The 72089-nt window shown below is 43.8% G+C and overlaps 1 protein-coding gene and 2 long non-coding RNA genes across 5 annotated transcripts; 1 reads left to right on the top strand and 2 right to left on the bottom strand.

Annotated features, from left to right (window-relative positions):
• The first annotated feature begins 8240 nt into the window (after window positions 1-8240).
• Window positions 8241-8800, top strand: LOC124651693 (thaumatin-like pathogenesis-related protein 4). The gene has a single exon (XM_047190737.1). The coding sequence runs from the start codon at window positions 8241-8243 to the stop codon at window positions 8769-8771; it is 531 nt and encodes a 176-aa protein (XP_047046693.1). The 3' UTR covers window positions 8772-8800.
• A 30714-nt stretch (window positions 8801-39514) lies between these two features.
• Window positions 39515-40759, bottom strand: LOC124651977. The gene is made up of 3 exons (XR_006987536.1): window positions 40656-40759; window positions 39881-39944; window positions 39515-39803 (listed from the first exon to the last, which is right to left on the bottom strand). It is a non-coding gene; the product is annotated as an uncharacterized LOC124651977 (long non-coding RNA).
• Window positions 40760-43810: 3051 nt separating this feature from the next.
• Window positions 43811-47489, bottom strand: LOC124651976. Of its 3 annotated transcripts, XR_006987535.1 has the most exons (5): window positions 47070-47489; window positions 46839-46932; window positions 46585-46748; window positions 46271-46491; window positions 43811-45487 (listed from the first exon to the last, which is right to left on the bottom strand). It is a non-coding gene; the product is annotated as an uncharacterized LOC124651976 (long non-coding RNA). The 3 variants fall into 3 exon arrangements; XR_006987533.1 differs by having other exon boundaries at window positions 46839-47489; XR_006987534.1 differs by having other exon boundaries at window positions 43811-44886; window positions 46839-47489.
• Window positions 47490-72089: the final 24600 nt, after the last annotated feature.

The following is a 72089-nucleotide window of genomic DNA, read 5'->3' as shown; positions in this document are numbered from 1 at the left end:
CTCAGAGCGCACTTCGGGGTAGCAGGTTATCCACGACCCCACCAGGCGTTTTTTTGGCGGCGCGGCTTCCCAAGCCTGCGGAAGCCTGCGGCCACCTCATCCGGATGCGGCGGGGTGCACGCGAAACGAGAGCCAACCAGAGGGGGAGTGGGAGCGAGCGAACGAAGCAGAACTGGGAAAACGAATCTCTACTGTATTAAATGGCTAGAGGTGGTGAGATGGTTGGTACGTCCTCAGTTTTCGTCTAACACCGCACGGAAATAAAACGGTCTCGTTCCCATTGAACTGCACAGTAAAAAACCAGCGATCCTGCACGATAAATCCGGCGGAAGGAAAAATGGGCGGTTACCACGCAGGCACGCACGACTCCTCCTCAAACAGAACGCTCTGCAAAAATCCCAATCCACGGATCCCTCCTGTTCCTCCGCGGCGCCGCCATGACTTCGTCACGCTCGAGCTGCTGAGTCGAGCGCTGCCGAGACAGTAGCACTGGAGGCCTTCTCCGTGCGGCGCACTCGCCTTCGGACACCATCGCTGTCGCCTTAGCATCGAGAAGCGGCGACTAGCAACTGGCTGCGTGCGGGAAACCACCTTGCCGGTTCGCCGTGGCCATCACCGCCTCGAGCAGTCGAGCCGAGCGACGCCGGCCAGTTTCCGCCACGGACTACATCGCGAGGAACAGCTGGGCCGAGGACCACGACCGCGGGTGCCGCATTTCCATCGGCCTCTGCTTTGGAGATGGCGAGGCGCCGGGAACCGCTGGTGTAGATTGCCACCTCCATTTCATTTCCGCCGTGGCCGCCGATCCCAGTCCAACCTCCTACTGCCCGTAAGATTATCTATCTTTGTTACTCTACTACAGCGACTGACTGGCTCTGGCTGGCGATGGAAATGCAATGTTGCACTGAATTTCTTTCTTCTCTAGATGGTTCGTTTTAAAATATGTTCTAAATGGTGTTAATATGTTCTAGATATTTTGTTTACCATCTAAAATTCAGTATTGTGAAACATTGTGTCTCATTGTATAGATGCAACATCTGATTATTGATAAATGTTATGTGATCATCACAGACCAAACAGTGATTTAAATGATTGGGTGAAATGAAAAACATGAATAAAAAAATCACTTAAGCGTGTTTTTATGAATTTTCCTCAGCCATCTGCTCTGAAATCTTTTGCATGAGGTTGACTCTGCAATGTGCGTCATACTATTGTTCTTTTCAAAATAACCTGTCAAATTTAGTTTGTGAGTACTATAGAAAATATGATGCTTGTGCTCAGACCTCCAATGGTTGCTTATTTTACTATGTTCTGTTATTGGGTGTGAAAGCCATTGGACTTTATCATTGGCCGCAACTTTAGCTTCAGATTCGATGTGTGGCCCTAGGTTCTGCTCAATGTGCAGTTCTTCAGCACTTTTGACGCAGGTAAAAATTCAGTTTCTCAGAGAGGAATATCTCCCACTATGTCCAACTATTTTGAGTTGACAGATCCTATAATAGCATTGATAATTGTGCAGATGCCACTATTCTCCAAATTCAGTTGCATCAACTGGTGAGTTACCTAAGATTCTTGATGAAACAGAATCATTTCAGAACACGAAGTGCCAGCAACAACAATCCATATGCATCTAAATTCACAATATTAGAACAACATATGCTGTCTCAGGGATAAAAATATAAAAGGTATAATTTACTGCTTATGATTCATAACTAAATGAATGACATTTTGTTTCTATTCGTCGAACAATAATGTTACATAACCGAAAAGAAGGTTGCAGGACAAAAAAAAATAGTGTTACATCAAGTGGGGTGTTTCACCATAGAAGCGCATTAGCTAATAATCCATGTAAAGAGTGAACCAGTAGCCAACGACTCTTACTATGTTGCTTCAGAAAAAAGGTACATATCTGAAAGATTTATTAGTTTTGACTCGTTCTCACTAGCATTTCTGCTATGCCTACCTTAATTCTTAGCTGAAGCTCGTGATTATTTTCTGCTTTTCTGCTTTGTCTTTCAAATACAGTGTTTAAACATGTTTTGAAGGTTTTGTAGGTCCATTGTATTTGTATGTAGGTTTTTTTATTTGTAGATATCATGTTAGTAGTAGGTTTTGTAGGTCCATTGTATTTGTATGTTAGTGTGTAAACATGTTTTCTTTCTCAACTTAATTTCTAGCAACTTTTTTGGTCGTCCAAGTATGTTGTTTTTGGCTTTTCTTGACACTATTTACACGGTTTCTATTCATTGTTATAAGCACCTTTGCAACTAACACTAGCACCGCTCAAGGTTGACGCATTGGTGGTCGTTAGCCCTGGTCCAGGAGACTTAAGGCAGACGCACAGGGAAACCCCACATACTTCGCCTACTTCGCCTACTCTGGCTCCAGCTCCATTACCCTTGAGGTTGTGCCGGCGGCTTCACAATGATTATCTACAATGACGCCAATGAGTTCACTGCCTCTGGGGCTCCTCTCCATTTGATCTCATTGCGGCAGCCACAGTGAGCGTGCTCCATCATCGCCAAATGTCGTGGAAACAGCCCTTGGTAAAATCTCATACCCAACTACATTGTTTAGTTCATCACATTATTATTTCTCATGTGAAAAACTTTAGAGTTGTGGGAATAGAGAAGGGCTGTTTATGTAGTCTTCCCATCACATGTTCATCAAAATGCATATATGTTTGACATATGGGTTTTTTTCTAGGTTGTGTGACCAAGTTACAGAAAAAAATTCTACAAAGATCAAAGAGTTATTTAGGATGCCATAATTGATCTCCCTACTCATGTATATAGACAACTTGCTTCTATTTTAGTGTTTTATGCTTATGACTTGTATTGAAATAAACAAGCAGATTTATAGCTAACATGCAAGGTAAAGAGACATCCAGTGTCGCAACAATGTATTTACAAATGTTGATATTGAAGCTAGGAAACACAACAAAATGTTGAATTCAAGAGCTATTTAACATTGACTGTTGATATATTGCAGTGGTGGTGTTGTACGGATAGAGGAGTAAGATATAAAATGGCAGGAAGTGTTTTAGTTTTTATGAAGACATTGTTTTCAGTTCCCTGGGAAACACACCGGTATACTACACAAGTATGAACTGGATAGCTGTAACTCTCATTGTACAGTAACCCGTTTAAGAAATGTTTGATGGAACAAGCTTATTGGGTTTCTTTTAGCTGTTGCTATGAAAAGTATAGCTTAATCTGTACATATATGGTATTATAACTTGTAGGGATAAAGTGATAAGCTAATGAAAATAACACTTTAGAGAAGAGCTCTGACATGTGTCAGATATCATTTAATGCTTTAAAGATGTTGCCTTATAACTATATCTTTCTGTACATATGTGTTTGCTTCAGGTTGCTATGTTCATTCTCTTGTAGATAAGATATGTTTTACTCCGTAGTAATTTATACTGGACCCAACAAATACAACATGAATTTAGGGCTGAACATCATGTTATCCTGACACTTCAGTTGAGTGGTAGTCCTCTTATTCTGCCCTGAACATACAAACAAATTTTTGCAGTGGGGGGGGGGGGGGTCAAGAGCCAGAAGGGAGAAGATGGGGTTTCATGGATTTTTTGAGGCATAAGTTAATGCAAAAATCGCACCCAAATGCAGATGAGCACAAATATGGGCATGGTATCAATATCAAATACGTCTGACTTAAAGAGTTCTCTAATTGTTTACACTTGGACATGTGTGATTTGGTAGATCTCAGGTCGGGTGGACACATCGAGGAGTTCTTATTGTTGCTTGGGCAGTCATCTGAGAGAACTGTGAGGCCTTTGGAGTGCAGAGGACCGAGGTGAATGTTTAGTCGGTTTGGATTTTTTTTCTATCTTGACTCGGGATATGCAATTACGCAAACTCATATTTGCCACATTAGAAGTGGTGGTTTTTTATGTACATGGCAGTTGTGATCGAATAAGTTATGTATGTGCCTCTCAATCGCAATGGAATACTACTCATTTCTGCTATAATTTACATATTCTCTAAAAGACCTACTATTTGATAAAGTACCAGTTTGGTACCAGCGCATGGCTATAGATGCATGTTGCCCACCACGGGTTGGATGAAAGTTTACGTGTAGTTAGTCTAGAAACTTTATTTCAAAGTTGTGTTCTCTTAGTATCATGGAAAAGTTTTCCATGTATCATATGTTTCATAACAAAGCATACTATTTATTTCAAAGATACAAATTTTTCAAATGTACTATGATGACTTCAGCAACTAGGAAACAATTAAGAGACCGTTGCAACGCACGGGCATTCAACTAGTTAGCGATAGTGCGTGCTGGCGGCGGGGACGGGAGTGTGCTCTAGAGAGGATACGGGAATAGGGCAGGGCTGCCTAGCTGGGCTCTGCCCGGTGGCTGCTGGGCTGGGTTCATCCGGTCAGTAGGGAGGGTTTTCCATTTCTAACCTTTTTTTTCTACTTTTCAATTTTCAGATTAATTCCAGAAAATAGAGAATGAAGAGCATATTATACTGGAACATTATGCGAAAAAAATTCAGTCATACGCCACATTACTGCAAGTTTACGTGGAATGCATGGAGCATCATCAAGAAGATTCATTGAGGCAAAAATAATGTGTATACATTCTTCTATGTACATGCGAGCGCTATTTAATATATCAACAAAGTTTAGATTAATAAATGAACATACAAAATTATACAGATTCTCGAAGTATCATGGTTATTTAAATTCCTTAGCAACGCGCGGGCATATTTTCTATTCTATATGTATATCCATCTATCTCTACTAATAAGTTACGTATCGGTGGTGTTGTAGATAAAAAAACCAGAATAAATTTTCGTCTGTCAAAAAAAACCTAGCTTTGAACGAACAGAGCTCGCACCCTCCGAATTGTCCAATGAAGACAAAGGCACTCTGATGGGTGCGGGCTAGAATTGTCCCCGCGTTTCCAAACTCGAATTCCATGCCCGCCAAACGGCTGAATTAGAGGCCTAAATTCCAATTCCAAAATTCCACACCTAATTGCAAAGCAAGTATTGCGCTGGCCCAATAATCTATGCAAAGCAAGTACGACCGGAGAAATTGCAGAAATCCTTAACCCTCGATTGCATTGTACATTGTTGTATTGCACCCATACATGCATCGGAATTGCGCTGTCTGTATTCCTGTCCTGTTACAAATTAGATTTCATATTTTGTTTCTTCAGAACCAAGCTTTTACGTAAAGTATGTATCCCTTCTCGTACATTAAAGCAGAAGTATGCTTTTTAACAATGAAATTCTCTGTGGCCTGCAAAATTAAATAATATTTATTAAATTTGACTACACATCAATTTTTCCTCCCGTTGCAACGCACAAACATATATGCTATATTAAGTTAAATTAACAAATATTTTGATTGTTAATGATTTAATTGCATCTACCCTAAAGGGATTACTTTTTATCTATTATAGAATATGACTTACTCCCTCCGTCCTCGAATAAGTGTACATTAGGCTATGTCTTAAGTCAAATTCTATTAACTTTGACTAACTTCTTAGGAAAAAGTAGCAACATTTATAACACTAAATTAATATGGTAATTTGATGTCACATATGTTGCTATTTTTGTGTAAACATTTGATCAAATTAAAAAATATTTGACTTCTAGAAAAGTAAAATATACACTTCTTCACGGACGGAGGGAGTATTATTGTGTGTGTATTGTTGCTTTATACAAATTTGATAGTTACACCAATTTTTTTTTAAAAAATTTAGATCGGTCAAATAGGGTGTGAGAACTAAAGATTCCCTCCAAATTACCTCACAATTAACAAAATATATTCTCAAATATGCAATTTAGGTGACTGAGATATATGGACACAGTGTTAGAGCCTAGAAAATTAAGAAAAACATATTCTCAAATGTTTATAGTGGTAATTGCCTTCACGTAACACAATATTCAGTAAAAATCAATTCACCGCAACGCGCGAGCATATTTCCTAGTGAATACTCATATAAATCCAAGATAAAATTACCTGAAAAATATTGTGTTTTCTATACCAGTTAATATTTAAAAATATCAATATTCGTGATACCAAATATATATGTAATATGAAAATATACTTTATATCAATTATAATACAAAATATTTTATGTTATTGATGTTAATATTTTTTACAAAAAAATTGTTAAAATTTATAAAAGTTGACTTTGATCAAATTCAGAACACCAAGTTATTATAGACGCAGGGAGTAATTGTCACATTAATTATGTCTAGTTTCTAGGTTCACAAACTACCATATGAACTACTCTATCCAATTCAAAATAATTGTCACACTACATATGCATGTGTGTTTTAGTGCATGGATATATATGAATATACATAAATTCGTGACACTTATTTTAAATTGAAGGCAGTAGATTCTAGTTGTTGGGTTACTTGTGAGAATAATTAAGTCTGGTAGTCGGCGTGTTGTTTGCGAGAGTTTTCCTCTTCCCACATCTTGATCATTTTCCTTAAAATAAAACATTCTTCACCCGTTCTTATCCTTCACGGCCTCATTGCGCTCGACAGCAGCAGAACCTCCTCGCGCACGACACGGAGGCAGTCTCTTCCTCCCGTTTGAAGGCGGCGGACTCCCCGTTGTGTGCTCGTCGCTGGCGGCCTCCCTACTTTGTGCTCCGCATTGGCCGTTGCTTGCTCGGCACTGCCTCCTAGTGCTAGCCGATGCCCGATGAACACCTGCTCTTCACACTATCTTGGCGGCCTTCCGCTGCTTTTTCGGTGGCACCCTCCCTACTACATGGTAGTCGGCAGTCTCCTCCTCTCGCACTTCTCCAGTGCATTCCTCCTCAACTCCCCGTTCGAGGTGTTGCTATTCGTAACGCCGCTTGGGAGAGAAACGGTTGTGGCGCATCCCCTTATCTTTTTCATAAAACGAAGTAGTTCGAATTATGGCATTTGGTATTGTAGATATTGAATGGGGCGGAGATACGTTTTTGGGAGGAACAGTGGTTGAGAACAACCACTCTCCGCGAACAGTATCCGTCCTTGTATAATGTTGTTCGTTATAAAGGGGATACCTTGCAGAAGGTGATGGAATCTTCTCCATCCTCGGTAACGTTCAGATGTGATCTTATTGGTCCCCGCTTAGAATCTTAGAACGAACTGTTTTAGCAGTTAGATTCAATATAGTTGTCTACAGGGACCGATGAATTCCGTTAGAGTCTTACCAAGAATGGTGTATTCTCGGTAGCCTCAATGTATAAACCCTTTGCATTCCTACCCAACCGATTTTAAATAATAATAAGTCCATCTGAAAGATAAAGATACCATTAAAAACCAAGGTTTTCGCATGGTATCTTCGCCGAGGTGTGATTCATACTAAAGATAACCTTGCAAAACGCAACTGACAGGGTTGCAAGAAATGTGTGTTCTGTCACGAAGATGAGACAATAAAACACCTTTTCTTCAACTGTCGGGTTGCAAGATCTATATGGTCAATCATTCAGATAGGTTCTACCATGTACCCACCCCGTAGTATAACCAATATATTTGGCAATTGGTTAAATGGGGTGGATTCAAGGTACAAAACGATTATGCGAGTGGGAGCGATTGCAGTTGTATGATCGTTTTGGTTGTGTAGAAACGATAAGGTTTTTAATGACAAAAATTCCTCTATCATGCAGGTTATCTACAGATGTATAGCTATGCTCCGTTATGATCACCGCTTTAACGCTTCGAGGATCGATACCTATTTATGAAGGTGTCTCCACGGTTGTAGAATACGGCCAATAAATTTATTACCCAACATGGGTGGCTACATAGCTGCAAGATAGAAGCCAATGGAGCTGTCAACTAGTTGGCTTTTTTCCTTTATCCTTTATTACTCGTTTTTGTTTGAATACTGCATTATAATAAACGGATGTGTGCATCTTAGCTATACAGAAGCTGGGTGTAATGCTTGATGGTTCGAGTAATAAAGTGCCTTTTATGGAAAAGATATCGATAACTTTCCCCCATAAACTTGATCAAAGTTGGTGTTTACTTTCACGGAATCCAATACGTTATATTATGCCATTATGGCAAGGAGGAAGTATTAGAGTTATCTTCAACAAAAAAAGGCGGCAAATATACACCAACCCATATTGGCTCCCAGCTAGCCATCTTTGGCTCTTCTGTCTTGTCGGTCGGACCTATCTTCTCGCTGACTATAAGTATCACAGCATGTACCCTCTCCTTCCACAAATACACAAGAGGTTCAACAATGGCGTCTAGTGGCGCCAGAAGCACCACCTCTCATGTCCTCTTCCTCCTTCTCCTGGCCGCCTTCGCTGCGGGAGCCAGCGCCGCACCACTCACCATCACAAACCACTGCTCCTACACGGTGTGGCCAGCCGTCGTCCCCGTCGGCCGTGGCATCGAGCTCCGCCCATCAGCCAACTGGACCCTCGACGTCCCCAGCGGCTCGGACATATGGGGCCGCACGGGCTGCTCCTTCGACAAGGGCGGCAGAGGGAGCTGCCAGACCGGCGAGTGCGGCGGGCTGCAGTGCGCCTCTGGGAGCAGTAGTAGTCCGGCGGTGACGAAGGCCGAGTTGTCCGTGTACCAGGGCAGCTACTACTACGGCATCACCACGCTGAATGGATTCAACCTGCCGCTGGACTTCTCCTGCAGCTCCGGCGACGCGCTCCGGTGCCGGGAGGCCGGGTGCCACGTCGCGTACCCGTACCAGAAGTACTACCAGCACATGTGCGGCGCCAGCGGGAGCCAGCTCCAAGTTGTTTTCTGCCCGTGAACGGCACAGAGCGTACGTACTATGTACGTATACGGCTGCATTTATTTGTAGCGACGAGTGTACGACGCAGAGTGCGTCGTCGCTAGTATGTGGATGGACAGAGTTGCCAATAAAGTGTTTGAGCGTCTCTAGTAGAGCTCGAAAAAGTGGTTTTTCAGTCTTCCGAAAACATAAGTTCGTTCGATTTTGGCAGTGGCGTAGATTAGAAACCGTAAAAATGGAACTGAAAAGCGGAATTCGAAATGGCGCGGGTCAATTAGGAGATGATCATAGTTCGACATGAAATTGATGGTTCGATTGAGCATCAAAACATACATTGTTCGACAAATTAAAGCTACATTACTGGTACACCGTTGAGCGCTACTTAGCCAAAGCAAAATGCAGCCAATATAGTGACCTACGCGCGCGGCGATGCGGTGGTAGTGCAGCGTGTTGGCGGCAGAGGGCGCCGACGCTGTCGTGGATGATCTTCACGCGTCGTCGGTGTCAAGCTCGACTGCGGACTCAGGCCTCCCTGCGGGCCGCCTCGTATTCAAGGACCTGGTGGACGGCTTCCGCCTCCTCCCGGCGGAGGCGGAAGCGCGCGCGAGCCTCCGCCGCGCTGACGGCTTTGGTCTGCGCGAGGACGGCCTCCTCCTCGTCGCTGCCGTGGACATAGTCCCCGGCGGAGATGGTGGGCGACCACGCGGGGATGAGGTCCTCGTCGCCGCTGCTCTCCGCGACGGGGAGCAGCGGTGCGCGGCTTGACTGGCCGGACGAGGAGCCATCACCGGCTTTGCCGTACCTGGCGAGCTTCCCTGGAGGCAAGAGTTGACTGGAATGTAGTCATAACATGTTGCAAAAGATGTGCCAAGTCGATCCAAATAAAAACATTCGCAGGAGAATATATACCACAATATTATGTTTTTCTATTGTATGCTAAAACAATGCATGAAACCTTCAATGGCACACTAAACACTCTCAGTATTTGATACTAATCATAATGAAAACATAATTAACAAGCTCATCATGAGAATAACATCTAGCAAGATACATAAAAATAACTATGCCACAGTCTAAAAATGCTTCCATTTGCATCACATACACACAAAAAAATTCTCCGAAGCCAACCAAATGAAACCAAACAACTCTCATATATGAAAAACAAGTAAATGTTCAGAGAGCTATTGAAACTCAAATAAATGTAAAAGTGGAGTGTGTCTCTCTCCAACGCAAAATGCATAACAGTGAAGCGTGTCTCACTTCAAAATAAACATGCAAAACAGCGGAGCGTGTCTCACTCCAAAGTAAATATACAAAGAGGTGGAGCGTGTCTTGATGACCCACAAGTATAGGGGGTGTATCGTAGTATTTTCGATAAGTAAGAATGTCGATCCCAACGAGGAGCAGAAGGTGTTGACAAGCAGTTTCGATGAAGGATTCACTGTAAATGCTCACAGACAAGTATTCAGGGGGTTTTGATGTAACGGATGAATAAAGTACGAGTAAGTAAAGTGCGAGAGTAACAATTGCAGCGAGTGGCCCAATCCTTTTTAGCACAAAGGACAAACCGGTTTGTTTACTTATAATGACCAAACGTTCTTGAGGACACACGGGATTTTAGTCTAGTGCTTTCGCGTCATATAGCTAATTAATCTTCATTGTTTTGATAAGTGTTGTGTGGGTGAACCTATGCTAATGCACCGCGCCCTTCCTAGGACTAATACATACTTGTGATTATACCCCTTGCAAGCATCCGCAACTACAAGAAAGTAATTAAGATAAATCTAACCACAGCCTTAAACTCTGAGATCCTGCTATCCCTCCTACATCGATATACCAACGGGGTTCAGGTTTCGTCACTCCGGCAACCCCGCAATTGGCAAACGAGTACAAGATGTATTCCCCTAGGCCCATAAAGGTGAAGTATCATGTAGTCGACGTTCACATGACACCACTAGAAGAATAACACCACAACTTAAATATCATAACATTGAATATTACTCAACCATAATTCACTACTAACATTTAGACTTCACCCATGTCCTCAAGAACTAAACGAACTACTCACGAGACATCATATGGAACATGATCAAAGGTGATATGATGATGAATAACAATCTGAACATAAACCTTGGTTCAATGGTTTCACTCAATAGCATCAATAACAAGTAAAAATCAATACCGGGAGAGTTTTCCCTATCAAACAATCAAGATTCAACCCAAATCGTTACAGCGGTGACGAGGTGCAGCGGTGGAGACGGCGGTGATGATGATGGAGATGATGGTGATGATGATGGAGATGATGTCCAGCTCGATGACGGTGACGATGGCGTCGATTTCCCCCTCCATGAGGGAATTTCCCCGGCGGATCTCAGCCTGCCGGAGAGCTCTTTTCTCTTTGGTGTTTTCCGCCCCGCAGAGGCGGCTGTGACTCTTCGCGACTATCCTCTGGAGCTTAGGTTTTCGGGGCGAAGATGTACGCGAAGGAGAGGAGGCCAGAGGGGGCTGTGGGCCCCCTCCTCACAAGGCGGCGCGGCCAGGGCAGGGCCCGCGCCGGCCTATGAGGGGGGCCCATGGTGGCCCTCCTCGGCTCCTCCTTCTGGCTCCCTTCGTCTTCTGGAAAAATAGGATTTTTCATATAAATTCCGTCAATTGTTGATCTTCCGAAATATTGCATTCTGACGGTGCTTTTTCCAGCAGAATCCTGACTCCGGTGCGCGATCCTCCAATAATCATGAAACATGCAAATAAGATGAAATAACATAAGTACTACCTCTAAATATGAAATATATCAATGAATAACAGCAAATTATGATATAAAATAGTGATGCAAAATGGACGTATCATGTCTCACTCCAAAGTAAACATGAATGATGGGATCCAACTTTATTGAAAGTAAACACACAACAAAAATAAAATACGCTCCAAGGATAACACATATCACATGAAGAAATAAAAATATAGTGTGTTGAAAAATGTCCTGGTGCTTTTTATTGATGAAGAGGGGATGCCTTGGGCATCCCCAAGCTTTGACGCTTGTACTTGTTGTATATTTCTTGGGGGGGGGTCCAGGGGACATCCCCAAGGTTGAGATCTTGTTCATGCTTCATCTTATTGCATCATTCTTCTCTTCCTACACTTGAAAACTTCTTTCACACAAAATTCAGCACAATCGATTAGCAACATTAGTGCAAATAAAAATATATCAAACCAACAAGGCTTCAGTAATGGCACATATCAAAAACTCATTTTAACATATTATACTGTAGCTACTTCTTCCCAAAGCTCTTTTTCTCAAAAAAACTCAAAAGGACAAAGCATAAGACGCAAATGCAAAACATGGCAGAAATCTATCAAAACAGACCAGCAGGAAAAGATCAAAATTAAAGAAATAGTTCTGGTGATCAAATCGAAAAATTCTAGACTAACGAAAGTTAGCTAACATACTGGGGCATAAGCACAAAAATTTGCAGATCAAAATGACGTTCTGTCGATTTTTAAGAATTGTTTTCGTGACCAGCACAGAATCTGTTTCAGAATTGCAAATACCCCAAACATTGCTTTCTTTCTATTAGAGGCTAACATTGGCACAAAAATGAAATAAAAACGATAAGGAGAGGTTATTACAGTAGCAATAACTTCCGAGACTAAAAAAGCAAAAAATAACATAAATAAAACATGGGTTGTCTCCCATAAGCGCTTTTATTTAACGCCTTTGAGCTAGGCGCAGAAAGGGTGCAAATCAAGTATTGTCAAGAGGTGGCTCATCAACACCATAAGTTGTCCTATAAATAGAGTCATAAAGTGACTTCTTTATTTTTCTAGGGAAGTGTTCCATACCTCTTTTGAGTGGACATTGATAACGATTATTCCATCCCTCATATCAATGATAGCACCTGCAGTTCTAAGAAACGGTCTTCCCAAAATAATAGGGCATGAAGCATTGCATTAAATATCCAAAGCAACAAAATCAACGGGGACATAATTATTATTCACTTGTATAATAACATTATCAACTCTCCCCAAAGGTTTCTTTACAGCAACATCAACAAGAAGAACATCCAAATAACATTTTTCTAACGGTGGCAAGTCAAGCATATCATAAACTCTTTTAGGCATAACAGAAATACTTACACCAAGATCACATAAACCATTACAATCAAATTCTTCTACTCTCATCTTAATAATAGGTTCCCAACCATCTTCTAACTTTTTAGGAATTGAAGCCTCATGTTTCAACTTCTCTTCCCTCATTTTCATAATAGCACTAGCAATATGCTTTGTAAGAGCAACATTTTGTTCACTAGCATTGGGAGTTTCAGCGAGCTTTTGCAAGAACTTTATAACTTCAGGAATGGTACAACTTTCAAAATCAAAATCATTGCTATCAAACATAAAAGGACAATTATCTCCACACATCTAAAAATTTCAGCACGCTTATCGGGAACAGTTTTAATGGGTTTATACACTTTTCTATGTGGAGTGGGGACTTTTCCTACATTTTCAATTTAGCTAGTAGTAGTAGGAGGTTTGCTAGCATTCAATGGTTCAGTATTACTATTGGTGGTGATTGTGTAAACCTTGGCTAAATCATTTTCTCTAGCCATCTCATCTTCTCTTTCCCACCTAGCATGCAATTCAGCTAACAACCTCATATTGTCATCAATTCTAACTTGAATAGTATTTGCTTGAGCAAAATTTTTATTCTCAGTATTATCATGAGGAACAACCTTTAATTTAAGAAGATCAATATCAAGAGCAAGGCTATCCACTTCAGAAATAAGAGCATCTGTTTTGCTAAACTTTTCCTCCACAGATTTACTAAAAACATTTTGTTTACTAATAAAATCTTTGAGCATACCCTCAAGTTCAGAGGGAGCACTCCTATTGTTGTTATAAGAATTACCATAAGATTTACTAAAACCACTTCCATTGTTGGGAGGATACGGCCTATAATGATTGCTATCAAAATTATTCCTATAGGCATTATTGTTAAAATTGTTCCTCTTAATAAAATTCACATCTACATTTTCTTCTTGAGCAACCAAAGAGGCCAAATGAACATTGTTTGGATCCATAGGAGCATTATTATTTGCAAGCATAGACATAATAGCATCAATCTTATCACTCAAAGTAGAAGTTTCCTCAACAGAATTTACCTTTTTACCTTGTGGAGCTCTCTCGGTATGCCACTCCGAATAATTTATCATCATATTGTCCAGAAGTTTTGTAGCCGCCCCAAGGGTCATAGACATAAAAGTGCCTCCAGCAGCTGAATCCAATATGTTCCTTGAAGAAAATTTTAGTCGTGCATAGAAGGTTTGAATAATCATCCAAGTAATCAGTTCATGAGTAGGACAATTTTTAACCAAAGATTTCATTCTTTCCCAAGCTTGGGCAACATGCTCAGTATCAAATTGTCTAAACTTCATACTATCACTTCTCAAAGATATAATTTTAGCAGGAGGATAATATTTTCCAATAAAAGCATCTTTGCATTTAACCCAAGAATCAATACTATTTCTAGGCAAAGATAGCAACCACTCCTTAGCTCTACCTCTTAATGAGAAAGGAAACAATTTAAACTTAATAATATCACCATCTACATCCTTGTATCTTTGCATCTCACATAGCTCAACAATATTGTTGAGGTGAGAAGCAGTATCCTCAGTACTAACACCAGAAAATTTCTCTTTCATAACAAGGTTCAACAAGGCAGGCTTAATCTCATAAAAAGCTGCTTCAGGAGCAGGTGGAGCAATGAGTGTGCAAATAAAATCATTGTTGTTGGTGCTAGTAAAATCACACAACTTAGTATTCTTAGGAGTAGCCATTTAATAATAAAAATAATGCAAGCAACAGAAATAAAAGCTATACTAATTTTTTTTAGATTTTTGATATAAAATGCAAACAAGATAAAAATAAAATATGCAAGCAAAACAATAACAAAGTAAAAGAGTTGAGAGTGAGAGACTCCCCTCGCAGAAGAGATGCTTTTCTTCCCGGCAACGGCGCCAGAAAAAGTAATGCTGGGCGCGGAGTTGATGAAGGAGAATTTATGCGCAACGTTGAGTAAGAAACCAAGGTTTATGATGAGAACCGTGGGAAGTTTTCTCTCAGTAAGAAACCAAGGTTTATCGACAAGTAGGAGAAAAACGTTCTCTCCCGAGGTGTTGCGAACCAACTCATGGCAGGACGCACTGCCGGCATCAGCAACAACGTGAAGACCTGCACACGAACAACCAAGTACTTTGTCCCCAACTTTCAGCGAGGTTGTCAAGCTCACTGGTTTTGTTGAAAACAAAGAATTAAACGAACCATGCGGAAGAACAATTGTTTGCAGAGAACAGAACAGGAAAATGTTGAAGAAGATTGCAATTAAAAGAAGAAGGACAGGGCTCCACAGTTCACTAGAGGCGCCTCCCCAATAAATAAATATACTGGGTAAACAAATTACAGATGGGCAATCAACAAACAGAGATTCTACACTAATGGTTGGTGCAGAATACATGCTATAAAAGTATGCGGGCATTACAACAATATACATAGACCGTAATCCGACTGCATCTATGATTAATAATCCACCTTCAGGATTGCATTCGCGACACCCTCCAGTATTAAGTTGCAAGCAACGGACTATCGCTTTAAGCAATGTGTGTAAAGTAAACGATGAAACTACCCTTGAATAGAACACCGTTGTTTTCTCCCTAGTAGCAACAACACATCTACAACCGTAGAGAACAAGGTCACTTCCCATCGTTAAATAGAGGCATGGACCCACTATCGCGCATGCAAGATCATAATAAACATAATACATAATCTCAACCAAAGCAATCTCTCTATAAATCGGATCCACATCAAACCAACATGTAGCAATTACAAATAGATCATCTTGATCATGTTATGCAGCTCACAAGATCTATACATGAAGCACAACAAGGAGAGGACAACCATCTAGCTACTGCTTTGGACCCATGGTCCCGTGGAGAACTACTCATGCATCACCTCGGATGAAGACATGGCGATGTAGAGGCCTCCGGCGCTGATTTCCCTCTCCAGCAGGGTGCCGGGATGGACTACAGAACCCTCCCAAACTGGGGTTTCGGTTGACGGAGGCGTCGGAAATTTTCGTGGATGGAGGCTCTCATCTCTGGGGTTTTCCGGATACGAGGAATAAATAGGCGGAAGGGCGGAGCAAACGAGGCGACGAGCCGCCAGTACATGGCCAGGCACGACCAAGGGTGGAGCCGCGCCTGCCTATGTACTGCCACGTGGAAGCTCTCCTGCGCATGTCCTTCTGGCTCCGTCTTCGTACCGGAAAAATAAGACTCTGGGCTTTTGTTTCGTCCAGTTCCGAGAAACTTTCATGTACAACTTTTCTGAAACACAAAAACAGCAGAAAACAGGAACTGGCACTGCGTTAATTGGATAGTCCCAAAAAATGATAAAAAGTGTGGAAAAGTGCACATAAAACATCACTAGTAGGAAAAGGCTCATTAGTGGCGCACCAAAAAAGCATTCGGTGGCGGCGCATGGGCGGTGCGCCACAGAATTCTCGCCACAAAAATAAAAATTCTGTGGCGCACCTGCCCATGTGCCATAGAAAGTCTTATTTCTGTGGCGCACCGGGCGGTGGTGCGCCACAGAAATAGAAAGTCTATGTGGCGCACCGGGCTTTGGTGCGCCACAGATTATTTTTTTGAAATTCAAAAAAAATGGCGGCTAGATCTAGATCTAGGGCCATAATTTTTTTATTTTTTTTAAATTTTGCTGGGAAGGTCGCCGGAGGTGGGTGGGTGGGTGGAGGAGGAGGAGGCCGGCCGGAGGAGGTGGTGGTGGAGTAGGAGGAGGAGGTGGTGGTGGTGGAGGTGGTGAAGGTGGTGGTGGTGGTGGCGGAGGAGGAGGAGGTGGTGGAGGAGGAGGAGGTGGTGGAGGAGGAGGAGGAGAAGGTGGTGGTCACCGGAGGAGGTCGGAGGAGGTGGTCGCCGGAGTAGGAGGAGGCTGGCCGGAGGAGGTGGTCACCGGAGTAGGAGGAGGCCGACCGGAGAAGGTGGTCGCCGGAGTAGGAGGAGGCCAGCCGGCCGGAGGAGGTGGTGGTGGTGGTGGTGGTGGAGGAGAGGAAGTTGAGGAGGAGGGGAAATGGAGGAGGAGAAGTTTGCATTCAAGGAGAAGCGCAGGAGAGGAGAAGTGAGGAGAAGTGGAGGAGGGCGGCAAGAAATTTAATTTTAGGAGCTTAATTCTGTGGCGCATAGGCCCTTGGTGCGCCACCGAATTATTTTTTTCTATTTTGCAGCAAAAAATCTTTATTTTGTCGTAACTTTTTACACTTTTTGAATTTGGGGATTCTAAAAATTGTCCAACCGGGCAAGCCCTTTTTACTCTGTTTGCACTATTGATATATTGTGCGTCTTTTTTTGAGTTCGTATGCAACCAGAAATCTAGTTTGATGATTTTTCCACGCAATTTTGCAAAAAAAGTCGAAATTCATGTTTATTAATTTTCAGTGGTAAAAGATGACATAATACATGGGCATCTTGAAGAAATTTATTTTTTGAAATTTCTATCTATTTCTTTTATTTTTTATAGAGGTACAAAAGGCGATCCAGGTGGGGGGTGGAGTTGCGTGGGGAGGCCAAAAAAACTTCTGTGGCGCATGGAACTCATGTGCGCCACAGAATATCTTATTTTTGTGGCGCACGAGGCAAGGTCCGCCACAGAATGTCTTAATTCTGTGGCGCACAGGACCACGTCCGCCACACAATGTCTTAATTCTGTGGCGCACGTGGTCCTGTGCGCCACAGAATTAGTAAAACCAATGATTGGGGATGACCCCACCTTATTTTTGTGGCACATGGGCTTGTGGTGCGCCACAAAAAAAGCTATTTTTGTGACGCATCATGTCCGGTGCGCCACAGAAACAATTTCTGTGGCGCATATGTAGTTGGTGCGCCAATAATTAAGATCTCATCTATAAGGCTTTTCCTACTAGTGCATATAAGAATTGTAACAAAACAAGCATGGAGCATCAAAAATTATAGATATGGGACATATCAAGTACTATTTTGTTATGTTTACTCTATGCTCATAAACAAACAGTTGCTTTCAATGCACTATTATTCATGATCATTTGTTTGTGTTACTCTTCATGTTATATCATAGTTGCTAAGTTCTATTGAATTATATCTATCATGTCTATGTTTAGGGTACTTTGATCCCAGCTCACAATGCTTTACATGCTTGATCAAGATTGTGTTGGCTTCATATCACCTCAAAAATTATTTTGTTATCACTTACTTACTCGAGGCCGAGCAGGAGTTAAGCTTGGGGATGTTTGATACATCTCAAACGTATCTATAATTTTCATGTTCCATGCTTGTTTTACACCAATTCATATATGTTTTGCTTACACTTCGTTGGACTTTTACATGATTTTCGGCACTAACCTATTAACAACATGCCATTCTATGTTTTTTTTTTATTATTTTTGTATTTCAGAAAAATTGTACAGAAAATATTCTCGGAATTGGACGAAACAAAAGCCGAAGTCAATATTTTACCGAAACGAAGAAGAAGTTCGGAGGAGGGACGAAGTGGCGCCACAGGGCGGCCACACCTACCCTTGGCGCGGTCAAGCCTGGGCCCACGCCAAGGCATGGTGTGGGCCCCCCAGGCACCCCACCGACCTAAATCCTCCGCCTATTTATACATCTTCTCGGGAAAGCCCTGGATACCCGAGCCTCCATCCATGAAAAGTTTCATCGCGGCCGTCATCGCATAACCCATCTCGGCAGGTTCTAAAGCTCTTCCCGGCACCCTGCCGGAGGGTGAAATCATCGCCGGAGGCATCTACATCGCCATACCCATCTCCAAAGTGATGTGTGAGTAGTTCATCCCTGGGCTATGGGTCCATAGTAGTAGCTAGATGGTTGTCTCCTCCAATTTGTGCTTCATGTATAGATCTTGTGAGCTGCCCTACATGATCAAGATCATCCTTATGTAATCCTACATGTTGTGTTTGCTAGGATCCGTTGAATATTGTATACTATGTTGAGGTTGATTATATATTCATGTCATATGTTATTTGTGATCTTGCATGCTCTCTGTTGCTAGTAGATACTCTGACCAAGTAGATGTTTGTGACTCCAAGAGGGGGTATTTATGCTCGATAGTAGGTTCATGCCTCTAGTTTTCTGGGAGAGTGACAATAACTTCTAAGATTGTAGATGTGTTGTTGCTACTAGGGAGAAAATAACAATGTTTTATCCAAGGGTAATTCTATTGTTTACTTTACACACATTGCTTAATGGATAATCTATTGCTTGCAACTTAATACTGAAAGGGGTTCAGACGATAACTGGAAGGTGGATTATTAGTCATAGATGCAGTTGGATTACGGTCTATGTATTATGTTGTAATGCCCAATCAAATCCCATAGTAATCATCTTGTCATGTATGTTCGATATTCTATCAATTGTCCAGCTGTAATTTGTTCACCTAACATGCTATTTATCTTTATGGAGAGACACCTCTAGTGAACTATGGACCCCGGTCTGTTTCCTTTACACTGATACAATCATCCTGTTCTATTTACGTACTGCAATTCATGTTGTCTTTAATTACTGCAAACATCTTTTTCCACTCGGTACGTCTAATCCTTTGTGTTCAGCAAACCAGTGAGATTGACCCTCAGCGCATGTGCGTGTAGCCGGAACCCCTGGGGATACAACATTGGATCAAACAACACTCCACCGTGCTAGTGTACACACCATGTGCTCACACACATTTTTTTGGGTCATTCCACCCCCCGAGGCTCGATTTCCAAGGAAATAACACCCCACCATGTTAGTGTACGGAAAGGGTGGGAGAGAAACGACGAGACAGTTATATCATGAAATAGCATGTTCTGTACCTAACAATGATTTTTTTAAAAAAAATCTTGAGCATTATATTACCTGTAATTCAAATCTAGCCATTCTCCTATCGATTCGGGCTTGCGTGGAAATTTTTCTGAGGTGGAGCTTCCGAAGATGTCCTAGGGCGTGTGCACCAAAGACATCTTCGAGAAGCTCCGCCACGGGAGGTTTTCCAACCCTTTCCCCAACAATTTTACAACAGATGGAGGCTTTCACGGGATTGCGGGAAAAAAAATTCGATGCGGAGCTTCCGAAGATGTCCTCGGGAGTGTGCACCAAAGACATTTTCAAGAAGCTCCACCACGGGAGATTTCCCAACCCTTTCTCCAACAATTTTACAACAGATTGTGGCTTTCATAGGCTTCTGTGGAAATTTTTCCGAGGCAGAGCTTCCAAAAATATCCTAGGGCGTGTGCACAAAAGACATCTTCGAGAAGTTCCGTCACAGGCACCTCGTGCCATTCCTATAGTGAAACATTGTAGGCACCAAAAACAGAAATCAAAGGCATACAGTCTAAGTGCCCGGGTGGTTGAGCACACATAAGGGACATGCCCCACTGTTGTTAAAGCCAATAGATATCACTTTATGTGAGGGGGGATGGCTATCAACATTAGAATGGGGTATTTCGAATAGGCATATGAGTGAGAGAAACTTGACTGCTAAAGATTGCACATCGAGGTGCTCTTATGTCGAAAGTCATCTTCGTCAACTGAAATTTAGTTATACTTTGTTGGCGACCATTTCAAGAAAAAAAATTCAGTCCCAGAAGCTTTCACTTATGGTGTGGAAGGCAGTGAAATCATTTCAAAAGATATTCATAACAAAAACATGACTTAGATTTGAAATATACAAAAGGAATTTCTAAGTAATGAGATTCAAATCAGATACCAAACCGCCAAGAGAGCAAAAAAAGAAGATACTAGATGTAAAAATGGAACTAAAATTAGGAATTAAAATTGCTTGATAATATTAATATGTAATCCAGTTAGCAATATGCTTGCATTATCGCTTGCTTGGTGCCAGAGAACAAGATGCCATATTCATGGTAAGAAAAAATGAACCTAACGTTTATTAGAAATGCACAACCATTGGGGAAAGTCAGAATTTATCGAGCTGCAAGCCACGGTAAGAAAAAAAAACAGCTACTTAGCCTCACGAGGGACTCAGAATTTATCCACTAATTTGATCAAGACATTTGCTCGTCTTATAATCAGACTCCATAGAACTCAAAGGCTTCTTCTATCTGATCCTACTTTGGTGGCAAAATGTGAGCTAAAATAAGGAATTGGCTAGAATATTTACAGCTTCAATCGAATGGATATGAACATGTAAAGATGTAGTAAGGTTTACACTGAATTTTAATGCATGTTCTAATAAATTGCACTAAATCAAGTACTACTTTGATAGTTGGGTCTACAATTCAGTGTCAAATTGCAGCTGATGATAGCGCGGGAGGTGGTGTTGAGGCTGGATGTTGCCATGGAATCACGACGCTTGTCTCCGGATGAACGTCGACTCAGGGCCCACCTCAAACACGCTTACCTGGGTCTGGCCTCCCTCGAGCGCACTATGGCTCGGCAACGGGACAAGATTGCCTGGCTCAAGGAGGGGGACACCAACACGGCCTTCTTCCACCAGCATGCGGCGTAGGAGGTTGGGGACGCCCAGCGCCGTCAGGCTTGGGTGGCGGAGGAGGAAGCCCACAACTATGCGATGGCCATGGCTTGGGGGTTAATGTGCTCCGACCTGGACTCGCTTCAGCGTAGGGGCCCTTCTCCCGCGCGGGTCGAGAATGAGAACCGGGAGCTGGAGGCCGCCATCGCCGCCAGGGACGAAGCGATGGCGGAGGCGGCTAGGGACAGGGCCCGCTTCATCGCCGACGTGGCGGCGATCCAGGCGGCGGCCCAGGCGGACGAGGACGCGACGGCGGTCCAGGCGTCGGCGGAGGAGGAGGCCCAGGCGGCGGCGGAGGCGGCGGCTACCCATGTGGCGTTGGCCCAGGCGGAGGCCCTGTGGGACAGCTCCCTAGCCGAGGCCCTCAACGGCGCAGGCGGCGGGACGAGATGTCCGTTCGCCGGCGTGCGCGGCGCGCGGAGTGCGCGAAGCGCTCCCGCTTCGACGACGGCTCCAGCCCTTCCGGCAGCTAGTAGTAGGCCGCACGACTGCGAGTAACCGAGGCCGGTGTAGGCCGCGCGACGGCGAGTAGGTACGGCCGTTGTAGTTTTAGGTTAACTCGACTAACCATCTCTGTAAAGATAGTCCTTTTGGCCAATCAATAGTAATGAAAAAAATATTTTGCTTACCTACTCACTGCCGACCGGTCCGGATGCACCCAACGCGGACAGTTTCCGCGTCCGCGGAGCGTCCGCAGAGACGCAAACCTGACACATATTTAGGTCAGGTTTGCGTCTCCGCGGACGGCCCGGTCACTTTGCGTCGCCCCGCTGGAGGTGGTGCTACACGCATTTTCGGTCACGGCGGACGAAAACGGTCGTCATCGACCGTTTGCTTCGCGCCGCCCCTTATTCCTTTTCTCCTCTCTCTCCATGCCCCCATCGGTGCCAGGCGTCCTCTCCAGGCGATTTACACAAAAATAACCCTTTCTTGCAACTATAGCACAGACTGACCCTCCGGGCAAACTATTTCACCCATCTAACCCTTTTGTGTGGCGCCCCTCTCATGGGCGCCACACATGCCTGAGCGGGGCCCGTGCCTTTGGTGCCACTCTCCCAGCCGACGTGGCGCCCTCGACGCTGAGCTGGTGCGCCGTTCCGACGTGGCAGGATGTGTGGCGCTGCTCCCATCGGCGCCACATATGCACTTGTAATTGCCCAAAACATACTGTAAGACAAATCACCTGGGACTTAGCCGTTTTGGCGAGGCTCTATGTGTGGCGCCGATTCCACGGGCGCCACACTTCACAGTGTGGCGCCGATGCCACGGGCGCCACACAAACAGCCTCGCCAAAACGGCTAAGGACCAAGCGTCCGGAGCCCCTGGATGTTTTCGATATATAATCAACATATGTGGCGCCGATGCCATGGGCGCCACATAGTGAGGTGTTGCGCCAGTGTGAGGGGCGCCACTTATTGACTTGTGTTAAAACCATGAAGATTCTTGCCTTAGTTAAACAGTTTTGAACACAACAATACCAATTTCATACACATAGAACATACACATATAACACATCATAGCTCACATCGTAGCACGTAGATTCAAACAACAAGTAGCAACAATAGACATGGTTCCAAATGAATATAGTTCACAACACGTAGTAATGACATAGAGTTTAGAACACGTAGCAATGAAGATAGAGTTCACAACACAAATCCATCTATCCTCGACGTCCCCTCCTCACGGGCTGCTTCCGGACGGCCATCCTTTTCGTCCGCTGCCGGGGCTCTTGTTGCTGCTGCTCCTGCTCCTGCTGCTCTTCCTCCTCTGAAGATAACGGTTCATCGTTCCTCATCCTCCTCAATGATGATCTCCGCGGCGGCGCCTCCTCCTCCTCAATGACAACCTTTTTTCCTCGGTTGACATAATCTTCCGAAGTGTATCGGTTTGGAGCCTTGCCCCTTGGCTTCAACTGATAAGCAGACCGTGTGGCTTGCTTCTTGCCGCGACTAATGCTTTGACTCAAAATTTCCTCGTCGTCAGGAATCTTCACAAACATGAACACATGAGATTATAAAAGTTGAAATTAGTAAGAACATGTTTGACACCAACAAAATAGTCCATACCTCCGGCTCTTCAGAAGAGGATGTAGCGATTTCGGCGTCGCGGCAACCTAGCAAGTTGGCTAACCGCCGCATCTTTCGTGCAGTGTTCTGCATCATGGAAATCATGGTTACAAAGCCACCCAAACATAATAGCTTACATTCAAAGTTGGTCATCATACCTTAATGAAATGCCGCAACGGTCCGACAGGCTTTTCATCTCTAAGGCTCTGATCTCACATAACCTCGCACTCGTCAGCTGTTTTTTGGATCTCCGACCGCTGTGGCAAACATATTATACACTATTTAAGCGAGCACATGGCAATGTAGATGATGTACTAGTTAATGAGATAATCCATTACCACGAAGTTTAGCTCGGAAGCAATAGAAGTCGATCTCCCTTTGCGAGCATAGATGCCGTGTGCGGCTTTGCGCAACCTCGTCGAACTCGATGGGATCGTCCAAGATGTCATCATCATACGCGTGTTTCACTAACTCAATACGCGTGCTTTGATGAAACCATTGGAGATAGTTGTTGAAAGCGGCCAAGTCGTGATGCACAATCTCCACAGGGCCAGCATTCCGTATCGCTTCCAAACAGTGTTGGAACGCTGTGATGTGGCCGCTATGATTGATACATGCACATCTATGTTTCCTACACATAAACATTCAACACATACATATCTATGTTTCCTACACATACACATTCATGAAATTTGATGTCTAGGGTTCCTCCACAAATCTAGGATATATACATATCTAGGGTTCCTACACATACACATTCAACACATACATAGCCATTTGAACACATACATAGTCATTTCAAATCTAGTTTCCATGTCTAGGGTTCATGTACAAATCTAGGAAGATCTATGAAATTAGTGGATGAATGTGAGGGATTCGAAGGGGATTACCTTGAGGAATGGATGTGGAAGAGATTGGCCGGTCAGATCTGACGAAATCGTGGCCGATTTGGTGGGGGGAGGGGGGAGGAGGAGGAACCGCCGGCCGCCTTGCAGTCTTGAAGAAACAGAGAAGAGAAAGAAGAAGAGGGTCGGGCTGGGGGCGGGCGCGGGCGCCACACTTAAGTGGATGTGTGGCGCCCGTGGCATCGGCGCCACACATAGAGCCTCGCCAAAATGGCTAAGTCCCAGGCGATTTGTCTTACAGTATGTTTTGGGCAATTACAAGTGCATGTGTGGCGCCGATGGGAGCGGCGCCACACATCCTGCCACGTCGGAACGGCGCACCAGCTCAGCGTCGGGGGCGCCATGTCGGCTGGGAGAGTGGCGCCGAAGGCACGGGCGCCACTCAGACATGTGTGGCGCTCATGAGAGGGACGCCACACAAAAGGGTTAGAGCATCTCCAGTCGCGTCCCCCAAACCGTCCCCCAAACCGCGCCGGATCGAGCGTTTGGGGGACGTGTTTTGTTCGTGCCGCGTTTGGGGGACGTCGCTCCCCAGCCCGCGTCCCCCAAACGCCGCCCCCAATCAGAAATTCAAATAGATGCATTCAAAAGAGATCGTTCCCGCCGATTCGTCGCGATCGAGTAGCGGCGATCGATCAAAGTACCGGGCGCGCGATCATATTACGGACCGGTGGTGCATGCAAATTAGAAGAAGGGGAAGGGGTTGGTCGACGGCGTCGTGTCCCGAGTCGACGCAGGCCCGTCGAGCACGACGACCTCGTCGCGATCCGCCCGTTCCCGTGCATGGTGCGTCCGCTCCGTCGCCGACGCGGAGGCCGACGCAGGTGTAGCAAGAGAAGACGCGTCGCCTCGCTCTTGCCGCGCTGCCGCTGCCGCCGATGCCGATGCCGCTGCCGGGGCCGCCGCGTCCGCCGCCGCCATTTTGGCTTCGATGTCGTCGAGGATCCGGCCTTTGAAGAAGTTGTGCGCCGCTCGCGTCCGGGGAGACATTCCCTCTCGTCGACGTTCTCGGCGGGGACATGTCGTCCCTGCGTTTCTTGAGCTCCAGCCTTCTCCTCTTGCCTCTTGAGCAGCTCGGCCCACCTTTGGTCGGCCTTCTTGTCGCGGGAGATAAAGGTCGAGGAGACGTCGGCGAGGCATTTCGTGATCGACGCCCGCATCTTCTCGGACGACGCAGCGTCGGCCAAGGCGGCCTTGGCAGCCTTGTTGCCGATGGGACGCCCTGTCGAAGTTGCCGGCGGCGCGTCCCGCATCAATGGCGTCCTTCCCCTTGGACAGCGACAAGCGCGTCGCCCGCCATTTCTCATTCATTTTGAGCTTGCCATAGCAATGCATGAGCACGAAAGACTTGTGACCTTCCGAGTTCTTGGCGTACAAATCCATGGCCCGATCAAACTAACAAAAGGAAGCAGTAGTCATTTCATCGAACACAATGTGGGCGCTACGGATTATGGAAGAAACAGTCGTACCGGCTTGGGCGACGTCGGCGCTCGTCGTCGCCTCCGGTCTCTAAGTCGTGATGGTACCCATGGAAGGAGTTCACCGACGCCCGGATGATGGCCCATCGCGTCGACATTGCCTTTTGGCTCCTCTTCATTGTCACTTTCTGGTAGTCGCCGTTGATGAGCTTGCGCTCATCGAACTCGGCCTTGATCCTCGCCCAATACTTCCCGCCTTTTTGGTTGGCGCCGATGATGGAGTCATGGCTCACCGTCGCCCACGACTCGCACGGACAAAGATCTTCCAGAGGCGTCCACTTCGGGCCTCGTGTGCCCGACGCCTTCTTCTTCTTCTTCTTCTTCTTCTTCGTCCTCACGCCGTCCGCGTCTACCTCCACGAGATCATCGTCACCGGCACCCTCGTCGTCCTCTTCGTCGCCGCCCTCTTCGTCCTCATCGTCGTCCTCCTCGTCGTCCTCCACCCCCTCCTCTTCCTCGTCGTCCTCCTCCTCAACCCCGTCGTCCTCCTCAGCACCGGCGCCGTCGTATTCGAGCGGACCCCTCGCGGCCGGTGAAAGGGTCGCCGTCCGGACCGGGTCCCGGCTCGCGCTGCTCGTACGCCGGGGAGTAGAGGTTGTTGGGGTTGAAGCCGCCGGGCGGCAGCGCATCCTGGTAGTGCGGCGACAAGTTAGGCGTCACGCACCCGGGAGTGGCGGAGGGGCCGTCGTTGTAGAAGGCGGCTTGCGACGGAGAGATCACTCCGGGAACGTACACCGGCATGGACGTACTCCATGGGCTCGCGTTGGTGGCGGCGATACACCCGGCCATTACGTGCCGCTGCCGGCGCGCCGCCCGAGCCTTCTTCTCCGGCTCCACCGCCCTCCGTCCTTTCCGCTCCGCCGTCGATAGCTTCCGGCGCAGGCAATCTTGTCGCCATTGATCTTCGGTCATTCCTTCGGACTTCTTCTTCGCAGCCGGCGCCTTCCGCGGCTTCGCGACCGGCGCTTTCGCCCCTATCGTCGCATTGCCCGGCGGCTTCTTGGCCGCTTTCTTCGCCATCTTTTTGGGGGCTGTCGGCGGCGCCATGGAATGGGGAGAGGGTAGCGGCGGCGGGTGGACGGCGGGAGGGAGAAAGAAATCGGCGGGATAGGAGAAATGAATCGGCGGCGGGATATGTTTTGGGAGGCCCGTGCGCGGCGGTATAGGCGCGATTTGGCGGGAGCGGCGGGATTTGGCGGGAGTGTGAGACGAATTTTCCCCGTGCCGCCGACGGGTCGGCCCCGCGTCGGTTGGCCTCGCTTTCGTTGTGTCCGGCGTCCCCGGAGCGTCCCCCGTGGGACGGGGACGGGCTCGGGCGCCGGACACCGTATCGGGCCGCGCCGGACAAAAATGGGCTTTGGGGGACGCGGCTGGAACGCTTTTTTTGTCCGGCGCGCCCCAAATCCCTTTGGGGGACGCTTTGGGGGACGCGACTGGAGATGCTCTTAGATGAGTGAAATAGTTTGCCGGAAGGTCAGTCTGTGCTATAGTTGCAACAAAGGGTTATTTTTGTGTAAATCGCCTCCTCTCCACGCTCTCTTCCTGTCCCCTCTCTCCTCTGGACAGGATCCACCACCCCTTTCTTCACCAGCGACGGCTGCCGCGCGCGACTGATGGGTGGGGAGGAGAGGCACGGCGAGATCCCCGTAGAGCAACTGATTTTGGCGGCATAGACGACGTGCTGCTGCTCCGCGCTGCTGCTCTCCCTGATTTCGCCACGGCGCTGCTCCCCCTTGCAGACGCCACGCCGCTGCTCCGACCTACAGGCTTGACGCTGCTTGATCCCACTTCAGATGACACGCTGTAGCCTCGCGGCGCCCCAACCTTGCGCCGCTGCGTTGGGTTTTGTCCCTTTATCTCACGCTCATGGCCCTGCCTTCGCCGTTCGACCCGGCCCTTTCCATGCCCCGCGCCCCCGCCACTCCGCCGCTCATCCCCGTCCTCATACTTCCCGTGTGTTTTGGGATAAAAGAGGAAGTCGCATGTGTTCTTCATAGTATTTCATTATTATCTGTTGAATATGGTTGGCCCGTACTCAGCTTCCTGAATGTCTGATATGCCTGAACTATTTGCTGTTGATTTCCACTTTCCTAAAATACTGAACTTTTTTTTCCTGTGATCATTGGATGGCAGGTAACACGCTTTGCCGAAGCAGGTGGGCAGTATGTTTCAGAAATGGCACGGGCACTGGAATTGCTTGGATTGGGTGCATGCTTGACAACGTCAATAATGGATTGTGGTGATGGGTTACCCCAAAATTGGAGTTCTTGACTGCATTCAGGTTTTTCTTGCCATTGGGACTACTTTTCTTGCACATAGGTCTGGTCTTTATAATTATCTCTGTGTTTCATTTCCTTTGTTATTAGTTTTATTTCTGATTAAGTCCATATCATGGTATTGTGCCCAAATTTAACAAGAAATGCGATTTTCTTAGTGAAATCTCTCGAAAGCTCATGTTGTAAGCATGCTTTACACTTCGATTGCACTGGTTGCCGGAGAATTTTCTATCGACCTACTATTGTTTAGTTTGGTAGTTCAGAAGAAGGCAGTACAAGCCATGGTAAGGTGAGCAAACTTTATGGGGAATGAGAACAATATTCATTATTGACACAGGAAAATTACAATGTTTGAAAATATAAAGATATTCCAGATATAGGAAGTTCATTACTGGTAAACTCATCATTCTCCTGGGTTTCTGAGATGAATGCCTTTTTTGCTGCAAGGTGCACATGCTCCAAATTAAAGGAGGGCATGATTCAATTATGTCCACCGCACTAAATGGTTTGAGGAAAGGGAAAGAATAATTCAACTATGTATCACTGTACTGATAGTTTGAACTGCTAGGACTTCCCACCACTTACTGATATAAGGGTTAGGAACCAAGTTCTAACGTTTTATGCTTGAACTTAGAACTATTTTCATGTCCAGCTGATATAGGAGGTACTGGTATTCAATCTAATTGTTTATGGCATTCAGATAAATACCTGAAGGGAGTGTGCGGCCTTACAAAGGAAGTTTCTTCAAGATATCTGTTTTAGTGCATTTGTTAAACATGAAAACCTCTTGAGATGGTGAGGGTGCACAATATAGTGTCAACTGAGTGCATCATAGGCCAAAGTTGCATCCAATGTTCTTACACTATAACATCCGATAACATGAAGTGTTATGCAAAGTACTAAAGTTGGTCCTTTCTATTGAGCATAACATGAACTCACTTCTAAATAATTATGCTTCAGGATTGCATCTTTTTTTGTTCCCTACTTGATTAGAAGTATTTCATTGGTAGCATGACTATAGGAAACATCTGTTGAAGCTATGTTGTTTTCAACACTGTAATATGTTTTGTTAGTGTTTTTGACATAATAAAAAATGATGCTTTTTGCATAATAAAATGAATTATTCAGAGTGCTAATTTGCAACATCGGAGAGAGAACATTGTGTATGGTCACAAACATGTGCTAATGTTCTGTTCATCATCATTGTGCATATTTTCAAAGAACCAGTAGGTCACATGTATGAATCTGGCTGATAGGACGATTAAATTGCTAGATTAATTGTTTAGAGTTAGATAGTGCATTTGTATGTAAAAAATTCGCCTTCACAACTCTTAAGTGCATTTTGTTCTTCCTTGCAATGTTGACAATGTACAGTTTCAAGGTTCTCTTGTTTGTTCTGCTTTTAGGTTGCTCGCGGAAAGGGAACATCTTTGTTAGGCATTTCTACAAGATGCTAGCGCCAGATTCTCCAGAAAATCGGGGGAGAAAAATGTCAAATTTCTTCCGGACCTTCAGGTTTATATTGTTACATGAGTTGCACGCTTCTCTGTTTTCTTGATTCTGTTTCTTGATCTTCAATCTCATGAGTGCATGCACCGAAACAAAGTCACTATGTACTGAACTAGATGAAAATATATGTTCAAACTTGTCTATATTATCTTTAATATAGAGAGACATATTGTAGCGTAGTCCTCTTTTCAGAATTGTGTCCTTACAGTAAGCATCCTAAATATCTACTTATCACATAATTATTTGGCTAGTATGCATTACAGCTGTTTTGTTAACATAAATGCCAAACTGTTCATATCAGCACAATTCCTTCTTTTTTCTGGCTTCCGGTACTAATTTAGATTGTGATCTTACAACAAGCTTCCTAATTTGGCTAGCATGCATTACAACTGTTTCGTTAACATAAATGCCAAACTGTTCATATCGGCACAATTCCTTCATTTTTTCTGTCTTCCGGTACTAATTTAGATTGTGATCTTACAACAAGCTTCCTAAGATGTTTGTAGACTGCTATCTGAACATAAATGTTAAAGTGGTTTCCTCACATAAATGCCAAATTCTTCATATGGGCATTATTATAGAGTTGCTCCGCTTTTCTTTTTGTGGGACTCTGTTATTAACTTCAGTTACAAGTTCGAATTGGTGTGTAAGATAATATAAGACTATGCATCTACCGCACTGCAGTTTCAAGCTAGCAGTATACTGTTCAATGTTGGGATGAATTACTTAATGGAAAAAACTTGCATGAGATACGCCTAATTTCAGAAATATGCTGGAATATTGTCCGAGGGTTGTTAGCGTTTGTCCTAAAACTGTTAGCTCATATAAGTAATTTATTGCACCTGCTTATAATAATTGATGTACAAGCCCTTATTGTGTAGATGGTATACTATTCTGAGAAAATATAGTGCTTGAATTTTTAGTTAGAATAATTTGTAAATATTGTTGCAATGAACTGCACGACTTATGTTGGATGCATGGTCCAGGGAGAATGTTGAGCTGCAGCAGGTTACACTATCACGGATTCGAAGCTTATACCATCAAAAGTGACATCCCAAAAATCCAAACGATCAAGAGCGCTCCGTGCTCCCTTCCTGTTGCAGCACTTGGACTCAACTGGCACTGGGCCTCTCTGAGCTGGATAACTATAATTGATAAAGTATTATAGAAAGCTTGATAACTATAATTGACCACATTACCAACAAATGTGTGGAAAAAGTATTATAGAAAGCTGAGGTGATGGAATTCTGAACTATCAAAGAAGAAATAGCCACCTTCACGTGCAGCTTGTCCAAGCAAAGAAATATTGTGCAAACTAAGAATGCTCATACTGATAGATAAATCTTGAGTGTATGCACAACCGGCACCACCACCCAGCTGTCAACATTGAGTCCCTTAATCGAGCATGGAAGACAAAATTAGGCCAAACACTAGACATAGAGTAGTTTCCCAACATCAGCAAGGAATCCAAGGTGTCAAGGTAGGCGTAGAGATCATCGACAAACACAGCTGAGAAACAAATAGAGAGTGATCAACCATTTTTAAGACTACGGGCATTCACCATGCTGAGTTCCCAAAACTGAAGCTCGCTGGCCTCGGTTCACAAATGCACACATATATGTTTCTAAGGCTGGGGGGAAATTGATCTGGAGACAACGAGAGTCAAAGCTTCTCTGAATGAGCAAGCCTTACAGGGCGGAGCACCCGACCAACAAGCTGTGCAACAAAAGGCGCAATGTCAATAAGAGGAAGGTGATATAAAAGACATACCAAGTTACTAGGATATCTCACTTTGCGTAGCAAAGCAAACTTGTGGCAACTTTGAAGCAAACATAGTACACAATAGAAAATGTAAGATGCTGACAGAAGCAAAGAAATATGAAGATCACTTCTTTGCATATTATTGGCACTGCCATCAATATGTTGTAATTTGGTTAGGGGCCCTTGAAAGAACATACATACAACCAATAACCTAAAAATCCTAATTAGACTAATTGCACATGCATGTTTACCCAGGACCATCTGGTACACTCAAGACTACTGTTCTTATTAATATGATGATTTCATTTTTTGTTGAGATCAGTATGATTCTTCAGTTAAGAATCTTACGCATAAATTCTACACTCTAAACTTCTTATAGATGTAATAGTAGTTAGATAATAACACAGCTGCACTTATGCACAGTTTTTTTTTTCATATTCACTGTACTCGCCAACTGTCCAAGAAAATAGATAAATACAAGTAACGATATATTGATATTATAAATGGAGCAAACAATAGATGAATGCTTCTACTAGCTGGCGGTATTTCATTGACATTCAAAAAGCATCATTTACCGTTTGATTACCACCTATAAATGACACTGCAAATGGTAGAAGAATTCATGTAGCTGATTTTGCACAGTTGCAGTGGAAGATAAAAACAGCATTTTAACAAGCAAGCGTCTTCCACTGAAGCGACTATTGTAGAGGGATCTCTGCTTCATAAGACTTGGTGTTACCAGAAAGTAAATGACAAAACTAGCGACAAATAGCATGCTCTGTTGAAAAGGGACCACGGTAATGCAAGCTTAAAAAAATTACAACCAAGAACTTACCATGCTGGCATGCTCCCACACATACTTTACCTCATGCCCATCTGAACTGTGGTACTAACAGTAAATCAGTCTGAATGTTGTTTCAGTGGAGGTCAAGATGAGAACCTCCAAAATTTTATCTTCTCTGGCTGTAGCTACTCCCGTTAATTAGTCCTCACTTTTGCAGTGATATTATAGAGCCTGCTATGAGCTTCATATGTCTAGATTTGTCACATAGTACATCAAAGAAAAAGCATAGATAGCTCGTTTTATGTCACAAGGTTTCAACAATCAACATAATACAAACTTAAGAAACTACAAACAACATAACTAATAAGCTGATATCCAATTCTAAATGGACCAAACAATGGTTTTTCAAGACTGCCATAAGAAAGGATCGGTATCCAAATCATGGACATCCTTAAAAATCCAGGAATTGCGGACACATCTCTGAGTTGTAAAATTAAACTGAGCACCTTCTGAAGCCCTGTTCTCCAGCTGAAGATTCCTACGTTGTTTTGCCAAGAACTCGTCACTGTAATGCTTGGAATCCACTACGAGTGTCATCAACTCTAGTACTCCCGCATTCAGTACAAAGAATGTCACAAAGTCAACTTGCGATTTGATGCCACGATATGATTCCAGGAGTATTGTCTTCAGAGGGATGTCAATGCATTTGATGAGATTCTGGTGTTTACGACGCCACAAGTTGTTTGGCTCTGACTTATTTGCCTATAAAGAAAACACAAAAATAGTAAAATCAACAACTTGGAGAACGAGTAGATCAAAAGAGTAGTCGAACTTTGAGCAAAGAATCCTCACCCGAATGTACAACTTCCACAAGCACGGAAAGCATGTATTCAAATCAATAACCGTATCCAAACTAAGAGCTTTCATCTGGACAACCAGAATTTTGACAGTGCGCACCACCATTGCCAGCTTATCGATGCGCAATCCCTTGATGGAGCATGAGACATATGACAGGTGGTTATTATTTTTCTACACAATGAAAAGTAATTGAGAAGCCTCAAGGATGGTACCTGAATAACTGTGGAGCCAAACACAAGCCTGTCGGGTTGATCAGAATCACACCAAGAAGCCTATCGTATCCAGTTTGGGCGCAGCAACTACCGACACATCCAGACTAGTTATGAAACGAAGGAGCAACCTTTCAAGGCAAGGCGCATTGTCGATGATGAGTTTGTTTAACTGAACATCGCCTCTCTGAGCATAATGATTATCAATAGCAAGGGCTATAGGGTCCGTTCGGTTCTGGAATACACTGGAACGGAATGGAACCGTTCCATTCCTAGGAGGCATTCTCGTGTTCGGTTGTCAACTGGGACGGAACCGGGGCGTTCCTCAGAGGGGAATATTCGCTCCATATCCGGAACGCACTCGTCCGGCCAAAACGGCCGGACCGAGTGGAACGGGCGCTAATATCTCTCTCTCTCTCTCTCACGCTAATCTCTCTCTCTCCCTCCACCTCCTCTCTCTCTCCCTCCGAGCTCCCCGCGGCCCTGCGCAGCCCTCCTCTGCGCTCCTCCGCGCTCCCTCTCCAGCCAGCCCGGGGCGCGGCGCGGCGACCGGAGCAGCGCCAGCGGCTAGCCATCCCGAGGCGCGGCGGCCCACGGCGTGGCGGCCCGAGGCGGACGGAGCGCCGGCCCGAGGCGGACGGAGCCAGCCCGAGCGCGGCGGCCATGCGACGCCAGCCGGAGCAGCGCCGGCGACCGGAGAAGAGCCGGCGGCCCACGGCGTGGCAGCCCGAGGCGGACGAAGCCACTCCTTCTCAGATCCCTTTAATTTCTAATCCATTTAAATTAGGCTAATTAATTGCATGTTTATATTAATTATATTTGGTTCCATTCCACGCTTTCTCAGATCAAAAAGAACACGAAAATGGGATGGGTGGGATGAGATGGAATGGAACGGAACGGAACCATTCCATTCCATTCCACCCCGTCCTGGAAACGAACAGACCCTAAGGGTACCGGAGTTGATCCGGAGGCAGCGAAAGCCCAAGGACCATGTCATCAGCAAGTACTCCAGGGCGGGACACCGGACACCCATCAATCAGTCTATGCAGCTAGTGCTCCGAGATTTTGACGTTGTAAAATCCGAGCTGCTTAAGGTGGGGGAACTGGAGGCCTTGTATGGTGGAGGTCCGGGAGGAGGAAGCCTCCGGTGTCGAGAATGCGGAGGGTGGGCGATGAACGGAAGATTTGTGCCGGCGGCAGCTTCTGCGATTCGTATAACTGGAGCTCCTTGTAGCTTGTCTAGAGTTGGGGACCGGAGCCAGGCATCCAATGTTGCGCCGGTTTGGGCGCCGAGGGGAACAGATCGGGCGCAGAAGCGGCGGGCAGGGGCCAGGTGGGAGGAAAGGATGCCCGATACGATGCCTACGACCTGATGGTGATTGTGGAGGTGGCCGTGGCCGTGGTTGCATTCGAGGCCGAGGTTAAGAGTTCTTTTGTAGTAGGGGAGTACTGAGCGTCCCCGGGGGATCAGATCCCCGATCCCCGGGTCCGTATCCGCCCGATCGAACTCAGCCGAGCGCGCATGTCCGTCAGATGAAGCGCAGCAAGAGTCAAAAAGAAAGCTACCACACGAACGAGTCTCTGTTCCTCTCACGTGGGTGGACCCCATGATCCTACACCGCTTGCACACAAAAAACATATAAAATTCCCCACCATTCCCGACCAAAAAATCAGGCGGCTCGCAGCAGCATCGCCGCCGCACTAGCAATACCGCCGTCGAGTACTCGTAGCACTGCACTTGTAGCAGCTCCGGTGCCCTTTGTAGCGACGACGACGGTGGACGGCTTGCAGCAGCTCCGGCCACTGCTTGCGCAGCCGATGGCGGCCTTCTGTAGCAACGCCGACGAACTTCCGTAGCGGCGAGGATGGCCGCATGTAGCAGTGCGGACAGCCTTTTGTAGCGGCGTGGCCGGCCATGTGTAGCAGCGCCGGCGAACTTGAGCAGCGGCCGCCGGTGAACTTGAGTAGCGGCGCGGCCGGCCGCGTGTAGCAGCGCCGGCGAACTTGAGTAGCGGCGTGGCCGGCCGCGTGTAGCAGCGCCGGCGAACTTGAGTAGCGGCGCCGGCGACCAATTGTAGCGACGCGACCGGCCGTATGTAGCAGCGTTGGCGACCAATTGTAGAGGCACGGCTGGCCGTGTGTAGCAGCGCCGGCGACTTTTTGCAGCGGCGCGGCTGGCCGTGTGTAGCAGTGCCGGCGAACTTGAGTAGCGGCGCGGCCAGCCGCGTGTAGCAGCATCGACGGCCTTATGTAGCAGCAGAGGAGAAGGAGCTCGAGCTCGGAGGAACACGTTGCCTCTGCCGGGGGAGGTGTTCCCGTGTAGTGGAGGGAGGGAGGGTGGCGGCGGGTTGAAGCCAAGAGTAGCCGGAGCAGGAGCTGGGCCTTAGCGGATTTGGATGAGATGGCTTGGGCGGCGGCGTGTGGCTTGTGGCGGCGCCGCTTGGCTTGTGCGGCGGCGGTGGGCGGTGGCGGAAAGAGCGGTGTGGAGGAGGCGGGAGGCGGCAGAGGAGGACACCGGGTGCGGAGGTGAGCGGTGCAAGGAAGAAGCCACAGTGGTGCTTCCCATCGCGATTTGGGGGAGAAATCGAGTCTGTTGTGTTGTGCGATTTGGGGAGAAGGAGGTGAGGCCGTGAGGGAGAAGATAAGGTGCGGGGCCCGCGGGACACGCGTCCATCGCTCGAGGCGGAGGATGCGAGCGACGCGTTCCCCCAGGGGAAGGCCAGCGTTTTCCTTTGTAGTACCCTCAAATAAATAACGGTCCTCTATTTTCGTCCATCTAAAGGCTAAAAAGAATTCATACCACTCACCAAAACGTGACCGGTAAAGTTCAAAAAAAAAAAAAAAACGTGACCGGTATGATACATACCTCTACTAATTTTCGTAGCAAAACAGAAAAAGGCCGAAACCGGGCCCCGGCCGAGTACACAGCCCAGGCCTAGAAAATAGGCCCCAGCCCACGTACCATCCTTTGGTAGCGTGGAAGGGGACGAGACGAGACCGGCTTGCTCTGACCCTCGTCCATTCGCACCTTGCTGTGTGGGGGCTCCATCGCCAATCTGGCGACACAGCCGCCGGCATGCTTAGCTAGATCTACACCTCGCTCTCCTTTCGCCGCCCGCTTCCCCAGCACTGAACTGTCCCGGCCTCGTGCCCTTGACCTCGGCGATGCCGTCCTCGCTCACCAAGGTGACCTAGCTCGTTACGCTGTGGAGCGGGTACCGGCGGTCATCGCGATGCGCCTTCTCCGGCAGAGGTACTACCTGGTACTCTTTGATGCTGGCCGTGGCCGCCGCCGGGTACCGCGCCGTCGCTCCGGACTTGCGAGGGTACGAGCTTTCCAACCAGCCACTAGAGGCGGAGGCGGCGTCGTACGATGACCTGCAACATGATCTCCTCGCCCTCCTGGATGCGTTCTCCGTCCCCAAGGTAGTATATCCAGCCTTGACTCTCGGATATTTTTAGGGAAACTTGTTTGTCCAGTCCCTAGGGTCAGTTCTTGATTGGGGATAAATAACGCTTGGTTGGTGTTGGTGGTGGTGTCCTGAAATCGATCACTCTGTGGATCCCATTGATCACCTCAGTTCCAAAAAAAAAATGACTGGAGTAACTAATCATGTATAAATTGCTGGATGCATGCGAGGCTTGCTCCTATTTTTCGTATTTATCTGTAGTATCAAGTTGATGATGGGTAGGAGTTTAATTGAGTTGATTTGTTTCAGGCTTGCACTTACAGAACACCGGTAGCACAAAGAATCAAAGTTGTCCTTTTGGTCCTTCCTATTTGCTGGTACCATTAGCTTCATATAATTTTACATGTTGGTGCTTCAGTTTTTATTACCAGAAATGTAGTTTAAAGTAGTTTTTTTTTTTGCTCTATTGGCTTGTTAAATTGTTTTCATTGACGCTCTGTTCATGTGTTATGGTGATGTACAATTAAAACTATGAATGTATACATCACATAATTTAAACCTCACTAGGAACAAGAATAAAGAGTAACTTCTGCAAAACTATAGTCTATCTAGGTCTCTTAATTTACAACTGAATGCTGATTTTACAAATGCAGAAGGTTAAAGATAATTGTACGCACTAAACGGTCTAAGGTATTTTTGAGGATATTACACATTTTAATTTCATGCTTCATAAGTACAACTTTCACTTTCTGTGGACCATCATATTTTATGTAAGTTGCAGCAAACTGCACACATATAGTTTTGTTGATACTGGTTCTGTTCATGCTGTTTGGTTTAAGGATGGCAATTTTACCCACGGGTATGGGTACCCGCGGGTACCGTACCCGTATGGGCAGGGTATGGGTACACTTTTATGCCCATGGGTAGTACCCATACCCTGCCCGTTAAGTCATGGGCAGGGCACGGGCATAGCCTCGTACCCGCGGGTATACCCGTACCCTGCCCATTTATTGTTAAATTCTTACGTGACACGTCTATTTCTGTTGACTTATGAGCTAGAATATGAGAATGTGATTTTTATATTATGTTAATTGTTATGTACTCAACTACCTATTATTTAGTTGAGATAATTAATTTTTAATCGAAATTGTTATCGATAAATGTAAAATTGTGATTGACTTGTGTACAATTTATCCTACCCACCGGGTACCCAATGGGTACGGGTACCCGCCGGGTATGGGTATGGGCAAAGTTTTATACCCATGGGTACGGGCATGGGTAGAAGTTTGTACCCATTGACTATACGGGTAAGGGTATGGTATTGCTCTACCCTGCCCATACCCTGCCCATTGCCACCCTTAGTTTGGTTACTAATTGATAATTAATTTTGAAATGAAAGTCCACATGTTGTCCTTTCATGATCAGCATATGTAAAGTGTCCCGATGGATGGGGCAATATCCCAAGAGCAATGGCTGCTCTTGTCAGTTTGGTTTGGTTTAAATCATGCCCTCCTGCGTCTGTGATCATTGCTGGAACATGAAGCACCAGATACAACAGTCAAGGAGATGCAATTGATGCTTTAATGGAGTCCAGCTACCCCAACTGGTAACCAAATCTTCTGCGTGTCACCAAGAAACTAGTAGTCAGATCAAGATGTATTCTTATATGTGGTACAGTTGGCAACGGTTCCAGAATTGTTATTGTTCTAATTTACTTTTACAGTGTGGTCAGCTTGGTAGCTCCATGGAGGGAGTCTTGTTGTATTTAGATAAATCCAGAGAATCCAATTATGTATTGCAGCATCATTGGGGATTCATAAACTTGGTGATGTTGGGTTGTGTTGTTATGTGTAAGTGAACTGGGGATTCTGAAAAAGAAGTATTTTCTGAACAAAATGTATGCCAGTCAGAAAAATCATTTATCTTCATGTGTCCGCACAGAGATCTTAAGAGAACTAGAAACAGGTACATAATGTAGTACTGGAAAATGGCATGTTCTTTATGAAAATCAAGCTACAATAAATCTTGCAGAGGGGCTAACAGAAACAGAAAACAGTGGAATTGAGATTAGCAGGCGTCTCACTCATTCTGCAACTGAACTTTGTCTAAGCGAGAAAGCTTCAACATAGAGCAAATAAAGATAAATGCCAAACACACACCCACAGCTTTTATCTATGCAACGAAGACTCCTCTGAAGGCCGAACAAAAGTGGTGCCATCACTAGCTCGGTTTCTATATACACCTCCTTTAGTCTGACAGGTGCAAATGTTCACTGGAGACAATGCTCTCTTTCTCAGCCTATCAGTTGATACCTTTTCCTCAAATCAGATAGCACCTGGTATATGTGTAAACAAAAGAGTAAATAATATGTACAGTATACCAGAAATAATATTGGCTTTGTACAAATAGCTCTGTACATACTGTACACAGCAAGTGAATAACTTGTTTACAGCATGCGCCTTGTCCCAGGCGCCCAGCCATGTCATCAACCAAAGACATAGAAGCATATGTCTTGGCGGGAAATGCACTTTGGCTCATAGGAGCATATGCTTCCATTATGTGAATCCACATTTTAAAGTGTCAAAAAATTCTAAACTAAATTTTTATATGTACATCTAGACATTTTATGTTAGTACACAAGTTTTCAAAAAAAAAAAAAAAAATTTGTGACTCCTGTAAAAAAGACAAGTTTTGATGCTATAACACGACTACGTACAGGATATTTTTTTGTCTTTTTTGTACACGCCATATAAAATATTGTTTCTCCACGAAAATTTGTGCAATAACATAGAATGTCAAGATGTACACCAACAAATTTATATCAGAATTTTTTAACATTTTTAAAATTATTTTTTAATTATTTTATATAATGAGAGCATTTGCTCCTATGAGCCAAATTGCCACCTCATGTCTTGGCAATGCATCTTCTTTCTTCTCAGAAGTAGGAATTGACTGGCACTAGCAAAAGAACCAATGGGAGGATAAATGAGACAGACAGTTTTGGGGATGCATTTGGCAGCCATGGGTATGCATCTGGAGGCGGCATGACACACTTATCACCACTGAAGTAAAGGCCCATCCTGCCTGCAAGGTGAATGTTGATGGGTCCTTCCGGAACAGAAGCTCAGGCTGAACATATCCATCAGGTCCAGCAGTCATGAGAAAATCATTGTAGTGCTTGATGCCCCATAACAACACTGTGCCATCTGCAACAAGAAGATTTGTCAACAGCCAAAAAACATTCACACAAAGAATGTCCAGTGTTCAGGGATGAAGTGCTCACTCGTAACTTCATAAGTCCATAGGGGTTCAGAGCTCTGTAGTTGAAGCTGGCAATGCTTGTCAAGCTGTTGAAATTAGGGTGCTCAGCCGAATCAACAAAAGCAACAATATCATATTCAGGTGCAATTCATGGCATCAAGATACCACAAGGCTAAGGCTTTAATTTTGATAACTTCATCAAATGAGTATGAACACAATAATTCAGTAGCAGATAAATTTGATGAACAGATTTTCAGACTTGATAAAGGAGGTCAACAATACCATATGGTAATCGCTGGATTACCAAGGTTTCTACAGTAATGGCGGAGCTTCTTAGCCAGTTATGCACAATTTATTGTTTTACAGGAGCAGAGATAATACCGAATAGACAATGCTAGATAAACTGAAATTTTGCAGAGTGTCTATAAAAATTCCAGCCATACACAGTGAATTTTAGTTTTCCTCCAATCACTGATATCTAAACTAAGGACTTAACATAGTTGGACAAAGTTTTCAGATATGAAAGTTATCATGCTCATTCCTCAGTTTTACATTTTTCTTCAAGTACCAGGTACTAGAAAAATGGTTTAATGCAACATTCTGGGCGTCCATGAAGGGAGGCCAGGGATGTTGTCGGGGCTTATTTCCAGAACATAGCTCCCCCCAGGCTACACCCCAACAGGTCCGTGTTTGTGCTCTAAAGAATTTATAGAAGATAAGTGATGTACAAGTCTTATCTGCATCTAACATGGAAGAAAGGAAGTGCCTGTCCTATCAATGCTTCGGGGTCGACGTACCTGGCAGCGAGATTGGTGGCGGCGTATCTCGCCGGCGACGCAGGACCAGCCGGATCTGCTGGCGGCGGCGGTAGCCCGCGACGCAGAAAAGGACGGAGTTCGTGTCGGCGTCGCTCGCCGGCGATGCAAGATCAGGCCGACCCGGGGGCGGCGGCGATTGCCCTCGACACACACGGGGTCTCGATGTGGCGGCGGCGTTTCTCATGTACTAGATTTAGATGTGCGCCTTGGCGCACGATCCCGTAAAAAATATGCCAATGTTCATTTTGTATATTCTTAGGTTTTACTGGAAGCAATTAAGTTGCAAATCTCCATAACTGCTGAAGCTCATACTCTTTGTTATGAGACGCAATTAGGAAAGGCGCACAGCCTCAACTTTTGCATTAATAAACATTTTTGTAAAGCACTTTATAGCATGCTGAGAGAACCAGGTAATCTTAACAAAACATGTGCATCACGCATACATAAATGATATTTTAGCACATGGTAAATCACTATGTTAAGCATACAAATCGATGTAGAGAATGTAGGGAAATATATCACATATGACAGAAAAAATGCATCCACGGGGCTCCACTTTGTACCAAACGACCATAAAAGGAATAACAAATATTATTTAGTCCATAGAATGTTAAGAACATAAAAGATACATCCATGAGAAGTAAGACTCCTGGAAAAAGAAAAGCTAGAAGCAGAGGCTGATATCATGTTGAGCCTGAAACAAACAGCTATGCTGACATTATCACAACTATATGGACAGAGAAATGAATTGGCATATGCTTGGTAACATTATAAGAAAGCACATCTGGCAAATTGAATGTGGCAATGGTAGTAACAGAGATATTGATGACCTTGCTGGCTGCCATATAACTCCAACCTGTTAATAGAAGAGCAAAATAGAGTAAAGTTTCAAATACCATGTAATTACATGGCTACACTCCTACAACCATGGAAAATATATGAAAGTTGTAAATCTCCTGCCAAAGAGAAAACAAATCATTACACACTAAATATTATCTTTCGTTTCAATTTTGTGGTATTATGAGGAAAACCAAGTGATGCAGAAGAAGAGAGAGTCGGACTAAAGTTGAAAAAGAACATGTCTAGATGATGCTGCCTCATAGTTGATGCACAAAAGGAGAGTCTAACAATGTCTACATTGCAACTACGTGGGTACATTGACATTTTGTAAACGGTTTGTACTATTTGGATTAAGATCCTCGAAGGATAACCCAATTTTCTAGCAATAACGGCTGTCTAAATCAGCACTAACAACAATCACATTTAAAAGCAACAACAAATTGTAACTAAGAACTACGGCCTTGATGATAGGCAGTTCACCACCTTAAAAGCAAGAATACCATAAATTCAATCCATCTACCATGAAAAAGTACTGGATGCGAACAAAAGATAATCACATCCTTAAAGATCTTGACCAACGATAAAATAAAACTGAGATAAAAGTTCAATCACCTCACTCCTTTGCCAATCTTTAGTCCATGTCCAAAGAGCTATATCGTGACTTGTCCACAACACATCAAAAGTTGTTTATACTGAAACTGCAGGGATCATATATATTGAACATAAATTATTTAAGAGAGGGCACAAGCCAAAGCCCGTCACTGTAACCCAGAAAACACTCGAGTTCTTAATAGAACTTCGGATCATAAACAAATTCTTCTGATGTACAACCATACAACACGATCACCCACACCATGACCAAGACATGCCTGATTGCTTCAAGCAGAGTGCAGGCCAAACTTATCAGCCATGTTAGATCCTAAAACATTCATTAATTGTCCTCGGGAAAACATCCATTTACTCACTTATTTAAAAAAAATCAATAAATATTCATTTATGTGTTGTTCTTATTTTCTTCAGCAAGCATTCATTTACTCAAAATATTGGTACTCTAGAGCATGGCAATGACAAAATAATAATTAAGCTGGATTGCCTTATGTCTATAACCTGGAAATATGATAAAATATTATGTTCATGTTAACCCATGGTTCTGAAAAATGGCATGAAAATCGAATGTCCCAATAAATATAACATAGCAGTACAATATATATTGTCCACTGGAAGATAGAACATGATTGCTGTGTGATTTATCACATAAAATGAAAAATAGTATTACCCATCACTTCATTAATTATGAAAACTTAAGTGAAAATAAGAATGCATATAACATTGTTTACCTTTTACAATTAAATAACCGGTGAAAGGGGTGCCACTCACAGGAAGACAAAAAACATCGCCCTCACCAATTAATTTCAAGTTTGTATTTGGGATTTTAATCCTTTTGTAAAACAAAGATTGTAGTCTATGTAAGATTGTACCTATACATGGCAAGTTATTTCCTAAAATTCTAGTATTTTCAAAGAAATAAAACAAATATTTTTTATTCCAATTGTTCTTTCATTTCTTGAATCATTGGAATAAACATAGCTGGTACAAAATATAATAATATTACCATGTATACTCACATTTTATTCCCTTATGGGCATTTCCTCAAACAACTCGTCGCTGCTTAAGAGCATCACGTATGTTCATCTCTTATTGATCATTTCATCAAAAGAAGTGTATTGGCCATTAAATAGTCATAACCAGAAGAGCTTTGCACATTGTAACCTCAGCTCCTTATCCTCTACTTGGACTATCTAGGGTGAGAGGCATGGATGCAGAGTGAGTTGACAGCAAGAGTGTGGCAGTGATTAGAGGATACCTCAAAAAAAAATGTTCAATCAGAAAGACCACAGTGTCATTCAATCTATAGGTTCATCTTGGCTTCCGGATCAATCATCACACTAGTATCTTTCTCTGAGTACTCCTAGGTCAAGCACGAAAGTTAAACAGAAAATAAAATACAAAACGGGTAAATGGGAAAGTCGCGACACATGACCAAATTTTCCATTGTAAATTAAAATGACTGATCATTCAGAAGCTCATCACCACAGGCACATCAAAATCTCGCAGCATTCATCCCAGCTAGACATACATCTACTGAGGCATCCGCAAGATGAGGCAAGCGATCACAGGAAGAATATAAAATGCATTGGAATATGTATATCCGTGAATTTGAGTTAGTGAGTAGATCATTTGGCATAAATTCATCTAGATCAAGCATGTAAAGTCAGAATGAATGTAAGTTAAGCACTTTGTTAAAAAACCATGCCGGTGGAAGAAAGATTCTTCAAGCTCAAGCAGTCGCACGCCCTACAGAACATGATTAGTCGCCAAACCGTTATATTTTCTAGTGCTAGAAAAAATAAAAGAGAAAATATCATCTCAATCGCAATGTAAAGCATGCAACTTGCCTGTCCATAGATCGCCCATTTACTGAAAATGTGTTAACAAATATGTAAGATGAGACCAGAATCTATAACTGGAAGTAAGTTTCAGATGATAAACTTGCTCCCAGATCCCCAAACAATGAAAAATGAATACAAAGGAAAGATAATTAAGAACAAAACATGTAACTTGTATGTAGTATCATATAGCAAACTTCCTGCCCAACTCTGAATACAACGCTGCAAAATGATATATCCTTATTAGAAATCCAAAATCTAGGATCATAGTACGAAATGAAACATCATAAGCATATGATTAGGAGGGCAAGTCATCACCAAAAGTAAAACTTAAATAACATTATTTCTTTTGAATTACATATATTGTGTATTTACTATAATTGGGCGAAGAAGGAACTGCACGAAATGAAATAAACCATATAGATAATTGATAGCTATAAAGTCCCATCAAATTGACAAAGATCAGAACTAAAACAATTTGATACCAGTTTTTTCTGGTTTAAGACCAACCACTGCTAAATACGGCACATGATTAATATTTTTTTTAAAAATATACATATTTATCTTGCATATGCAAATTTATTCCAAAGAGAAATGCCCTTAAAGTGAAGCACATATCTTGTAGAAGCTTCTAACAACAGTACCATTTTATTAACAGAACACATTGATACCAGGCACTTGGTAATTTGCACGCTATCTAGCAGCTGAGCCTCAATTTAATTCGTAGCAACCTCACAATATGGATATAAAAAATCGTTCTATATTTCATTAGCTATGCCCACTCCAAATGGGAGTATAGAGCGCTTCAATGGACAAACGTAAAACCTAAGTGCACGTAGAAGAGTAGGCTAAAAGAAATGGTACCTAGTGAGGTATTAGGAAGGGATGGCGATAGTGTACCTCAAGCATCTTCACAATTTATGCTGTGGAGAAAAATGGAAAGCTATGCGTAAGTTATTTATAAAAGAAAGCAGGGACATGAACATGCAAATAAAGTTGATTATAAAAAGAACATATAAACAACTAAAGAATGTCATTATATACTTGCCCAGGAGACTATATTTTTAATAGAGTATGTTTTCAACAAATTCACGTTTCTATCAGAATAAAGGGATCACACTATTATAAATACAACCAAACTAAAATAGTAAGCACCACTTCCTATAAAACAGACTATAATCCAGTTAAACCTTCCTTCGGAACCTATTAGTAACATCTAGCTCATATTTGGTGCTAGCTGGTTCCAAATAAATTTGCGCATGCCCTACTACACGTTTCATCATGTTGTTCGATAGCTCAATGGGTGTGAAATGAACATGGACAGGAGAAAACACATATGTAGCCCATTAATTGTTTTCTCTAGATGATATTTTGATATCTATAAAGCCATGATAAAAAAATCATCTTGAGTAGCATAAAATTTTACTCAGGGCTGGAGAGAAGCAGCTAATAGGCGCTGGAGAATGTTAATCAGTACACGGCGACGCAAGCCACCACTGACCATTGCAATACCATGCTCACAGACTGCCTTGCCACATCGCACAATAAGGATGGAGAAACATCCTCTTTAGGACTTGAAATAATATGTTCACAACAGGAATCATGAATATCGAAAATGGACATTCTTCAAGGAGGAAGAGAGGGATCTTAGAAATGAGAAACTAATCTATCACGTCCAAGTCAAATGGTAGAAATAACAGCAACTTAAAGCTGATACTCATTCTCAAAAAAATTGGAAACAAACAAACACACTTATCTGTAGAAAATGAGAAATTAATGTACCACTTATTATGAAAACAATTTTTCAGCAAACTACGGTAACAATGTATATGGAAATTAACCTCATTGCACTAACACAAGAATTTGGATATTAGCTCCCAACCAAGATCTATGATATTGGCCAGCCATTAGAAATCATTTGAAAAAGAGGCTATTGGAATTTTTGTTCTCTTGCAGGGAAAGTATATAAGGCCTAAGATATATATCCCCTGATGCACTTGTGATTGCTTCACATACAACATCTTTGACGAATCACTTACATCTACAGATGGAAATATATTGGCATCCCTCAAGGCAAATATGCTCTCTTGCAACCGGAGATTCACCATCAATATCATCAATAAGAATCTCGCTACAGATTAGAGTATATACTATAAAAGAATCAAAGCTAGACAGATGCAACATGAGAATTCTAAACAGACGCTACAAAAAATACATGTTCAGTATAATGCAGAGATCACTTGAATATAATCACAGTAAAGAATTGGCATACAGAGGAACAAGTCTAGGCAGGGAGTGACAGATCACCTTGTTCCTCTTCGCAAAAATCATCCGTAATTAGAGCTGCACCATCTCCCTTCAAATTATCGTCTTCATTATAAGATTTGGACTGTCAATAAGAAACACTTGTTCCATTTCTCTGTAGTGCTCCATTTGGCACTTTCAGTGTTGGTAAGGCGTACATGCTGCAAACTGATCCACCAAATAATTTATCTGCCTCCAAATGATAACGCCACTGAGCACTCGCACTGCATCGACAATTATGTTTCCCTGTCATACAGAGTCATCGAAACTAAAGGAGGTTGATATCGATCAAATAGAGTGTTTGTTCGAAAGAGAACCTTATGCCACCATGCCCTCCCACACATTCTCCAATAGCTAGCACACTGTTGGCTCCAGGTTGCACGCCCAACCTGGTGAACCTTGTAGCAGATGAGATCTTGGCGCGTAGGTCCAAAAAGGTTTACACAATAGTTGAAGTGGCAAAATCTCTAGCAAATCGAAACTGCACATCACAAAGATATTGCAATTAAAGAATTATGGCACATCAATATGTTAGAGAAGTAAGCCCACAAAAACTTCAAAATATAATTACCCGGACATCTTCTCGGTGCCCTCGTTGGCCAAGACATTGATAAGTTGTAGGCAGACTTTTTTTGCTTCAAATTTATTGTGCTTCACATGACTAGCTGAGTCAAACATAAAGGACAACATATTTATTGTTAATGAAAAGGGATAGAAGTATAAATCTCTCTCCTTAACATCCAGTACCCTAGTTACAAGATTGCAAATAGCTAGATGGAGCATAAATATACACTAATCTTACCTAGGATTTTTACCAAACACCTTCTAAGCGTAGATAAATGGATCTGCACAATCTGAGATGAGGTGTTCCAGAGATTAAATCAAAGAGGAGGAGTTGGGCTCCACTTTTACCTCAACCTCGAGGAGGGAGAGGAGCAGCTGAACCACACGGTCAGAGCAGCGCCGGGCGACCAGAAGCATCGGTCACTGCTCAACACGGAGTAGAGGATGGGGGCCGGAGCCGCGCCGGCAACCAGATGCAGCAGCCGCCGCTCACCACGGAGTCGAGGATGCGTCTGCAGGGGTCAACCAGCTCGTGAGCCCGCCTCCGTCTCAACATCTTGTCCTGGCTTCTCACATGCGTCAATCGTTCGCCTCATGGCATCCTGTTGTTGCTCGCCCGACGGGGCAGCCTCCGGCAGTAGAGCCTGTGGAGGAGGACGACCGACGCTGCTCTGACCGCCCGCCCCAGCCATCTCCGCCGTCCGACGACACGCGGTTGCCGCCCGCCCAAGAGGAGCTCGCCGTCCCTGCCCTAGAGGAGGAGCTTCCTGGGCTGGTGGCCGGCTGCCATTGGAAGAAGATTGGGGGAGGATGAGCGGGAGGATTGGAGGAGGAGGCGCTGCAGGGGATTGTGGAGGAGGAGGGGGCGACGGGATTGGGAGCTGGCGGCGGCGGCGGCGGCGATGGGAGGGGCGCGAGGGGGAGAGGAGGACGTACGAGGCAGGTGAGAGCGGAGCGAACGGGCCGCGTGGGCTTTCACACGACCCGTGGATAAAACGCGGGTTCGTGGGAGGGCCGCGCGCCTTTACGAAATCGACGGCTGAGATCGCGCCACGTCAGCTCGATCTGACGGTCGAAAATCCAAAGCGCTGTGAGGCCCCCTATGGGGGGTCGCGGCGTCGCGTGCTCTGCCTTGATCACTTGTCCAACTGTTGGGCCGGCCGAATATAATTAATTTTAGTTTTTTCCCATTATCAATGTCTTGTTGGGCTGATGGGCCTAATTTAAATCGGTTAATCCTGACCATTGCTTAAATCATACCTCTCCTCCTCCCAAGAGTGGTAAAAGGTACCGTAAAAGAAGCCGAGGTGGTTAAGGGGGGCAGAGCGCCAGAGGTGTCGCCACCGGGAGGCGAGGATCTGGGTGCGGGCGCCGTCTTCCGTGGGGAGGAGGGAGATGATTTCCCCGAGAACGGCGTCGCGGAGGGCGCTGATGTGGTCGACGCCTCCTCCGCCATCTTCACCCGCTCCGGGCGGCGGACGGCGAGTGGCCCTTCTCCCCGTCGCCCTAGGTTTTGGGCCGCGCGCTCCGGCCGCCGCCGATTTCCTCTTCCTGGATCGAGCACTGGCCGCATCCATCTTCTTGTCCGGCTGGCGAAGGAAATGGACACAGATTCACACACACGAAGAACAAGCGACGAAGCTAGAGGAGTGACACTGACGGGAGCAAGTGAGGAGTATTTCTAGGCTCGTTGATTGGGGATATTTCTAGTCCTCTAAATTTTACGCCGCACATTCGATCCCCAATAACTTAGATGACAAACTTTTTGTGTTTTGCAAATCAACCATATAAACCAAACTATCGATATCACAAACCAAAGTAAATGTAATAAATTCATTATTACAAACTAAATAATAAAGGTAATAAATTGTTTCAAATCAAACAAGTGACAAAAACATAACTACTCGCCAATGCTCCGTCGTAAACCTCGTCGGGCCGAGGACTACGGCGGTTGTTGTCAGCCGATTTTGGTCCGCAACGGTCGGTCTACACCTCCCCCATGCTTCGATGGCCCTTTTCCCAAAAGAGTGACCTCGCCGCTGCCGGAGTCGACCTTAAATCGACGGCGGTATCCCGGCTCGATGCGGCCGCTCTTGGAACCATCACGTGGGATGAGCTAGCTTACGCCATGTAGCAAATCTGCTTACACATGCATGATCCCCGTGAGTGCCATCATGGGTCGATCAAGCGTGCGCTCCAGTACATTCGCGACACCGTCGACATGAGGCTTCACGTTCCCGCTTCACCTCAGCTGGATCTCGAGTCTACACCCACGTGGACTGGGCAGGATGCACTGACACCCGGCGATCGACCTAGGGGTACTGTGTCTATCTTGGCGATGCTCTGGTTTCCTAGTCGTCTAAACGCCAGTCCACGGTCTCTCGTTCCAGCGCCGAGGCCGAGTATCGTGGAGTTGCCAATGCCATCACTGAATGCATATGGCTCCAGCAACTCCTCGGCGACGCTTCCAAGAGAAGCGCAACATCGAGCTCGCGCGCTTGGCCGGCAACGATGCCAGCCGCTTCAACCGTGTTGGCCGGCGGGACTGGTGGCAAGGACGCGACGTTGACACGACGCTGGCCGAGTACGGCTTCAGGCCGCGCATCCACGGCGTCAACCCCACACGTGTGCCTCTCTTCTAACCGCAAGCGCAATGCATGGCGTCGGAGGCGCCGCCGCTCTAGAGGCCGCGAAAACAGCATCGAGCAACTGACGCTCCAGCTCGTCGGCCGCAGGTGATCGTGATATGTATCAAACGTATCTATTATTTTTGATGATCCATGCTTGTTTTACACCAATTTATATATGTTTTGCTCATGCTTCGTTGCACTTTTATACATTTTCTGGCACTAACCTATTAACAAGATGCCACAGTGTCAGTTCCATGTTTTCTGCTATTTTGTATTTCAGAAAAGTTGTACAAGAAATATTTTCGAATTGGACGAAACAAAAGCCGAAGTCAATATTTTACCGTAACGAAGACATAATTCAGAGGGGAGACAAAGAAAGGCCACGGGGCGGCCAGACCAACCCTAGGCGCGGCCTAGGTGTGGCCCGCGCCTAGGGGTGGTGTGGGCCCTCGTGGCCTCCACCGATCATGCCCTTCCGCCTATTTATTCACAATCTCAGGAAAACCCTGAACACCCGAGCCTCCATCCACGAAAATTTCCGTCGCGACAGCCATCGCAGACCCTAGCTCGGGAGGGTTCTGAAGCTCTTCCTGGCACCCTGCCGAAAGGGGAGATCATCGCCGGAGGCATCTACATCACCATGCCCGCCTCCGAAGTGCTACGTGAGTAGTTCATCCCAGGACTATGGGTCCATAGTAGTAGCTAGATAGTTGTCTTCTCCAATTTGTGCCTCATATTTAGATCTTGTGAGCTGCCCTACATGATCAAGATCATCCTTATGTAATGCTACATGTTGTGTTTGCTGGGATCCGATGAATATTGAATACTATGTTGAGATCGATTATATATTCTTGTCATATGTTATTTGTGATCGTGTATGCTCTCCATTGCTAGTAGATACTCTGGCCAAGTGGATGCTTGTACTCCAAGAGGGAGTATTTATGCTTGATAGTAGGTTTATGCCTCTAGTTTTCTAGAAGAGTGACAATAACTTCTAAGATTGTAGATGTGTTTTTGCTGCTAGGGAGAAAACAACAATATTTTATCCAAGGGTAATTCTATTGTTTACAGATGACGCGTGAAGCACACGTCCGTTGGGAACCCCAAGAGGAAGGTGCGATGCATACAGCGGCAAGTTTTCCCTCAGTAAGAAACCAAGGTTATCGAACCAGTAGGAGATGAAGGCCACGTGAAGGTTGTTGGTGAAGGAGTGTAGTGCGGCGCAACACCAGGGATTCCGGCGCCAACATGAAACATGCACAACACAATCAAAATACTTTGCCCCAACTTAACAATGAGGTTGTCAATCTCACCGGCTTGCTGTAAACAAAGGATTAAACGTATGGTGTGGAGAGTGATGTTTGCTTGCAAAGAACAACAGAGAACAATGATTGCAGTAGATTGTATTTCATATGTAAAAGAATGGACCGGGGTCCACAGTTCACTAGTGGTGTCTCTCCAATAAGATAAATAACATGTTGGGTGAACAAATTACAGTTGGGCAATTGACAAATAGAGAGGGTATAACAATGCACATACATATCATGATGACTACTATGAGATTTACTTAGGGCATTACGACAAAGAACATAGACCGCTATCCAAGCATGCATCTATGCCTAAAAGTCCACCTTCGGGTTAGCATCCGCACCCCTTCCAAGTATTAAGTTGCAAACAACGAGACAATTGCATTAAGTACCGTGCGTAATGTAAACAATACAAATATCCTTAGACAAAGCATTGATGTTTTATCCCTAGTGGCAACAAGACATCCGCAACCTTAGGGGTTGTTGTCACTCCCCGCATTCAATGGAGACATGAACCCACTATCGAGCATAAATACTCCCTCTTGGAGTCACAAGTATCAACTTGGCCAGAGCCTCTACTAGCAACAGAGAGCATGCAAGATCATAAACAACACATATACGATAGATCGATAATCAACTTGACATAGTATTCCATATTCATCGGATCCCAACAAACACAACATGTAGCATTACAAATAGATGATCTTGATCATGATAGGCAGCTCACAAGATCTAAACATGATGGCACAATACAAGATCTTGATCATGATAGGCAGCTCACAGGGTGCCGGAGGCGATCTTCGAACCCCCGAGATGGGGTTGACGGTGGCGGCGTCTCCGGAACTTTTCTCGTATCGTGGCTCTCGGTACTGGGGTTTTTGCGACGGAAGGATTATATAGGCGAAGGGGCAGAGTCGGGGGACGCCCGAGGGGCCCACCACATATGGCGGCGCGGCCAGGGGTGGGGCCGCGCCCCCCCTATGGTGTGACCTCCTCGTGGCTCCTCTTCGTCTCCTCTTCGGTGTTCTGGAAGGCTCCGTGGAAAATAAGACCGTGGGCTTTTGTTTCGTCCAATTCCGAGAATATTTCCTATGTAGGATTTCTGAAACCAAAAACAGCAAAAAACAGGAACTAGCGCTTCGGCATCTTGTTAATAGGTTAGTACCGGAAAATGCATCAAAATGATGTAAAGTGTATGTAAAACATGTGAGTATTGTCATAAAACTAGCATGGAACATAAGAAATTATAGATACGTTTGAGACGTATCAAGCATCCCCAAGCTTAGTTCCTACTCGCCCTCGATTAGGTAAACGATAACAAGGATAATTTCTGAAGTGACATGCTACTATCATAATCTTGATCAATACTATTGTAAAGCATGAGATGAATGAAGTGATTCAAAGCAATGGTCTATAGTTTGTTAACAAATAGATAATGACTAAACAATCGAATCATATAGCAAATACTTTTCATGAATAGTACTTTCAAGACAAGCATCAACAAGTCTTGCATAAGAGTTAACTCATAAAGCAATAGATTCTTAATAAGAGGTTTTGAAGCAACACAAAGGAAGAAGTAGGTAAACTGACTCAACATAAAGTAAAAGAAAGGCCCTTCGCAGAGGGAAGCAGGAATTACTCATGTGCTAGAGCTTTTTATTTTAAAACATGGAAACAATTTTGTCAATGGTAGTAATAATTCATATGTGTTATGCATAAAACCTCCTATAAGTTGCAAGCCTCATGCATCGAATACTAATAGTGCCCGCTCCTTGTCCTAATTAGCTCGGATTTCCATGGATTATCATTGCATTACATATGTTTCAACCAAGTGTCACAAAGGGGTACCTCTATGCCACCTGTACAAAGGTCCAAGGAGATAGATCGCATTTGATTTCTCAATTTGATAGATCTCAACTTGAGGACATCCATACCGGGACAACATAGAAAACAGATAATGGACTCCTCTTTTATGCTTTAAGCATTCAACAACGGATAATATTCTCATAAGAGATTTGAGAATTAATGTCCAAGCTGAAACTTCCACCATGATACATGGCTTTGGTTGGCGGCCAAATGTTCTTCTCTAACAATATGCATACTCAAACCATTTAACTCATGGCAAATCTCCCTTACTTCAGACAAGACGAACATGCATAGCAACTCACATGATATTCAACAAAGGTGTAACAGGTTGATGGCGTCCCCAGAAACATGGTTACCGCTCAACAAGCAACTTATAAGAACTAAGATACATAAGCAACATATTCATTACCACAATAGTTTTTAGGCTACTTTCCCATGAGCTATGTATTGCAAAGACAAGGAATGAATTTTTTTTAAAGGTAGCACGCAAGCAATTTACTTTGGAATGGCAGAAAAATACCACATAGTAGGCAGTTATGGTGGACACAAATGGCATAAATTTTGGCTCAAGGTTTTGGATACACGAGAAGCATTCCCTCTCAGTACAAGGCTTTGGCTAGCAAGGTTGTTTGAAGCAAACACAAGTATGAACCGGTACAGCAAAACTTACATAAGAACATATTGAAAGCATTATAAGACTCTACACTGTCTTCCTTGTGGCTCAAACACTTTTACCAGAAAATATCTAGACTTTATAGAGACCAATCATGCAAACCAAATTTCAACAAGCTCTACGGTAGTTCTCCACTAATAGGTTTAAACTACATGATGCAAGAGCTTAAACATGATCTACTTGAGAGCTCAAAACAATTGCCAAGTATCAAATTATTCAAGACAATATACCAATTACCACATGAAGCATTTTCTGTTTCCAACCAAATAGCAATAAATGAAGCGGCTTTCAACTTTCGCCATGAACATTAAAAGTAAAACTAACAACACCAGTGTTCAATATGAAAAATCGAAGCGTGTCTTTCTCCCACACAAGGAATGCTAGGATCCGAATTTATTCAAACACAAACAAAAATAAAACACACAGACGCTCCAAGTAAAGCACATAAGATGTGACGGAATAAAAATATAGTTTCACTAGAGGTGACCTGATAAGTTGTTGATGAAGAAGGGATGCCTTGGGCATCCCCAAGCTTAGATGTTTGAGTCTTCTTGAAATATGCAGGGATGAACCACGGGGGCATCCCCAAGCTTAGACTTTTCACTCTTCTTGATCATATTATATCATCCTCCTCTCTTGATCCTTGAAACTTCCTTCACACCAGACTGAAAACAATCTCATTAGAGGGTTAGTGCATAATCAAAAATTCACATGTTCAGCGAGGACACAATCATTCCCAACACTTCTGGACATTACCCAAGGCTACTGAAAGTTAATGGAGCAAAGAATTCCACTCAACACAGTAAAAGAGGCAATGTGAAATAAAAGGCAGAATATGTCAAAACAGAACAGTCCGTAAAGACGAAATTTTTCGAGGCACTTAACATGCTCAGGTGAAGAAGCTCAAATTGAATGAAAGATGCGTACATATCTGAGGATTACTCATGAATTTTTGCAGAATTTTTAGATTCTCCTACAGAGAGATCAACTCAAATTCGTGACAGCTAAAAATCTGTTTCTACGCGAAATCCAAATCTAGTATCAACCTTCTATCAAAGACTTTACTTGGCACAACAATGCAATAAATTAAAGATACAAAGGCATTGCTACAGTAGTAACAAGCACCTTGACTCAAATATAAAACAAAAATTGCAGAAATAAAATAATGGGTTGTCTCCCATAAGCGCTTTTCTTTAACGCCTTTCAGCTAGGCGCAGAAAGTGAAAATCAAGTAACATCAAAAGAAGAAGCATCAACATCATAATTTGTTATAATAATAGAATCAAAAGGCAACTTCATTCTCTTTCTAGGGAAGTGTTCCATACCTTTCTTAAGTGGGAATTGATATTTAATATTTCTTTCTTTCATATCAATAATAGCACCAACGGTTCGAAGAAAGGGTCTTCCCAAAATAATAGGACAAGATGCATTGCATTCAATATCGAAGACAACAAAATCAACGGGGACAAGGTTATTGTTAACCGTAATGTGAACATTGTCAATCCTCCCCAAAGGTTTGTTTATAGAATTATCAGCAAGATTAACATCCAAATAACAATATTTCAAAGGTGGCAAATCAAGCGTATCATAGAGTTTCTTAGGCACAACAGAAATACTTGCACCAAGATCACATAAAGCATTGCAATCAAAATCATTGACCTTCATTTTAATGATGGGCTCCCAACCATCTTCTAACTTCCTAGAAATAGAAGCTTCAAGTTTTAATTCCTCTTCTCTAGCTTTTATGAGAGCATTTGTAATATGTTTTGTAAAGGCCAAGTTTATAGCACTAGCATTAGGACTTTTAGCAAGTTTTTGCAAGAACTTAATAACTTCAGAGATATGACAATTATCAAAATCAAAACCATTATTATCTAAAGCAATGGGATCATTGTCCCTAATACTCTAAAAAATTTCAGCACTTTTATCACAAACAGTTTCAGGCAGTTTTGCATGCTTTGTATTAGAAGTAGAAACATTGCCAACACCAATTATTTTACCATTGATAGTAGGAGGTTTAGCAACATGTGAAGCATCAACATTACTAGTGGTGGTAATAGTCCAAACTTAGCTACATTATTTTCTTTAGCAAGTTTTTCTTCTCTTTCCCACCTAGCATGCAATTCAGCCATCATTCTAATATTGTCATTAATTCGAACTTGTATAGCGTTTGTTGTAGTAAGAATTTTGTTATCATTATCCTCAGGTTTAGCAGCCATTTTATTAATTAAAGAAGCTTGTGACTCAGACATGTATGAGATTCAGTTTTCAGCATTTGAAAGCTTAGTTTGCAAACCAGAAATTTCCATATTCAAATTTTCAAGTTGATTCCCTATATTTTTCAACAAGGCAGATTGTTCATTCATAGTTTTAGTAAACAATTGATTTTGCTCATATTGTGATTGCATAAAGCTCTTAGTAGCTCTTTAAATTTCTAGCATCTTTTCCTCACTAGGCAAAACAGATCTACCATAAGAATTACCACTATTAGAAGGATATGGCCTATAGTTGTTACCAAAATTATTCCTATAAGCATTGTTGTTGAAATTATTACTTTTAATGAAGTTCACATCAACATGCTCTTCTTGAGCAACCAATGAAGCTAAAGGAACATTATTAGGATCAACATTAGATCTACCATTAACAAGCATAGACATAATAACATCAATCTTATCACTCAAGGAGGAGGTTTCTTCAACAAAATTTACCTTCTTACCTTGAGGAGTCCTTTCAGATGTGCCATTCGAGTAGTTGATCATCATATCATCAAGAAGCTTTGTTGCAAGCACCCAAAGTGATGGACATAAAAGTACCTCCAAGCAATTGAATCCAATAGGTTCCTTGAAGAAAAATTCAATCCTGCATAAAAGGTTTGGATGATCATCCAAGTAGTTAGTCCATGGGTAGGGCAGTTTTTACCAAAGATTTCATTCTCTCCCATGCTTGGGCAACATGTTCATTATCCAATTGCTTAAAATTCATAATGCTACTTCTCAAAGATATAATTTTAGCAGGAGGATAATATCTTCCAATGAAAGCATTTTTACATTTAGTCCATGAATCAATACTATTTTTAGGCAAAGATAGCAACCAATCTTTAGCTCTTCCTCTTAAGGAGAAAGGAAACAATTTCAGTTTTATAATGTCCCCATCTACATCCTTATACTTTTGCATTTCACAAAGTTCAACAAAATTATTAAGATGGGCAACAAGATCATCAAGTATTAACACCGTAAAATTGCTCTCTCATAACAAGATTTAGTAAAGCAGGTTTAATTTCATAAAATTCTGCTGTAGTGGCAGGTGGAGCAATAGGAGTGCATATGAAATCATTATTATTGGTGCTAGTGAAATCACACAACTTAGTGTTTTCAGGAGTATTCATTTTAACAGTAATAAAGCAAATCGAATTAAATAAAGTAAAACAAGTAACTAATTTTTTTTGTGTGTTTTTGATATAAAGAAAGCAAACAAGACAGAAAATAAAATAAAGCAAGACAATAAACAAAGTAAAGAGATTGGGTGTGAGAGACTCCCCTTGCAGCGTGTCTTGATCTCCCCGGCAACGGCGCCACAAAATGTGCTTGATGACGCGTGAAGCACACGTCCGTTGGGAACCCCAAGAGGAAGGTGTGATGCGTACATCAGCAAGTTTTCCCTCAGTAAGAAACCAAGGTTATCAAACCAGTAGGAGATGAAGGCCACGTGAAGGTTGTTGGTGAAGGAGTGTAGTGCGGCGCAACACCAGGGATTCCGACGCCAACGTGGAACCTGCACAACACAATCAAAATACATTGCCCCAAGTTAACAGTGAGGTTGTCAATCTCACCGGCTTGCTTTAAACAAAGGATTAAACGTATGGTGTGGAGAGTGATGTTTGCTTGCAAAGAACAATAGAGAACAATGATTGCAGTAGATTGTATTTCAGATGTAAAAGAATGGACCGGGGTCCATAGTTCACTAGTGGTGTCTCTCCAATAAGATAAATAACATGTTGGGTGAACAAATTACAGTTGGGCAATTGACAAATAGAGAGGGCATAACAATGCACATACATATCATGATGACTACTAAGAGATTTACTTAGGGCATTACGACAAAGAACATAGACCGCTATCCAGCATGCATCTATGCCTAAAAAGTCCACCTTCGGGTTAGCATCCGCACCCCTTCCAGTATTAAGTTGCAAACAACAGACAATTGCATTAAGTACTGTGTGTAATGTAAACAATACAAATATCCTTAGACAAAGCATTGATATTTTATCCCTAGTGGAAACAGCACATCCACAACCTTAGGGGTTGTTGTCACTCCCCAAGATTCAATGGAGACATGAACCCGCTATCAAGCATAAATACTCCCTCTTGGAGTCACAAGTATCAACTTGGCCAGAGCCTCTACTAGCAACGGAGAGCATGCAAGATCATAAACAACAAATATATGATAGATCGATAATCAACTTGACATAGTATTCCATATTCATTGGATCCCAACAAACACAACATGTAGCATTACAAATAGATGATCTTGATCATGATAGGCAGCTCACAAGATCTAAACATGATGGCACAATAGAAGAAGACAACCATCTAGCTACTGCTATGGACCCATAGTCCAAGGATGAACTACTCACGCATCAGTTCGGAGGCGGGCATGGTGATGTAGAGCCCTCCGGTGATGATTCCCCTCTCCGGCAGGGTGCCGGAGGCGATCCTCAGAACCCCCGAGATGGGGTTGACGGTGGCAGCGTCTCTGGAACTTTTCTCGTATCGTGGCTCTCGGTACTAAGGTTTTCACGACGGAAGGATTATATAGGCGAAGGGGCAGAGTCGGGGGACGCTTGAGGGGCCCACCCCATATGGCGGCGCGGCCAGGGGTGGGGCCGCGCTCCCCTATGGTGTGGCCGCCTCGTGGCTCCTCTGCGTCTCCTCTTCGGTGTTCTGGAAGGCTCCGTGGAAAATAAGACCGTGGGCTTTTGTTTCGTCCAATTCCGAGAATATTTCCTGTGTAGGATTTCTGAAACCAAAAACAGCAGTAAAACAGGAACTGGCGCTTCGGCATCTTGTTAATAGGTTAGTACCGGAAAATGCATCAAAATGATGTAAAGTGTATGTAAAACATGTGAGTATTGTCGTAAAACTAGCATGGAACATAAGAAATTATAGATACATTTGAGACGTAGTAGTGGAGGAGGCGATTTGGGGGTGTAGTTTTGCGTGAGGGTCTGGATCTCGTTGGTATGGTGCTGTTGCGGACGAATCTGGTGCTGGTGCAGCGGAACTTCTTCGAGCTTATCTTCTGCGGCTCTCTGTGCGGACATCTCTGCCCAGCCGTGGAAATTTCTGGCCGAAGGGCGGCCTGATCGAGCCATGGTGTATAGTGTTCAATCTATGTTTAGATGCCGGCTCATACTTTACCTCCTGGTCGTGATGCCGTTTTGGAGACAGGGCGTCTCCGGAAGGGCGTCTGCATCGTCTACTACCGGTGAGAGCTGGTGGTGGTGCTGCAGCGAGAGTGTTAAGCCAAGGGGTTTCGTCCCCGGCTTTGGCACTCTCGGTTCCTCGCTGGAGATGCAGAATGAGAGGAGGATCACATTGCAATCTTTAGTTATCAGCAGGGGTCCTTCTTGTAATGTTACTGGACCGGGTTGTAATTTTCTATTTCTTTGTGGTCCTTCCGCTTGCTGTACGGTTATCCTTCTCGATATATGAAGCGGTGCCTCTGGGTCTTTCGGGACCCGTCGCTGTTCAAAAAAAAAAGTTCCAGGTCTGGTCTTTGCGACTCCACCGGGGAGGGGGTGGAGTATTAGGCTGTACTGCGCATAGTGTATACTGCCCTGTATAGTGTGCCCAGTCAAGCACACACGCACACCACTCACCCACGTTCAACAGTTAGAGAATCTCCACTGACTGACGGCCTCGATATCTATTTGAGGGCCGGCGCAATTTTTAGCCTCACACCAGCGCGCCCCAAAATACGCTGGTGTGGTTTCGAGCACAATAGAAGTGCCAGCAACTTCATGCCAGTCTCTTCATAAAGGGTGCGCCGGCGCCTCACGCCATGGCGGTTTTCGTCGGAGGGCCCGCCTTGGCAGTGACAGGAGGCGATGGATCGCATTAAAAATGATGTGTGTCGGACAGTCGTTAGCGTCAATAGCTCCGCTTGGAAACCGAAGCGTCCACCCACCTCTCCCGCGCGCCTTCAATGCGCGTCCACTCCCTTAAAACAACACCGATGCGCTGCTCTTCTCCCCCCACGTCATCCACAACCCTAGCCGCCGCCACCAACAATCTCTCAGGATGCTGCACGACACACCCACCGGCACAAACACCTCGCGATGACGCACAATGGCGAGGCCGGTGGCAGCGGACTCCAGTTGATGTACTGGCAGAGCATCCCCGTGCCGCTGCAGTTCAAGCTGCCGCACGGGTGGCATCTCTCCAACACCGGCTACGTCGTGCCGTCGCTGCCTCCAGTGCTTGGACCGAAGAGGCGCGCCCTCATCGCCAAGCGGCGGGCGCATATGTCGCCGGCCGAGCGAAGCCAGCCAACGAGCGCGCAGAACAACCCGACGTGGCCGCGACGCTTCCAAGAGAAGCGCGACATCGAGCTCGCGCGCTTGGCCGGCAACGATGCCAGCCGCTTCAACCGTGTTGGCCGGCGGGACTGGTGGCAAGGACGCGACGTTGACACGACGCTGGCCGAGTACGGCTTCAAGCCGCGCATCCACGGCGTCGACCCCACACGTGTGCCTCTCTTCTACCCGCAAGCGCAATGCATGGCGCCGGAGGCGCCGCCGCTCTAGAGGCCGCGAAAACAGCATCGAGCAACTGACGCTCCAGCTCGTCGGCCGCAGGTGATCGTGATATGTATCAAACGTATCTATCATTTTTGATGATCCATGCTTGTTTTACACCAATTTATATATGTTTTGCTCATGCTTCGTTGCACTTTTATACATTTTCTGGCACTAACCTATTAACAAGATGCCACAGTGTCAGTTCCCTGTTTTCTGCTATTTTGTATTTCAGAAAAGTTGTACAAGAAATATTTTCGGAATTGGACGAAACAAAAGCCGAAGTCAATATTTTACCGTAACGAAGACATAATTCAGAGGGGAGACAAAGAAAGGCCACGGGGCGGCCAGACCAACCCTAGGCGCGGCCTAGGTGTGGCCCGCGCCTAGGGGTGGTGTGGGCCCCCGTGGCCTCCACCGATCATGCCCTTCCGCCTATTTATTCACGATCTCAGGAAAACCCTGAACACCCGAGCCTCCATCCATGAAAATTTCCGTCGCGACCGCCATCGCAGACCTAGCTCGGGAGGGTTCTGAAGCTCTTCTAGCACCCTGCTGAAAGGGGAGATCATCGCCGGAGGCATCTACATCACCATGCCCGCCTCCGAAGTGCTACGTGAGTAGTTCATCCCAGGACTATGGGTCCATAGTAGTAGTTAGATAGTTGTCTTCTCCAATTTGAGCCTCATGTTTAGATCTTGTGAGTTTCCCTACATGATCAAGATCATCCTTATGTAATGCTACATGTTGTGTTTGCTGGGATCCGATGAATATTGAATACTATGTTGAGATCGATTATATATTCTTGTCATATGTTATTTGTGATCGTGTATGCTCTCCATTGCTAGTAGATACTCTGGCCAAGTGGATGCTTGTACTCCAAGCTAGAGGGAGTATTTATGCTTGATAGTAGGTTTATGCCTCTAGTTTTCTAGAAGAGTGACAATAACTTCTAAGATTGTAGATGTGTTTTTGCTGCTAGGGGGAAAACAACAATATTTTATCCAAGGGTAATTCTATTGTTTACTGATGACGCGTGAAGCACACGTCCGTTGGGAACCCCAAGAGGAAGGTGCGATGCGTATAACAGCAAGTTTTCCCTCAGTAAGAAACCAAGGTTATCGAACCAGTAGGAGATGAAGGCCACGTGAAGGTTGTTGGTGAAGGAGTGTAGTGCGGCGCAACACCAGGGATTCCGGCGCCAACGTGGAACCTGCACAACACAATCAAAATACTTTGCCCCAACTTAACAGTGAGGTTGTCAATCTCACCGGCTTGCTGTAAACAAAGGATTAAACGTATGGTGTGGAGAGTGATGTTTGCTTGCAAAGAACAACAGAGAACAATGATTGCAGTAGATTGTATTTGAGATGTAAAAGAATGGACCGGGGTCCATAGTTCACTAGTGGTGTCTCTCCAATAAGATAAATAACATGTTGGGTGAACAAATTACGGTTGGGCAATTGACAAATAGAGAGGGCATAACAATGCACATACATATCATGATGACTACTATGAGATTTACTTAGGGCATTACGACAAAGAACATAGACCGCTATCCAAGCATGCATCTATGCCTAAAAGGTCCACCTTCGGGTTAGCATCCGCACCCCTTCCAGTATTAAGTTGCAAACAACAGACAATTGCATTAAGTACTGTGCGTAATGTAAACAATACAAATATCCTTAGACAAAGCATTGATGTTTTATCCCTAATGGCAACAGCACATCCGCAACCTTAGGGGTTGTTGTCACTCCCCCAGATTCAATGGAGACATGAACCCACTATCGAGCATAAATACTCCCTCTTGGAGTCACAAGTATCAACTTGGCCAGAGCCTCTACTAGCAACGGAGAGCATGCAAGATCATAAACAACACATATATGAGAGATCGATAATCAACTTGACATAGTATTCCATATTCATCGGATCCCAACAAACACAACATGTAGCATTACAAATAGATGATCTTGATCATGATAGGCAGCTCACAAGATCTAAACATGATGGCACAATACAAGATCTTGATCATGATAGGCAGCTCACAGGGTGCCGGAGGCGATCTTCAGAACCCCCGAGATGGGGTTGACGGTGGCGGCGTCTCTGGAACTTTTCTCGTATCGTGGCTCTCGGTACTAGGGTTTTCACGACGGAAGGATTATATAGGCGAAGGGGCAGAGTCGGGGGACGCCCGAGGGGCCCACCCCATATGGCGGCGCGGCCAGGGGTGGGGCCGCGCCCCCCTATGGTGTGACCTCCTCGTGGCTCCTCTTCGTCTCCTCTTCGGTGTTCTGGAAGGCTCCGTGGAAAATAAGACCGTGGGCTTTTGTTTCGTCCAATTCCGAGAATATTTCCTGTGTAGGATTTCTGAAACCAAAAACAGCGAGAAAACGAAGCTGGCGCTTCGGCATCTTGTTAATAGGTTAGTACCGGAAAATGCATCAAAATGATGTAAAGTGTATGTAAAACATGTGAGTATTGTCATAAAACTAGCATGAAACATAAGAAATTATAGGTACATTTGAGACGTATCATTTACTTTACACACATTGCTTAATGTGATAATCTATTGCTTGGAACTTAATACTGGAAGGGGTTCAGACGATTACCGGAAGGTGGATTATGAGTCATAGACGCAATTGGATTACGGTCTATGTATTATGTTGTAATGCCCAAACGAATCTCATAGTAATCATCTTGTCATGTATGGTCGGTATTTTGTCAATTGCCCAGCTGTAATTTGTTCACCCATCATGTTATTTATCTTTATGGAAAGACACCTCTAGTGAACTGTGGACCCCGGTCTTTTCTTTTACACTGATAAATTCATCTACTACAATCATGTTCTGTTTACTTTCTCTTGGGGTTCCCAACGGTGTGCAATCTGCGCTCATCAAGCTCTTTTTCTAGCGCCGTTGCCAGGGAGAAAGATGATTTCTGCAAGGGGAATCTCTCATTTTCAATCTATTTATTTTGTTATAGGTTTTCTTACTTTACTTTATTTTTTCTTGTTTGCTTCATTATATCAAAAACACAAAAAAATAATTTCTATTATAGCTGTTATTTCTGTTGCTTAGTTTTAATTTTGCTAAAATGGGTTCTCCTAAAAATACTAATTTGTGTGACTTTACTAGCACAAACATCAATGATTATTTGTACACCTATTGCTCCACCTACTCCTGAAGCAGCTTTCTATGAAATTAAACCTGCTTTATTAAATCTTGTTATCAAAGAGCAATTTTCTGGTGTTAGTTCTGATGATGCTGCTTCTCACCTTAATAATTTTGTTGAACTTTTTGAGATGCAAAAGTATAAGGATATAGATGGTGACATCATTAGACTGAAATTGTTTCCTTTCTCGTTGAGAGGGAAAACTAAAGATTGGTTGCTATCTTTGCCTAGAAATAGTATTGATTCTTGGGTTAAATGTAAAGATGATTTTATTGGAAAATAGTATCCTCCTGCTAAGATTATATCGTTGAGAAGCGACATAATGTAATTTAGACAATTTCATAATGAAATCTTTGGTAAAGAATTGTCCCACACATAGACTGACTATTTGGATGATCATCCAAACTTTTTATGAAGGACTAAAATTTTCTTCAAGAAACCTTCTGAAGTCAGCTGCTGGAGGTACCTTTATGTCCACTACTTTGGGGGCTGCAACAAAATTACTTGATGATATGATGATAAATTATTCTGAATGGCACACCGAGAGAGCTCCACTAGGTAAGAAGGTAAATTATGTCGAAGAATCCTCCTCCTTGAGTGTAAGATTGATACTATTGTGTCTATGCTTGTTAATGGTAAAGCTCATGCTGATCCAAATAATATTCCATTAGCTTCTTTGGTTGCTCAAGAAGAGCATGTTGATGTGAACTTCATTAAAAATAATGATTTCAACAACAATGCTTATAGGAATAATTTTGGTAGCAACAATTATAGGCCATACCCTTCTAATAATGGTAATGCTTATGGCAATTTTTATGGTAATTCCTACAGCAACAATAAAAGTGCACCCTCTGATCTTGAAGTCATGCTTAAGGATTTTATCAGTAAACAAACTGCTTTTAATAAAACGGTTGAGGAAAAGCTTAGCAAAATTGATGTTCTTGCTTCTAAAGTTGATAGCCCTGCTCATGATGTTGAATTTCTTAAATTCAAAGTTATACCTCATGATGTTAAAGAAAGAAATTTTTTGAATGCCATTCAAGTTAGAATTGATGAAAATGTTAGGATGTTGGCAGAATTGAAAGCTAGGTGGGAAAGAGAAGATGAAATTGCTAGAAATAATAATATGACTAAAGTTTTTACCATTACCACCAGTAGTAATGAAGTCTCAAATGATAGCAAACCTCCTACTATTAATGGTAATATAATTGTTGTAGGAAAAGTCACCACTCCTTCTACAAAATTGCCTAGAACCACTGAAACTGTTCGTGATAAGTGTGCTGAAATTTTTCGGAGTATGGGAAACAATAGTCCTCTTACCTTTGATAAAATGACTTTGATTTTAATGATTGCAATATCTCTGAAGTAATTAAGTTCTTATAAATGTTTGCTAGAAATCCTAATGCTAGTGCTATAAATATGGCTTTTACAAAGCATATTACAAATACTCTCATGCAAATTAGAGAGGAGAAATTAAAATGTGAAGCTTCTATTCCTAAAAAGTTAGAAGATGGCTAGGAGACCATCATTAATATGAAATTAGATGGCTTTGATTGCAAAGCTTTATGTGATCTCAGTGCAAGTATTTCTGTTATGCCTAGAAAAATCTATGATATGCTTGATTTGTCACCGTTGAACAATGTTATTTGGATGTTCATCTTGTTGATATTGCTACAAAGAAACCTTTGGGGAGAGTTAATAATGTTCTTATTATGTTTATTAATAACTTTTTCCACATTGATTTTGTTGTTTTTGATATTGAATGCAATGCTTCTTGTCAAATTATTTTGGGAAGATCGTTTCTTAGAACTGTTGGTGCTGCTATTGATATGAGAGAAGAGATTATTAAATATCAATTCCCACTCAAGAAAGGTATGGAACACTTCCCTAGAAAGATAAAGAAGTCACCTTATGATTCTATTATTAGAACAAATTATGATGTTGATGCTTCTTCACTTGACAATACTTGATGCTAGCTCTTTTTCTATGCCTAGCTGAAAGGCGTTAAAGAAAAGCACTCTTGAAAGATAACCCATGTCTAATTTCTGAAAATTTTCTTTTGTTGAGTCTTGGAAGTTATTACCACTGTAATAACCTCTCCTTATAATTTTTTCAATTTTGTGCCTAGAATAGCCTCTAATAGGAAGTAAGTAAGATTTAGGGAAGTTGTCATGAAAATAGATTCTGTGCTATCACCATAAAAATTCGTATTCACAGCCAGAGAGGAATTTTGAGCTGCCAATATTTGAGCATATGCCCCGGGTTATTATCTAACTTTTGTTAGTTGAACACTTTTTGATCTGAGTAACATAAGATATTCGAAAATATCGATCTTTACATGCTGTTTTGTTTTGACAAATTTCTGCCACTATTTGCATTTGCCTCTTAATCTCTTTCTTTTTTAGTTCTTTTGATCAAATAGCTTTTTGAAGAGGTTGCTACAGTAGCTAATGTTTTAATAGATGTTTGATATATGTTAGAACTGAACCCAAGTGGATTTGTTATTTTGATTGTACTAATACTGGTAATAAAGAATTGTGTGAAGTTTTGTACGAAGGAAGTTTTCAAGTGTAGGGAGAGAAGAATGATGTGATGAGATGAAGAATGGAAAAAGCTCAAGCTTGGGGATGCATCTGCACCCCAAGAAATATCCAAGAGGTACAAGCGTCAAAGCTTGGGGATGCCCAAGGCATCTCTCTATGCGGTGTATTTTTATTGCTTCATATGCTATGTGTTGTTGTTGGAGCGTCTATATTTTTCTTTCTGTTTTTTTTTTGCTGTAGCATATGGTTGGATCCCAGCATATTTGTTTTGGAGAGAGACACGCTCCGTTTTAATTGTGTAGAACTCTCTAGTTTTCGCTCTTATTGTTCTGCGAGTGTTCTAGTTTTCTAGCTCTGCATTTAGCTCTTGGTTTTCGATTCTAATTTTGTTCAGAGCTCGTTAATATTCTTTATTTGTGTATGATTAGCTCTCTGGTCCATATTTTTTTCATCTCTGAGAGCTATTTCAAACAAGTTGATTGGTTTTGGAGACGAGTAAAACGTTTCATGCCTATAGTGATGCAAAAGGAAGCTTGTCTAGACCGTGGCATAGACTTTGACATGTCATGTTGGATGTTATTTTTGTCATATGCCTATAATCTCTCCACACGAAGCGGGTCCCACACATATTGTTTGTTTCTACTCAAGCATGCATGCTAGCGACTGCTGCCGTCGCCTCATACGAATCCAAAGTTCACAGAACCGTTATTCGCCGTCTGTTTGATAAAGCTGAATCCAACGGTGGTGAAGTAGATCCAACGGTGATAACCGCATGCTCACGTACCCCTCTGATCACCAAATCCACTCTCCATCATACACATAGCACACATCATAGCTCACATCGTAGCACATAGATTCAAACAACATGTAGCAACAATAGACATGGTTCGAGATGACATATAGTTCACAACACATAGCAATGACATAGAGTTTAGAACACGTATCAATGAAGATAGAGTTCACAACACAAATCCATCTATCCTCGACGTGCCGTCCTCACGGGCTGCTTCCGGATGGCCATCCTTTTCGTCCGCTGCCGTGGCTCTTGTTGCTGCTGCTGCTGCTCCTCCTCCTCTGAAGATAACGGCTCATCGTTCCTCATCCTCCTCAAAGATGATCTCCGCGGCGGCGCCTCATCCTCCTCAATCACAACCTTCTTTCCTCGGTTGACATAATCGTCCGGAGTGTATCGGTTTGGAGCCTTGCCCCTTGGCTTCAACTGGTAAGCAGACCGTGTGGCTTGCTTCTTGCCTCGAGTAATGCTTTGACTCAGAATGGTGTCGTCAGGAATCTTCACAAACATGAACACATGAGATTAGAAAAGTTGAAATTAGTAAGCCCATGTTTGACAGCAACAAAATAGTCCATACCTCCGCCTCTTCAGAAGAGGATGTAGCAATTTCGCCGTCGCGGCAACCTAGCAAGTTGGCTAACCGCCGCATCTTTCGTGCAGTGTTCTGCGTCATGGAAGTCATGGTTACAAAGCCACCCAAACATAATAGCTTACATTCAAAGTTGGTGATCATACCTTAATGAAATGCCGCAATGGTCCGATCGGCTTTTCATCTCTATAGCTCTGATCCCAAATAACCTCGCACTCCTCAGCTGTTTTTTGGATCTCGGACCGCTGTGACAAACATATTATACACAATTTGAGCGAGCACATGCCAATATAGATGATGTACTAGCTAATGAGAGAATACATTACCACGAAGTTCAGCTCGGAAGCAATAGAAATCGATCTCCCTTTGCGAGCAGTCATGTCGTGCTGGCTTTGCGCGACCTCATCGAACTCGATGGGGTCGTCCAAGATGTCGTCATCATACACGGGGTTCACTAACTCGATACGCATGCTTTGATGCCATTGTAGATAGTTGTTGAAAGCGGCCAAGTCGTGAGGGACAATCTCCACATGGCCAGCATTCCGTATCGCTTCCAAACAGTGTTGGAATGCTATGACGTGGCCTCTATGATGGACATGTGTCAACACCCGGATTTTTAAGTCCAGATGCCTATTATGCCATGCATCGCAATCCCAGGAATATTGTTGTTGCGAGACATAATAGTTGAATATCATAGAGTCATCATTTATTACAACACATCATCGTCTTACAAGGGTAGATCACATGATCCAATATTACAATAGTAGTTGATCTATCGATCAACGAACATCACAAATAGCGGAAGCGAAGTAGTAGTGGCTATCTAATCCACAGGCCAACGCTTGACGTCAGGAGCGGTCCTAGTTGTCGTAGACGTCCCGCTGTCCATCTTCCTCGCATCGCTGTTCACCTTCATAGTCTGGCCATTTGAATAGCCAGGGACAAAGCCATGAGTACTTTAAAGTACTCGCAAACTAATACTAGTGTAAGCACTATCAATTTTAGTAAGGGGATACTAAGCTCTAGGTTTATTTGCATAAAGCCAAATGTTAGTTTAGTAAACCTTTAGCAAAGCCTTATCATGTGCTAAGCTAACTCAAGTGGGAACATTAGTGTCATTCCCACAACTCGTTGTGATTCAATTCAAAGTCACCATTCACCTTTCAAATTCACGTCCCAAGTCATATGTCACATTTTTGAAAATGGTCTGATGACGGAACAGTATGGCCTTTCCAACCGTCCCTAACCGTGGACACGGCTATTCGAATAGTTCTACACTCTGCAGAGGTCGTACACTTGTGCCACAACATTTGCAATAATCCGTCGTGGTTAATCGGCTCCCGATTTACCATACTCCGTATGCGGACTACCAACCATAACCTTTCACTTACATACTCTAGTATGAGCACCTCTCCCCATGAGCTTGGCCTCCCGGTGAAAACCGCAGTCAACCCGGGAACTGCACAGGGCTTGGGCCGGACATTCACCTCATATTAACATCATATCATATCACTTCTTTTGTTGTAGAGGCAGCCTTCAGCCTAACCCCGATGACGCTTGTTTAGAGGGAACCCATACTAAAGCACATAAATTTCTAGTTAAGCCCTTACCCATGTTGGGTATTGTGGGGGTACTTTCAAATTGGAATGGTATCGCATCCGAACCCAACCATCAGTTTTTGTAAAATTCACCAAGTCATTCACAAGTCATATTCACCTTCAAAATCTTTCAATGGAATGAATCATCATTCCAAGGTTTTCAAAGTCATTTTTATATTTCACAAGTTCCCATCTAGAGTAGTCAATTTTATTTGTTTAGCACTAGCAACTAGTCATGAGGGGTGCTAACTAGCTTGTCTTGCTCTAGGCTAACTTTAATGTTCTTGTTCTACTCTATCTCTAAACCAAGTGAATCAGGAATCAAAAAGATACTTTGATAAACAAAATTTAGTAAAGCTTGTAAAGTAAAAACTTGGGATAGGAGCATTAAGCATAAATTAAAAATAATGGTGCCTTGCTCTTGTAGAGCTTTGCACAAGGGAACCTTGCAAGAGTGTTAGCTTGCAAGAGTATTAGCTTGCCTTGATTGGTGAGGTGATCAAAGTTTTCTGGCTCTTCCTCCTGGTAGAATACCTCCTCCTCTTGATAGTCTCCGGTACTAGCGTCTATAAATGAATACGAGGTACACAATCACCAAACAACACTTAAGTAATCTTAATTAGCCTTATTGGCTCACCCAATTGATCTAGTATCACTACTTAACATCTATTTACACATTAAGCTAGGGTTTCCTTATTTAATAATAGGAAAATAATTTCCTCTCATTGAAAGTTGAAATTAGGGTTTCTCTTGGTTTGGAGAAATAATTCCTCTCATTGAATCTTCTTAAGATTTAATCTTCTCAAATAACCAGGGATGATCCCATGTTGACCAAGGTCAACACTTCACACTTAGTAATTGAGAAAAGTGATTTAAATGAGATTCATCATCTCATGTGATTTAAATAACTAGTGCAATTTAAATACTATGTTGATTTAAAAAAATCTACAAGTGGGCAAGTATGAGCCTAAGCATTTAAAGGTCAACACATTACTTCATATCACTTGTGAGAATGAGTTAAATGAGGTGCTACACCTCATTGGTTTAAATTCCTAAAATTTGGATATAGTTTAAATGGACTAGTATTGACTACATAGCCAATATTTTGATCTAGCCCATGATCATACAAACAACCTGTCTATATTATTGCATAATCAATTAGAGGACATCAATTGTGATTTGTTAGAGTTGGAATCAACTCAAAATCATTTATAGATAATTTTTAGTATTTATTTGAAGTTAGAAAAGGCCCTCGCCTTGTTATTTTTATCATTTCAATTCAACTAAGAATTTGGACATGGGGCCAGTGGCATTGGATAGATAATTTCATTAGCTTTCTGAATATATAAAATTTGCTAAATTTGGTGTAGTGGATTTTAAATTATTCAAATTGGGAGTGAGCAGCAGTGTTGAATTTGAACTAAAAGAATTAAATTGAATTTGAATTTCTGGGCCACGCGGAAAAACGAAACGGGCTAAACAGACTAAACAGACTGGGCCGGCCCAACTAGCGCTGACCACGCTGCGGGCCGCCTGACATGGGGTCCCACGCGTCAGTGGCTTAATTCACCGAATCGGTACCTGGCGATGATGACCGTCTGGATCGGGAGAGGATCGCACGGCCGTGGCTTGTCTTCTTCTCCGGCGAGAGGAGGGCGTGCGGGCGGCAGAGGTAGGGGGTCGGAGGGCGCTGTAGGTCGCCGGCGGTCGAGGGAGAGGGGTGAGGCGATGTTGTCGACGACGAGACGTCGACTGGTAGCAGTTTCGAGGCTCGGGGTGGCGTGAATTGGTGACGGCGATCTGCGGGCTCCGGTGACTCCGAGCTCGCAATTGGAGCGGCTCCGGCGATGGGTGGTGAAATTGACTGGTGAAGGAGGCTCAGTGAAAGGAGGGGAGTGAGTTGTGTGAAGAGAGGAGGAGCCGATCGTCCCTATTTATAGCGGGCGTAGAAGGCCGGCGGGTGCTGGCGAGGTCGACCATGGGCTCGACGTTTCTGGCGATCGAAGGGGCAAGCTATGGAGCGCATCTTGTAGGCGACGTCTAGGCGGAGCTAGCGCGCGTGATGGCGCGTCCAAAGATGGTCTGTGGCGTGCTAGCAATGATGGCGTCCTCGCAGTACCGTGGCGGAAGGTCTTGATCATGGCGGTGGCTACGGTGCAGGGGCAGGCCTGGGAGCGTGTCTAGTGTGTAGAGGGCGGGGAGTAGATGCTCAACGCCTGGGTAGGGCTGCAGGGGGAGGACGGCGTCGTTCGAGTGCTTGACGTACTGGCGTGGCCAGTGCACGGTCACCGCGTCGACTGGCATGGTTTTGGGCGTACAGGGCGTGCGTGTTCTGGCCGTAGCGTGCGTCCCTTTGCTCCAATCGTGTATGATCATGATCAGCTTTGTCAGGGGATTCTCCAGGACAAAGTTTGGGTGAGAGAGAGAGGCCAGAGAACGAGAGGGCAACGATGGCCGGCTTGTGCATGGCAAGGTGAAAAGGATCATCTCCTCACTTTAACCAGCACCAGCAAGGACATGCACTGATGCAGGGGATGCAGAGGGTGGTGATCATCACGAGTTGAAAGGGGTTTAGGCCAAAATCCTCTGGATAATAGCATGTAACATGAAACAAAGATGCTGCCTGCCATGTGTTCGATAAAATGGCCGCATGAAAATAAAGTTTGAATTTCGAAATTCTTTTTGGTGCACTTCATTCTTATATTTAAAGTGATGGAATGGTGGTGGTGGTGTCCATTTTGATGAAGTTTTGTGAGATTTCAAAATGTGGATCATCTTCTCTTTAATTTAAAGTCCTCTCTTGTCAATCTTATTCTGGTCAACCTGGTCAACTTCAGTAGAGATGGTCAACATGAAAGTTGTTGACCTTGACATGGTCTTGGATGACATGGTCATAGTTGACCAAGTTTGGTTGAGGAATCAGAAGATAAATTGGTGCAAAGTGGTGAAGAAATTAAAAATGGGACATATGACCATTATCATATGTGTGTGAATTTTGAATTTTCCTTTGATTTTAATCTGGTTTCTTTTATGCATTTGTGTTTGTTTTTGTTATATATGAGTTTTAGAATTCATAGGGCAAGCAATGGTGGCCTCATATGAAGATTTGTAAAATTGCCCTTAGTGTATGTGAGTGAATTTTGGGGATTTTCTCCCTATTTGATTTCTCCCCATTTGAGTTGACTTTTGTTGACTCTAATGTGGTTCTTGTTAGTTTAGAAACATTTTAAGACCATTGAAACCAATTCAAATGGTCTTGTTCAAAGATTTGCAAAAATGGCCATAACACATA

The sequence above is a fragment of the Lolium rigidum genome, chromosome 5 (assembly GCF_022539505.1).
Source record: "Lolium rigidum isolate FL_2022 chromosome 5, APGP_CSIRO_Lrig_0.1, whole genome shotgun sequence".
In the NCBI taxonomy this organism is placed as follows: Eukaryota; Viridiplantae; Streptophyta; class Magnoliopsida; order Poales; family Poaceae; genus Lolium; species Lolium rigidum.
The sequence above is the reverse complement of the archived record's forward strand: the minus strand, read 5'-3'. Positions and strand labels throughout refer to the sequence as shown.

Bases quoted from the DNA above. Each gene is read 5' to 3' on its own strand.
- LOC124651693 (XM_047190737.1), top strand. From the start codon at position 8,241: ATGGCGTCTAGTGGCGCCAGAAGCACCACCTCTCATGTCCTCTTCCTC.